The sequence below is a fragment of the Salvelinus alpinus genome, chromosome 32 (assembly GCF_045679555.1).
Source record: "Salvelinus alpinus chromosome 32, SLU_Salpinus.1, whole genome shotgun sequence".
NCBI classification, from domain to species: domain Eukaryota; kingdom Metazoa; phylum Chordata; class Actinopteri; order Salmoniformes; family Salmonidae; genus Salvelinus; species Salvelinus alpinus.
The window spans coordinates 12,901,810-12,972,021 of record NC_092117.1 but is presented as its reverse complement, the minus strand read 5'-3'; the positions used below and the strand labels follow the sequence as shown (position 1 = coordinate 12,972,021).

At 42.6% G+C, this 70,212-nt stretch overlaps 1 protein-coding gene across 1 annotated transcript; it reads left to right on the top strand.

Annotated features, from left to right (window-relative positions):
- Positions 1-31,701: 31,701 nt before the first annotated feature.
- LOC139562542 (transcription factor LBX1-like) lies at positions 31,702-34,277 on the top strand. The gene is made up of 2 exons (XM_071380307.1): positions 31,702-32,423; positions 33,153-34,277. The coding sequence occupies exons 1-2, from the start codon at positions 32,108-32,110 to the stop codon at positions 33,635-33,637; spliced, it is 801 nt and encodes a 266-aa protein (XP_071236408.1). The 5' UTR covers positions 31,702-32,107; the 3' UTR covers positions 33,638-34,277.
- Positions 34,278-70,212: the final 35,935 nt, after the last annotated feature.

Here is a 70,212-nt window from a genome sequence, read left to right as displayed (position 1 = left end):
TGTCTCTGTATAGACCAGAGGCAGTCTCTTATCAACTAGAGGTCTACTGTGTGTCTCTGTATAGACTGGAGGCAGTCTCTTATCAACTAGAGGTCTACTGTATGTCTCTGTATAGACTAGAGGCAGTCTCTTATCAACTAGAGGTCTACTGTATGTCTCTGTATAGACTAGAGGCAGTCTCTTATCAACTAGAGGTCTACTGTATGTCTCTGTATAGACTAGAGGCAGTCTCTTATCAACTAGAGGTCTACTGTATGTCTCTGTATAGACTAGAGGCAGTCTCTTATCAACTAGAGGTCTACTGTATGTCTCTGTATAGACTAGAGGCAGTCTCTTATCAACTAGAGGTAGTCTGTATGTCTCTGTATAGACTGGAGGCAGTCTCTTATCAACTAGAGGTAGTCTGTATGTCTCTGTATAAACTGGAGGCAGTCTCTTATCAACTAGTCTACTGTATGTCTCTGTATAGACTAGAGGCAGTCTCTTATCAACTAGAGGTCTACTGTATGTCTCTGTATAGACTAGAGGCAGTCTCTTATCAACTAGAGGTAGTCTGTATGTCTCTGTATAGACTGGAGGCAGTCTCTTATCAACTAGAGGTAGTCTGTATGTCTCTGTATAGACTAGAGGCAGTCTCTTATCAACTAGAGGTCTACTGTATGTCTCTGTATAGACTAGAGGCAGTCTCTTATCAACTAGAGGTAGTCTGTATGTCTCTGTATAGACTGGAGGCAGTCTCTTATCAACTAGAGGTAGTCTGTATGTCTCTGTATAAACTGGAGGCAGTCTCTTATCAACTAGTCTACTGTATGTCTCTGTATAGACTAGAGGCAGTCTCTTATCAACTAGAGGTCTACTGTATGTCTCTGTATAGACTAGAGGCAGTCTCTTATCAACTAGAGGTAGTCTGTATGTCTCTGTATAAACTGGAGGCAGTCTCTTATCAACTAGTCTACTGTATGTCTCTGTATAGACTAGAGGAAGTCTCTTATCAACTAGAGGTAGTCTGTATGTCTCTGTATAGACTAGAGGCAGTCTCTTATCAACTAGAGGTCATCTGTATGTCTCTGTATAGACTAGAGGCAGTCTCTTATCAACTAGAAGTAGTCTGTATGTCTCTGTATAAACTGGAGGCAGTCTCTTATCAACTAGTCTACTGTATGTCTCTGTATAGACTAGAGGCATTCTCTTATCAACTAGAGGTCTACTGTATGTCTCTGTATAGACTAGAGGCAGTCTCTTATCAACTAGAGGTGGTCTGTATGTCTCTGTATAGACTAGAGGCAGTCTCTTATCAACTAGAGGTAGTCTGTATGTCTCTGTATAGACTGGAGGCATTCCCTTATCAACTAGAGGTCATCTGTATGTCTCTGTATAGACTAGAGGCAGTCTCTTATCAACTAGAGGTCTACTGTATGTCTCTGTATAGACTGGAGGCAGTCTCTTATCAACTAGAGGTCTACTGTATGTCTCTGTATAGACTAGAGGCAGTCTCTTATCAACTAGAGGTCTACTGTATGTCTCTGTATAGACTAGAGGCAGTCTATAAGTGTATATCAGTCACCCCAGAGATCACCACTTATGAGAGGAAGTGCTGAATGTGTAGGGCGGGCCATGTCACCAATGACTAATCAGGAGAAATTGACCACCTGCCGGAATTTGCTGAATATAATGCCAATATACTGTGTGGTTAGAGGGATCTGGACTGCATGAGGGGTAAAAGTGGGAACAATGCAACATGTTCTGCGAGAAAACAGCTAAAACTTACTCAGTGCCGTAAAACCTGCTAAAGTAGAGGCTACATGCAAGTGATCAATGAATCAAGGTATTCTATGCATTTTCATTGACGACAGTATTTTGACTGAGCTCCGTACGGCTTAACATGCATGTAAACAGAGTGAAGGCAAGAGATCATCTAATGAGATCAGATGCGGCTTGTCCAAAACATAGCAGAAGGCCATTTATCACTATATTCATCAAGCACTGTGTGTGGATGGGTTCATTACCATCAAATTAGTCCTAGAAATCATGGCGGAGCCCTGAAATGATGTGGAAAGACAGCACTGATAAGATTAATGATAAATACATTAGCCAAGTGCTAGCATAGCTCTGGTGTGATTGATGATGCAGTCATTAGCAGTATGGTAGCATGTAGCACTGGTAAGATAAATGATAAAAACCTTAGCGTTGTGTTAGCCATGTGCTAGCTCTAACCACGTTTGATACCGACCACTCAGCCCACACCAGTATATAGTGGTACGGGTGCCACCTTAACAACTGGTGAAGAACAAACAGTTTGCCCGCAACCCTCTTGTAACAGTTCGCAAAAATAATTTGTAGCCTAGTCATTCTTAATGTCTGCTAGAAATTAGGTTGAAAACTGGACTATCCAGGTGGGGGAAAAAACAGGCAGGTTTAGCAGTGACAGTGGAGGGACAAACATTAGAAGCTCAGTCAATATGGACTGAGTCTCACTGCTGAGACTGGCTGTCACAGTCGACAAGGTTTAGCATGGCAGCTAATTTCTGTCGTGGGGGGAAAGAGAATGAAACTGTAACAAAGAGTAGTCTGAAGACCTGCCTCAGGCCCTGTGCATCTGCCATGGAGATGGATACAGGGGGAAGAGGGGAAACAGGAGAGGAAGGGAGGGAGGGAGGATGTAGAGAGGGAGAGGACGAGGAAAAGATAGGGAAGGGGCATTACGATTTGTACATGTAGTATATAAAGGGGGAATTGTTGAAGTGTAGAACCATAGAGTTTTGCACCAGAAATGAAAAATGTATCAAATATAAATAAATAAAATGTTGGTAACGTTCAGTTTGAGTTTGACTTAGACTCTGGTATATAGACTCACTTCGCTGTGTTCCTCTATAATGCCGTGAGCGCATGTCAGGGTCAACTGCTCCACTGCCATTCTATATCAGTTATTATGAGTCTTCAAGTTTAACTATTAATATACTGTAGGTTAACCTTTTGTGTGTTTCCTGTTTGTGTTAGTGTTCAGTAGTGGATGTCCTAGGTGGTAAAATTTGGTGTGGCGGTAAATAGTTTGTGTGGTAATTATCTGGAGGTTAGAGTGAATACACAGAGCCAGCAGGAGGTAGATAGCCTCTCTGGCTCCCATCTCCCATCCAGTGCTACCATCCCTCACAACACAGACTGTGCTACTGCTAGCAGGCCAGTCACACACACTGTAGCAGGCACACTCACACAAGACATACACATAAGCGCATACATTACCCTGAGGCAGGACGCACGTTTTTTCTCACTATTTATGATACACATGGCATACACATCATTGAAGTTGGTCACACACACACACACACACAGGAATGTTGACATAGGCGCACACGCACAAACCAGGTTGCCAGACACACACCTCCAGTGCCTCCAATCTGAGCAAAGGGAGTGTCCATCTGAGAGAATGCCATCTGTGTAATGGTCAGGCATTCAGACAATATCTGGCCCATTGGCTTCTACGGTCAGATTCAATTTCAGCTGTGTGATTGCAGGCTGCTGTGCCATTAACAACCATTTCCCACTCACCGGTGGGGACTTTGGGGGTCCGGCTAAATTTGAAGGCCAATTGAGTTTTAATATGAATCACGCTGGGATGTTGAGGACACTTTCCTATGCTGGAAATTAACATCCGCCCAAGCACACCCCCACCTGCACACACACATTGTAAATGTCTACAGCCTGCACCACACACACACATGCACACAACCATCTACGCACACACACACACACACACACACACACACACACACACACACACACACACACACACACACACACACACACACACACACACACACACACACACACACACACACACACACACACACACACAGACACACACACACACACAGACACACACACACACACACTGTAGACATCCACAGCCTGCACCACACACAGCTGTGTTAACTGCCCAATGTCACTCAGTATACTGCCCCACCTAACACCTGAGTACTGTGCATAACACCTGAGTACTGTGCATAACACCTGAGTACTGTGCATAACACCTGAGCACTGTGCATAACACCTAAGTAATGTGCATAACACCTGAGTACTGTGCATAACACCTGAGTACTGTACATAACACCTAAGTACTGTGCATAACACCTGAGTACTGTGCATAACACGTGAGCATTGTGCATAACACCTGAGTACTGTGCATAACACCTGAGTACTGTGCATAACACCTGAGTACTGTGCATAACACCTGAGTACTGTGCATACTGCATAGCTCTAGCCCTGGGCTTTCTTTCTTTCTTTCTTTCCTTGTTTATTTCTTTCTCTTTTTCTCTTCTTCCAACCCAATTCTTCACACTCTACCTGTCCCTTCCATCCACCCTCCGCAACCCCCATCCATCCCTCTCTTTCTCTCTCACTCTCAATCTCTCTCTCTCTGTGGATTATGAGCCAGAGAGGGATTCCCATTATCCTAATGGGAGAGGCGATGGTGCCCTCCAGCCACGCTCCAATTGGCTCCAGAGCTGTACTTATACACAGAGTTCACTGTGAGTTCAGTGGAATGTGTGTGTGTGTGTGTGTGTGTGTGTGTGTGTGTGTGTGTGTGTGTGTGTGTGTGTGTGTGTGTGTGTGTGTGTGTGTGTGTGTGTGTGTGTGTGTGTGTGTGTGTGTGTGTGTGTGTGTGTGTGTGTGTGTGTGTGTGTGTGTGTGTGTGTGTGTGTGTTTGTCTGTGTTCACACATACACAAAGTGATGGGGGGAAGAGGAGACCAGTGAGAGATGGGTAAAGACAGGGAGAAAGAACAGGTTTGGAAGCATTAGGAGAGAGTGTTTTTTAATGGTAAGTGATCAGGATGCTAGGCAGATTAACATAGATTTTATGCCAGCTGGTTATGTTATTGCTGACTGATACAAAACTATGAGCAAAGTTAAGATACAGGCTACACCTGGAATTATAAAACAATGATTTAAGTTTGATCAACATAATCTACACATGTGTACAATACACACACACACACACACACACACACACACACACACACACACACACACACACACACACACACACACACACACACACACACACACACACACACACACACACACATACACACACACACACACACACACACACACACACACACACACAAACAAGTAATGTAGGGTTGCTGTCTGCTACTACAGTGTGTATGTTTAGACCTGACTCAGCAGTCTGGGGCACCTGCCCAGCCCCGTCTGTATCAGTCACACCAACGCTAATAGCAATCTGATGCTCCTCAGCATCTGTCGCTAACACTACGGCTACAGCTAAGTGTGAGAGCGAATTCAGAATCCTATTGGCTGAAGTGTTAACTTAGTGGCCCAAGCCATGGTTTGAGGCGAAGAACTAAGTTAAGTTTCTGGAGGGGGACCATAAAAAAAAAAAAACTCCCATCCGCCTTTGTCATAAATATGCTAAAGAGGGGAGATGAGGGACTAGGTAGGAGCTTTATGAACGTGGAGAGCCTGAGGAAGAAATTAAGTACAAGGCTGTTTGGCAAACTGTAGACGACTGCCATTTTATCACCACCACTGGCACAATCTCTCTGTGTGTGCTTCAGTTATGATGGTGTAAGTAGACATTAGGTGGCTTTATCCGTGTCTCCATTGCTATTTAAGTAACTATAAACAATGCACTGTACAGCATTGGTACATTCTAAATAGTGATAGTGTATCTTCTATTATATCCTCTCCATGTTGCAAATAAACTCAGCACAAAAAGAAACGTCCCTTTTTCAGGAACCTGTCTTTCAAAGATAATTCGAAAAAATCCAAATGACTTCACAGATCTTCATTGTAAAGGGTTTAAACACTGTTTCCCATGCTTGTTCAATGAACCAGAAACAATGAATGAACATGCACCTGTGGAACGGTCGTTAAGACACTAACAGCTTACAGGCGGTAGGCAATTAAGGTCACAGTTATGAAAACGTAGGACACTAAAGAGGCCTTTCTACTGACTCTGAAAAACACCAAAAGAAAGATGCCCATGTTCCCTGCTCATCTGCGTGAATGTGTCTTAGGCATGCTGCAAGGAGGCATGAGAACTGCAGATATGGCCAGGGCAATAAATTGCAATGTCCGTACTGTGAGACGCCTAAGACAGCGCGACAGGGAGACAGGACGTACAGCTGATCATCCTCGTAGTGGCAGACCACATGGTGCAACACCTGCACAGGATCGGTACATCCGAACATCACACCTGCAGGACAGGTACAGGATGGCAACAACAACTGCCTGAGTTACACCAGGAACCCACAATCCCTCCATCAGTGCTTAGACTGTCCGCAATAGGCTGAGAAAGGCTGGACTGAGGGCTTGTAGGCCTGTTGTAAGGCAGGTCCTCACCAGACATCACCGGCAACAACGTCGCCTATGGGCACAAACCCACCGTCGCTCTACCAGACAGAACTGGCAAAAAGTGCTCTTCACTGACAAGTTGTGCTTTTGTCTCACCAGGGGTGATGGTCTGATTTGCGTTTATCATCGAAGGAATGAGCGTTAGACTGAGGCCTGTACTCTGGAGCGGGATCAATTTGGAGGTGGAGGGTCCGTCATGGTCTGGGGCGGTGTGTCAACACATCATCGGACTGAGCTTGTTGTCATTGCAGGAAATCTCAACGCTGTGCGTTACAGGGAAGACATCCTCCTCCCTCATGTTGTACCCTTCCTGCAGGCTCATCCTGACATGACTCTCCAGCATGACAATGCCACCAGCCATACTGCTCGTTCTGTGCGTGATTTCCTGCTGAACAGGAATGTCAGTGTTCTGCCATGGCCAGCGATGTCTGGGAACTTGCAGGTGCTTTGGTGGAAGAGTGGGATAACATCTCACAGCAAGAACTGGCAAATCTGGTGCAGTCCATGAGGAGGAGATGAACTGCAGTACTTAATGCAGCTGGTGCACACACCAGATACTGACTGTTACTTTTGATTTTCATAGATTAGGGCCTAATGAATTTATTTCAATTGACTTATTTCCTTCCATGAACTGTAGCTCAGTAAAACGTTTGAAATTGTTGCATGTTGTGTATACATATATTAAGGAATGTATTTAAAATGTTGATATACAGTGCCTTCGGAGAGTATTCAGACCCTTTCACTTTTCCCACATTTTGTTAGGTTACAGCCTTGTTCTAAAATGGATGAAATAGTTTTTCCCCTCATCAGTCTACACACAATATCACATAATGACAAAGCAAAAACAGGTTTTTAGAAATGTTTGCTAATTTATAAAAATAAAAAAAATCAGAAATATCACATTTACATAAAAATTCAGACCCTTTACTCAGTGCTTTGTTGAAGCACCTTTGGCAGCGATTACAGCCTCGAGTCTTCTTGGGTATGACGCTACAAGCTTGGCACACCTGTATTTGGGGAATTTCTCCCATTCTTCTCTGCATATCCTCTCAAGCTCTGTTAGGTTAGATGGGGAACATTGCTGCACAGCTATTTTCAGGTCGCTCCAGAGATGTTCAATTGGATTCAAGTCCGGGCTCTGGCTAGGCCACTCAAAGACATTCAGAGACTTGTTTTCCGAAGCCACTCCTGCGTTGTCTTGGCTGTGTGCTTAGGTTTTCATCAAGGATCGCTCTGTACTTTGCTCCATTCATCTTTGCCTTGATCCTGACTAGTCTCCCAGTCCCTGCCGCTGAAAAACATCCCCCACAGCATGATGCTGCCACCACCATGCTTCACCGTAGGAATGGTGCCAGGTTTCCTCCAGACGTGACACTTGGCATTCAGGCCAAAGAGTTCAATATTGGTTTCATCCGACCAGAGAATCTTGGTTCTCATGGTCTGAGAGTCTTTAGTTGCCTTTTGGCAAACTCCAAGCGGGCTTTCATGTGCTTTTTACTGAGGAGTGGCTTCCGTCTGGCCACTCTACCATAAAGTCCTGATTGGTGGAGTGCTGCAGAGATGGTTGTCCTTCTGGAAGGTTCTCCCATCTCCACAGAGCAACTCTAGAGCTCTGTCAGAGTGACCATCGGGTTCTTGGTCACCTTCCTGACCAAGGCCCTTCTCCTCCGATTGCTCCGTTTGGCCGGGCGGCCAGCTCTAGGAAGTGTCTTGGTGGTTCCAAACTTATTCCCTTTAAGAACGATGAAGGCCACTATGTTCAATAAAGTTGTAGATAGAAACATCTCAAGAAAGCTCAATGGAAACAGAATGCACCTGTGCTCAAAAGGGTCTGAATATTATGTAAATAAGCTATTTCAGTTTTTTATTTGTAATACATTTTTAAAAATGTCTAAAAACCTGTTTTCACTTTGTCATTATGGGTTATTGTGTGTAGATTGCTATGGGAAAAAAATATTTAATATATTTTAGAATAAGGCTGTAATTTAACAACATTTTCGAAGGCACTGTAAATGTATGTAAAATGTATATCATAAACATTAAATAATATATTTTAGAATATATTTTCACATGTATTTATCAATATCTTTGGTAAATATATTTTTTTATGTATTTGGAAATGTTATTTAAAATAAATTCCAACACACGTAAATTCCAACATACAGCAAATATAAAAATATGGACAAATCATATTATAGCAAAATGATGACTGTCTTAACTAAACTTGTAGCCTAATGGTTAAGCGCGTTGGGCCAGTAACCGAAAGGTCGCTGGTTTGCATCCCTGAGCTGACTAGCTCAAGGCTGACTCTGTGCCCTTGAGCAAGGCACTTAACCCTAGTTGCTCCTGTAAATTGTTCTGGATAATGCCATCTGCTAAATTACATAAATGAAAACCTTAGTATCACTTGCACTTGTGTTAATCTCATTAACACTGCAGAACTAGCAGTGTACAAGCTTAAATACACTTTAATCACAGAAATGAACTGGCATGACAATCCATCTCATGGGAGGCCAAAAAGCCACGCCCCCAACAAGCCACGTATCCAAGTCTTCTAATATGTTCCCGCCGCTACAATATATTTTGTCAAAATGCATTTTTATTGTACTTGATACATACCAAAAGCCTACCAAAAGCACTAACATGCATTTAAATGCATTTAAATTACTACAAAAATGACTACAAACATGATACATGTAGTGACTATGTCTTTCATGTGCATATGACAAATAAACAAACAAGAGCATTGCAATCAATGTCCAATGCACAGAACTTAACGTGTACTGGGTCATTCCATGAAATTAGTGTCTTTTGCGTCCCTTTGATATGTTAAGTAGAAATGATGCACCAAGCCTATTATATGAAATGAAGTGCCCTTTAATGTAGACCACATGGAGAACTCAATAAATCAGAATTTCAATATGAATAAAGACTTGCTAAAATGAAAAAATGCAGCATTTCGACATTTCCCTTTGTGCATCCTATGTGACTTTTAGGAGGATTTTAATCCACTAACCCTTCAAAATGCTCAAAGTTTTCAGCATCAATGTAAAGCCCTAGTTATTTAATTGCGTTGACAAAGTTGGGATAGGATGGTATTCTTCCTGTGGTCTTTTTTCCATTTTGGAATTAATTAGGTACACTGTTGCTCGAAATGATTAACACAGCCATTCATAAAGGTTAATTTGTAAGAATACAGCACTAATATTTCACTTTTATTTAAAAAATGGTATGGATAGCACTCAGTATTCTCACTGTCACCCCCTATCTTTGAAAAACACAGATATGAAACTATTTTCCAAAATGTTGGCGCCCTGTCTCAAGATCAAAGTGGGTTTGTTAAAAAACTTTTATGCTCGCATAACCTCCTGTTTGATCAATATACTAATTTCTCTGTATATATTTGTTAATTTTGTTTTTCTTTTGAGTGGCAGCCCACTGGTACATGATATATAAACTGAAAATATGAATTGAAATTGATTTTGTACCTGTAAATTCCTCAAACAAAAAAATCCTAAAAATAAATGAAATAAGAATAAAAACAGCCCAACGTTTTTTCATTATTTAATTGAGCTGATTTATTTATTTTTGACTTCTTGAGATGGGATAACTCGTTTTTCATGAAGTTGAGTATGTGCTCTTTTTTTTTTACTCACCATCTCAATTTCAATTATATACAGTTAAAGTCGGAGGTTTACGTACACTTAGGTTGGAGTCATTAAAACTAGTTTTTCAACCACACACAAATTTCTTGTTAACAAACTATAGTTTTGGCAAGTCGGTTAGGACATCTACTTTGTGCATGACACAAGTACTTTTTCCAACAATTATTTACAGACAGATTATTTCACTTATAATTCACTGTATCACAATTCCAGTGGGTCAGAAGTTTACATACACTAAGTTGACTGTGCCTTTAAACAGCTTGGAAAATTCCAGAAACTGATGTCATGGCTTTAGAAGCTTCTGATAGGCTAATTTACATAATCTTAGTCAATTGGAGGTGTAGCTGTGGATGTATTTCAAGGCCTGCCTTCAAACTCAGTGCCTCTTTGCTTGACATCACGGGAAAATCAAAAGAAATCAGCCAAGACCTCCGAGAAAATGTGTAGACCTCCACAAGTCTGGTTCATCATTGGGAGCAATTTCCAAACGCCTTAAGGTACCACGTTCATTACAAACAATAGTATGCAAGTATAAACACCATGGGACCCACCAGCCATGTCTCCTAGAGATGAACGTACTTTGGTGCAAAAAGTGCAAATCAATCCCAGAACAACAGCAAAGGACCTTGTGAAGATCCTGGAGGAAACAGGTACAAAAATATATATATCCACAGTAAAATGAGTCCTATATCGACATAACCTGAAAGGCCGCTCAGCAAGGAAGAAGCCACTACTCCAAAACCGCCATAAAAAAGCCAGACTATGGTTTGGGGACAAAGGTCGTACTTTTTGTAGAAATGTCCTCTGGTCTGATGAAACAAAAAAAGAACTATTTGGTCATAATGACCATCGTTATGTTTGGAGGAAAAAGGGGAACGCTTGCAAGCCGAAGAACACCATCCCAACCGTGAAGCACGGGGGTGTCAGCATCATGTTGTGGGGGTGCTTTGCTGCAGGAGGGACTGGTGCACTTCACAAAATAGATGGCATCATGAGGCAGGAAAATTATGTGGATATATTGAAGCAACATCTCAAGACATCAAGCATACTTCCAAAGTTGTGGCAAAATGGATAAGGACAACAAAGTCAAGGTATTGGAGTGGCCATCACAAAGCCCTGACCTCAATCCTATAGAAGGTTTTAGGCAGAACTGAGTAAGCGTGTGCGAGCAAAGAGGCCTACAGACCTGATTCAGTTACACCAGATCTGTCAGGAGGAATGGGCCAAAATTCATCCAGCTTATTGTGGGAAGCTTGTGGAAGGCTACCCGACACGTTTGACCCAAGTTAAACAATTTAAAGGCAATGGTACCAAATACTAATTGAGTGCATGTAAACTTCTGACTCACTGGGAATAATTCTCTCTACTATTATTCTGACATTTCACATTCTTAAAATAAAGTGGTGATCCTAACTGACCTAAGACAGAGGATTTTTACTAGGATTAAATGTCAGGAATTGTGAAAAACTGAGTTTAAATCTATTTGGCTAAGGTGTATGTAAACTTCCGACTTCAACTGTATATCACTGCCAAAGTTTTGGCATGGTGGACCCCAAAAAAAATCTTCATTGATTAATACGTAAAGAGTCATTTAAGAAGCCGAATTAGGAACCACTTTGGCCACCCTGTAGACTTGATATAATAGCTGGGAATTTGTGGAGAATTGTCGGGCATTACATGTATTAGCCAAAATAGGGTCAAATGTATTTTCATATGGTCAAATGTATAGGGTTACATGCATAGGGTCAAATGTATTTTCTTTTTCGTATGGGTTGCATGTGCTCCATGTGTTGCCTTGTAAATGTTTCCTCACATTCCGCGGCAGTGTTCGGAAGTTAGCGCTCTGATGTGCGTTCCGATGGCATCGTTACCATCGGAATCTCCACGGAAAGACCTCCCTCCATCAAATAGGGCAACATCGTAAACTGGAGTGACAGGAGTTCTGGGGAGAAAAATGTGTGTACGTGAGTGAGTCCTACTGGCTTAGGCCTACTCTCTTTCTCTCCCTCTGTGTCTGGTAGAGGTGATATTGTGGACTTACCTGACTATTTAGGTGACAATTGTTGATCATTTAGTCTAAATTTGTTAAATTACTCTAACGAGGCAAACAAACCTACTGTCAGCCACACTAGGTGGCAACTGCATTTCTACAGGATGAAGGTGATGAAATGACTTGATGGATATTCAGCCTTACAGGACAGAAACACTGACTCTTCTCTCTTTTCTTTTTTTGGGGCTTTCTCAGATCAGAAGTTGACCTTGCATGTGATGAAAATACCCAGTTTTCCACCCTCCTCATTCCCAGTTTGAACACCAAACAAAATGCAGGGATCGACGCCCAAATCCTACACCTGTTCCCAGGACACAAGCGGGATAAACTCTCCCGCCTTCGTGAGCGGTGGGTCATGAGGGCACGGATCCTCATGACTATTGTAACGTGACAGTATCAGCATTGGGGGCTGAAAGGGTTAACACTGAGGTATGCGATCATGTTAGAGTTCAAATGTCAAGGCAAAAAACACGTTTTCCAATGAAACAACAAGCAAGCATCTCAAGGTCTCCATGGTAAAATAGACTCTTGCGTCCCAACCACAGAAATATCTACTGTAATATCTATTTTGTGTAAAAATTAGATACATTCAGATGACCATAAAGGGAAATACAAATGGCATTAGGGGTTTTGAGCATAACGTAAGCTACTGCTATACACACACAACACATACACTAGTTTGGGCCTGTGAACCATGTCTGTGAAGTTTGTAGGAGGAACTCAAGCACAGAAGGGTCAGTCTTACTTCTCATTAGCCTGGAAGGTGATCAGCAGAAGTATGACGACCTAGCAAAAGAGGATGACCCCACTCTATGTTACTTCACTAATGCTATGTAGTTAAATGGTCATTACAATGACATGTTTAGTGCAACTACCGTGCAGGTACATCTGTCATACCCGTTTGTACCTTGCAAATTTAGGAGAGGCACAATCTAAACACATTTTGAGTAAAGAAATATAATTAAAAGGCTCAATCCACACACACACTGATCTTGTTGAGGATTAGTGTTGAGGGTCAGGGGTTAATAGGGGTATATTTCCTCTGAACACAGAGAGCAGAGTCCTGCTCAGCCCAGACTCAGTGGTCGTATCTGTTACCGTGGTGAAGTCTAGACGGCTTGGCTTGCCTTTCTCCCTTTGTACATCTGTGTGTTTGATCTGTTGTGGGCCTTAACCACATTCAGTGTGTGTGTGTGTGTGTGTGTGTGTGTGTGTGTGTGTGTGTGTGTGTGTGTGTGTGTGTGTGTGTGTGTGTGTGTGTGTGTGTGTGTGTGTGTGTGTGTGTGTGTGTGTGTGTGTGTGTGTGTGTGTGTGTGTGTGTGTGTGTGTGTGTGTGTGTGTTTCAGAAGCTGATGAAACATGGGAAAACCCAGAGCATCCCTGAAGGTCAGAGACAACATGAAGACATATAGATACAGAAGCCTTATATTTCTACCCAAATTGCCTGCAGATATTGTGCCAACAATGGCTTAGCACCACAGAAATGCCTCCCAAAAGAACATTAAATACACACAAAGTTTGTGTTTTGTACCCATCTTTAAAGTGCAAAGTAGAAGGAAAGGTGGTTTTCTCATTTTTATTCACAAGCTCTCTGGAAAGACAAGGTTATTGGGACCTTGAAAGAAAGAACAAGTGAGTGATCCATTTCAATTCTCAAGCTGATGAAACACTACTGTAGGAGGAATAGTGGGGCCGTAGGAGGGAGAAAAGATGTATCGGACAGAAAATGTGAGACAAATGGAAAACTAAAACTGCAGGAATATATAGCGCGCGTGCGTGTGTGTGTGTGTGTGTGTGCGCACGCGCACGCACGTATGGCCTTGCGTGTGTGCAGACTTGACGGAAAATGATCATTAGCAGTGATGAATGTGATTCAGAATCCGGCTCGTCTTTTATTGATTGGGAGGTCAATGATACATTACCCAAGTCTTCTAAACCCCTGAAACGTTTTAAAACCATCAACTACACGTTTAGAAACAGTTTGTGGGAAAACACTGACCTCTGTATTCTTCCTCACTATTCAGGGTAGACAAATGCACTGCAACACTCTTCCTACAAGATTTGCAGATTTTTCAGAGGTATAGGCCTATGTATATTGTAAGTATTGATACATAAAGTATTTCCAAATAAGACTGAGTCATTGGTGTTTATGTGTGTGTGCGCTTCCGTGTATGTTTCTGTGTGGGTGCAGACAGGCTGTGGCTTACTATAGTGTGGCTGTGTGCAAGGTATATGTGTAAGTGTGTGTGTGTGTAAGTGTGTTTGTGTCTGACAGAATGACGTCCAGCTTTAATGCATAGTGTCAGTTGTCCTCTGGTGGACATTATTTAGATAAACAGAGTCATTACAGAGTGTGTTATCTGAGAGACGAGAGGAGCGTGAGAGACCACAGCACAGCCGTCGCGCCTGTTACGGCCCTATGGCAGCGCACTGCACGGTCACGCCTCTTAGAGGTGTGGTGTGTGTCAGCAGTGCTGATTAAGTTACAGTAGAGTGGGTGAAGGTTAAAGTTCAGACCTAGAGCTGATTCTTTGTGACCTGTTCTCCATCCTGTGCGGTGTGTGTGTTGTGTGTGTGTCTCTGTTTGTGTCTGTCTGTCTGTCTGTCTGTCTGTCTGTCTGTCTGTCTGTCTGTCTGTCTGTCTGTCTGTCTGTCTGTCTGTCTGTCTGTCTGTCTGTCTGTCTGTCTGTCTGTCTGTCTGTCTGTCTGTCTGTCTGTCTGTCTGTCTGTCTGTCTGTCTGTCTGTCTGTCTGTGTCTGTGTGAGTGTGTGTGCCTTTGTCTCTCTCTCTGAAATGTAATTGTGTTTTTCAAGGTGCTCTGCAACCTACTTCCTGCAGAGCATATATAGATCTTAAAACCAGTAAGCACTGGTAGAAACAGCCCATACAAACAGGATGGAAGGCCTCCCATAGCCATCGGTCAGACTACTAGCACTCACTGTTGCTGTGAAATACAGAGCAGGCCTACTGTATTAAATAATAGGCTCCAGTTCTACTTAAAACCCACATTTCGTCATCAGTTATTTTCTTACATTTGGACTGGGAGAGAGGAGAAAGCGGGGGAGAGCGATTGAGAGACAGAGAACCGAGAAAGACATATTTGTTGGCCTTTGTGAAAGTGAAGGTAGTTACAGTATTTGCCCATAGTCCATGGGAGAGCTTTCATGGTTGTGTGGCATGTTTGATTCCCATTGCATCATGAAATACAGGTCAGACCCCATGCAGAGGACGGCCTTTTGGGGATTTTCCATGCTCTGCTATGGAACACGACTTCAAGCCCCACACCGCGGTTTCCCCTCACCCCTCACTAGACTAGGCTATGGAGCAGACACCAGAGACAGTGTCACATATTAGTCTAAAATGATGCTGATTTGTTTACAGCCAAGGAGGGCCTAGTTTACTACTTGGCCTTAATAAGTTGCCCTCTTTGATGCCTCTCCTTTATTGTACTTAGACTCCACACTGTGCGTCCAAAAGTGTGTTGGAGCAGATTCAGCTTACTGGTGCTATGCACATTTGAGAGCCTTTGAGTTGTAGCTTGTGGCTGGTGTGCGGTGTTGGTTTTATGTGCAGTTTATGTGTGGATAGGGTATGCCAGACTCTAGAGCTCAGACTAAATGAACCTACCTCAGTGTGAACCTGTGAGCTGAGAGCAGCACAAAATCTGCTCACCTCACCAGCTTTCCCATGTCCCGCTGCTCTCCTCAGCCAGGGGTGGGATGGGCTGTGGGCCAATGGGGGGTGGGGGTACTCCCTCATCTCGCTCTGTTTTAGGAAGCCATAACCCAGAGAGTCATTGAGTAGTCATAAAAACAGAATTAGAACTGTGGTCCTATGGGATGGGTGAGGTTCTCTCACTTTGGGTTTCTCTGTGTAAGAGACTAGTGTGGCTAGGGCTTTAACTGTCTATCTGTCTGTCTGTCTGTCTATCTGTATGTATGTCTGTCTGTGCATGTGTCGGTGTGTCTGACAGAGGCTGAGCTTAGAGAGACTGCTTATCCCTGTCTGTCTGGGTGATGGACCCTTTCTGTATGCCTGCGTGGTGTGTGTGTGTGGGTGTGTCTTTGTGAGCACGCTGTGTGTATGTTTTCAGCCCGTCCTCCTATAGCTCATCCCACCAGCCTCCTCTGGTGTGTTTGCGCCTGAGTGTGTGTCACTGCAGGGGGAGAATGATGTACTGGCTAAATGAGCTGCTTTATCAGTGGGACGGCTGCCGTCTGTCTGGCTTATGTCATCAATATCCTCTTATATAAATGTCAGCTGTGCCATTTTACTCAGAGATGTTTCCAACACTGCTGATTACATTAGCTCAGAATGTAGGGAAGCTACTCCTTCGCTCTCCCACTCCCCATCCCTCACTCTCTATCTCCCTCCTCCCTGACCCCAATCCCTTATATGCTCTCTGTCCCCCAGACCCTCTCACACTTTCTCTATATCATTCTCTCCCCCTTTCTCTCTCTCTCTCTCTTTCCCCCTCACTCTCTCTCGCTCCCCAGTATGTGTGTCAATAGCCTGCCTCCATGAAACAAGTCAATTTTCTGCTGGCTTGGCAGGCGAATAAATCTCTGAACAATCTGAGCACCGTAGATATTTATTGTGTGTGCGTGTGTGCATTTGTGTGTGTGTGTGTGTTATCTAGGGTGAGATTTGTGTCCTTGCCTCAATAGGGGTTTCTTGTCCAGGCTCAGTGAGTAGAGAGAGAGGGTGTGTGTGTGTGTGCTTGTGTGCGTTTGCGCGTGTGTGTGTAGCAGGGAGACTTATGGCCAGATGGATGCTGCTGTAAAGCTCAAGGCCTTTCTGCTTCCTGGGGAGGGGATATTGTGTTGGCCAAGTGATTCATTACCAGGAGTTCAAGTGTGGAGGAGCATGGGTGGGAGTCAGGCTGATTTAAAGAGAAATGTCAGCAGCAAAAGGACACTTAACACCTCACACACACTAAACCACACACACCACAGTTCCGTGTGTTTGAAACATACCGTATTCAGGAATACATTTGAGATTTCAATCACTTTTTCTGTACCATATAGTAAATTCAGTGCCTTTTTTTAGAAGAAACAAAACCATCCAAATCACTATGCCCATTGATTTTCAATTCACTAATTCAAGACTGAACTCTATTGTGATGCAGTGATTTTATGCAGACACCACTCTACCTTAGCCTCGTGAGCCAGCCTGATTTTGGCTTACATGAATGGTTCGCTACCAAAGCGCAGCGTTAAACAGTCTAGTAATTATGAGGCTAACTTTTCCTATGGGATGTTTGGTTCAACCTATCACTGAGCAGGGGTTGAACCCTTATTTTTTTATTTCCGTTCCAGCGTTCCGACCAGCATAATAAAGTTCTGAACCGGTTCGAACCGAAAGAAAGTAACAGTTCATATCGTTTCTTTTCATTCATTTTTTACCCGTGAAATCAACATAGATTTTTAACTTTAGCTCATTCATTTACTCCACCAATTATCAAGGATAGAGACGCTTGCTACAGAATGGGTAAGCTAGTTGTTTACATGTTTGATTGGTCATATAAGTGCAGACGGGAGATGCGACTAACATGTCCCATGTGGGTAGAGAGTGAGAAAGAGGGGTGGACATGTAGGGGCGTGGCTTAAAGCACTAAACATCATGACATGATGTGAATTGAAAAGGGTTTAGGCCATTTTTTTATTGAACCAGGCAAGTCAGTTAAGAACAAATTCTTATTTACAATGACGGCCTAGTAAAATTGGGTTAACTGCCTTCAGGTTCAGAACGACAGATTTTTACCTTGTCAGCTTGGAGATTTGATCTCGCAACCTTTCATTTACTAGCTCAATGCTCTAACCACTAGGCTACCTGCCTATTACTAGCATCAGAACATTACTGAATTACAGAATTATATACAATAATTTTTTTGACAAAAAAATTACATTATTAACCGGTTCTCAAGATTTGAAAATAACGGTTCTGTTTCGGGAACACTACAGATCACTTTCGATCCGGGTTCTGTCTATTAACCGGGTTCTGTCTATTAACCGGGTTCTGTCTATTAACCGGGTTCTGTCTATTAACCGGGTTCTGTCTATTAACCGGGTTCTGTCTATTAACCGGGTTCTGTCTATTAACCGGGTTCTGTCTATTAACCGGCTCCAGTAGCAAGAGATTCAGCACTGTGGTGGTAGCTCATAATAGTTCTTCTGAACTGTGCTGCTTGTATACTGTGTTGTCTGAAAGTGATGTGTTAGGTAGGTAGTCTTAGGTAGGTAGTCTTAGGTATGTGTATGCGTCTGTGCATGCGGGTGTACTTATATGCATGTGTGTCTCAGCAACGAACAACCGCTTCATCTTTAGTAGGCCATTGGAATGATTACAGTGACATTGAGCGGTGACCTTTATCGTCTAATCAGACTCTGCTAGAAGGTTACGACCCACCATGCCTCTTTTAGCCCCAGGTTTTCTTTTATTTCCCATTGATCTGAGGAGAGGAGTCCAACACTGGATCAATGGGAGAGAGATGTGACATTTAAACCCTGGGTGATACACTACGCTCGGGCTGGAGAGTGAAAGACTGTCCCATTAAGATGAAAAAAAAATGTATTATACACTCTTAGAAAAAAAGGTACTATTTAGAACCTAAATGGGTTCTTTGGCTGTCCCCATAGGAGAACCATTTTTGGTTCCAGGAATAACCATTTTGGTTCCAGGTAGAACACTATTGGATTCCATGTAGAAACCTTTCCACAGAAGGTTCAACATGATTCCCAAATGGGCTCTACCTGGAACCAAAAAGGGTTCTACCTGGAACCAAAAAAGGGTTCTGCTTTGGGAACAGCCAAAGAACCTTTTTGGACCCCTTTATTCTAGGAGTGTAGTTTCACTGTTGCAGTGAACATTTGAAGTCAGAGTTCTGTAGCATCTTCATATGTGGATTGGGCTAAATCCTTTGTAATGTAAATGTGATTTAAAGTTCTGTTAGTGTGAAATATCCATACTGTAAAAACAACATTTCTGCTGAAATACTATCCTCGTCAAATAGCTAAGGTTAAATAGATACAATTAATAAAGAGGATATGCCACGTTCCAATTGGTGCAATTTTGTATTCATGAGCATCTCCCTTAATGAAGTTGTCAGTGTGATAGACATGTGGGGTCACATTATCCCCGCCCAGCCCTCACCCCACACATTCACACTCATTCAGCCAGAAATAACCTAGTAGCATAGACCTAATGCAAGATAACACACTCTACAATATGGCTAATTTAATTTTAGGTAGTGTGGGAGACAGCTACACCACATACCCCTCTCTGAGGGGTACAGTGTAAAGCACAGGAGGTTGGATGCACCTTAATTGGGGAGAACGGGCTCGTGGTAACGGCTGGAGCGCAGTGGAATGGTATCAAATGCATCAAGCGCATTGGTTCCCATGTGTTTGATGCCATTCCATTAACTCCGTTCCAGCCATTATTACGATCCGTCCTCCCCTCAGCAGCCTCCACTGGTGTAAAGACAACGGCTCTCCCTACTCCCACACCACATGTTCCTGCAAGAATTACCCTAATTACCACAATACCAGTAGACAGAATTTTTGCTCTGTTAGCCAAATTGAAAATTAAAGGCTTTTAAAACATGTTTTACAAAAGCCACACATTTGTCAATCATTGCAATAAGTGTGCAACACCCTATGTGCAATATGGTTTAGATGAAAAGCTCCTGTATAGTTTAAATTGCTTTCCTTATTTAGTTTGTCTATATAATATGGTATTTACAGTATGCTAATAGCTGCATGCATACATTAAGCAGGAATGTGGCTTTGGCCACACCATATCCAAGGTAAGTGTAAACAGAAAAGTTACAAATCTGGTGTTGAAGAGAAATAGAGCTCACTAGACCTATTTTTTAACGTAAATCCACCCTGAGCGCTACCCCATCTCCAAAACAAGCTAAGGTTGGTTGACTGTTGGTGCATATGGATCCCAGATGCTGTTGTCACACACACATACACACACAGCAAAATAGGCATGTTGTCGATATGCTGAAAAGATTTGCCTTTTAACCATCACCCATCATGTCTGTCTCTTCCACTGGGCTGGAGTGATAGAACGAGGTAATCAGTGCCTTATCGGCTGAGGTTCCTGTCAGACAGCAGTGATCGTTTGAATCTGTCTGGATTAAAGAGGTATTTTTTGGTCTGTATGCTGCTAAACACCTTCCCTTAAATTAAGCATTGATTTTCTTTTACGGATCCTTTCATTGATAAATGGCACATTGCAAAAGTGCTCCAGCATTAATAAAAAATTGTATTACTGAACAACCACCATTTGGAAAAAAATTTCTCAGACATAATTTTTTCAACTTTATTTTAATGTTTTTTAACGTCTTTGCCTAAGAGCGGTAGTTAACTATGCAGCCTTGGAGTTGACAACAATGAAGTTAGTTTAAATAAAATAATTCCCTCACAGGTGTCCTCTGAATTAACCTCCCACAATGGAGGTGGTGAGAAGAGAGGAGTGGAGAAGAGAAGGGATGAACGGAATATAAGAGGTAAGTAGATATGTGAAAGATGGAGAAGAGAAGGACATGAAGAGAGGAGAGGTGGGAAATAAGTAAGGAGAGGAAAGAAGAGGAGAGGAGAAAAGAGGGTCTGCGGTATCCTCAAGGTTAGAGAGGCGGGCCCATAACCAGAGGGTTGCCAGTTCGAATCCCCGAGCTGACTAGGGGGAAACGTGCAGGGAGGGAGCTGGCTTCAATATCCTATTTGTTTATCCCTAATTGCTCCAGGGATACTGCTCTGCAGCAGCCTGTTTGTGTGTGTTGTGTATCACGTTGGGTACAGTGACAGCATCAAATCAAGAATGTCTGTGTAAATGGACCAATAAAGCAAACGACTATATTTTGTACTGTATATCTTGCAAGCGGTACCAGTATAGCAGTTGTCATTACTTTTCAGTAAAGTGGTTTAAATGAACATCTGAATGACGGAAACATCTGCTGTGTGTGTCACACCAGTGAACCACACACCTTCCCCCTCTCTCTTATTCACACTCTTTCTTTTAATCTCCCTCTTTCTCCTTCTCTCTCTCTCTCTCGTCTGACATCTTACAGTCTCTCTCTCTCATTTCTTTGTCTTTCCACAGATGTTCTCAATTTATTCACTCTCTCTGTTTCTCTTTCTCTCTTTGCACACTGATGGTCTTACTCCCACCCCGCTCTCGCTCTCTCTCTATCTCGTCATTGTCTCTCCCTCCATTGCCCCTCCATCTCCTCTTTCTAATTGAAACCTGGCATCACATATCTGAACACCAGTTGTTGCCAAGAGTCAGTAACAGCATTACTTTGCTGTGGCCTCAGACTTGAATCAACTGACTCACACCGCGCTGCAACCAAACCTAGACATTTATTTCATTATCATTAACCCTTTGTGGTATCACCCACAGTAAGTCAGACACTGAGCCGAACAGCTGGGGACGAGGAAGGGGAAATGACTGAGTATATCACATTAGTGACATCACTCACTATTAATGAATACATCACAGTGTTGTCATCATTCATCTGTAATGAATATATCACATTAGTCACAGCTTCCACATTGTGGTGGAAGGGGCTTTCTGGGGCATGGACTGTAGTATGGCTTTATATTCCTCATAGGCTGTTATTGGTTAGAGAGATGATGACTGGAGAAGATGACTGGAGAAGATCTGAGTGTGTTTTCAGTGTGAACTCTACTCTAGACTATGCCGCCCCATTGCCAAACCACTCTCCTTCAGCTCATACCTGAGTATGACAGAACGGCTTACAGAGATCATACACACACATACAGTGGGGAGAACAAGTATTTGATACACTGCCGATTTTGCAGGTTTTCCTACTTACAAAGCATGTAGAGGTCTGTAATTTTTATCATAGGTACACTTCAACTGTGAGAGACGGAATTTAAAACAAAAATCCAGAAAATCACATTGTATGATTTTTAAGTAATTAATTAGCATTTTATTGCATGACATAAGTATTTGATCACCTACCAACCAGTAAGAATTCCGGCTCTCACAGACCTGTTAGTTTTTCTTTAAGAAGCCCTCCTGTTCTCCACTCATTACCTGTATTAACTGCACCTGTTTGAACTCGTTACCTGTATAAAATACACCTGTCCACCCACTCAATCAAACAGACTCCAACCTCTCCACAATGGCCAAGACCAGAGAGCTGTGTAAGGACATCAGGGATAAAATTGTAGACCTGCACAAGGCTGGGATGGGCTACAGGACAATAGGTAAGCAGCTTGGTGAGAAGGCAACAACTGTTGGCGCAATTATTAGAAAATGGAAGAAGTTCAAGATGACGGTCAATCACCCTCGGTCTGGGGCTCCATGCAAGATCTCACCTCGTGGGGCATCAATGATCATGAGGAAGGTGAGGGATCAGCCCAGAACTACACTGCAGGACCTGGTTAATGACCTGAAGAGAGCTGGGACCACAGTCTCAAAGAAAACCATTAGTAACACACTACGCCGTCATGGATTAAAATCCTGCAGCGCACGCAAGGTCCCCCTGCTCAAGCCAGCGCATGTCCAGGCCCGTCTGAAGTTTGCCAATGACCATCTGGATGATCCAGAGGAGGAATTGGAGAAGGTCATGTGGTCTGATGAGACAAAAATAGAGCTTTTTGGTCTAAACTCCACTCGCCGTGTTTGGAGGAAGAAGAAGGATTAGTACAACCCCAAGAACACCATCCTAACCGTGAAGCTTGGAGGTGGAAACATCATTCTTTGGGGATGCTTTTCTGCAAAGGGGACAGGATGACTGCACCGTATTGAGGGGAGGATGGATGGGGCCATGCATCGCGAGATCTTGGCCAACAACCTCCTTCCCTCAGTAAGAGCATTGAAGATAGGTCGTGGCTGGGTCTTCCAGCATGACAACGACCCGAAACACACAGCCAGGGCAACTAAGGAGTGGCTCCGTAAGAAGCATCTCAAGGTCCTGGAGTGGCCTAGCCAGTCTCCAGACCTGAACCCAATAGAAAATCTTTGGAGGGAGCTGAAAGTCCGTATTGCCCAGCGACAGCCCCGAAACCTGAAGGATCTGGAGAAGGTCTGTATGGAGGAGTGGGCCAAAATCCCTGCTGCAGTGTGTGCAAACCTGGTCAAGAACTACAGGAAACGTATGATCTCTGTAATTGCAAACAAAGGTTTCTGTACCAAATATTAAGTTCTGCTTTTCTGATGTATCAAATACTTATGTCATGCAATAAAATGCGAATTAATTACTTAAAAATCATACAACGTGATTTTCTGGATTTTTGTTTTAAATTCCGTCTCTCACAGTTGAAGTGTACCTATGATAGAAATTACAGACCTCTACATGCTTTGTAAGTAGGAAAACCTGCAAAATCGGCAGTGTATCAAATACTTGTTCTCCCCACTGTATATATAAACACACACACACACACCTTGACTTCTGCCATCCATCATAAGAAACCCTCTACCGTTGTGCTCCTCAAGGTGCACCTGTCCTGCTTTCAGCTTTTAGCCACTCACAGGTGAAAACATCTATCAGGGCTCTTATCTCTCCATCCCTCTTTCTCTGTCTTTCTCTTTCTCTCGCTCTGTCTCTTTATCTGTATATGTGTCTCTCTCTTTCTTTCTTTCTTTCTTTCTTTCTCACTCACTCTCCCTCTCTCTATTTCACAGCGCTGTGCTCCTAACTGCTGCCTCCGGTGATGGAAGAAACCGTGTGCTTAGTAACATGTCTGTCAGAGTCAGGAGGTAGTCTCTTTCACCAGCTGTGTGTCCATAAGTCTGGCACGGCTGGCTCAGGGTCTGAGAGAGATATGGGCTTGCTAGCTGAGGCTCTGTAAATCCATAACACAGGATGAGAAATAGAAATGTTTGAATGAATAAATGCAGGAATGAATGAATGAATGAATGAATGAAGGGATGAATGAATGAATGAATGAATGAATGAATGAATGAAGGGATGAACGAAGGGATGAATGAATGAATGAATGAAGGGATGAATGAATGAATGAATGAATGAATGAATGAATGAATGAATGAATGAATGGATGAATGGATGGATGAAGGGATGAAGGGATGAATGGATGGATGATGTTCTCAACTGGAGCTATATGACTTACTGGATGGGGAAAAATGGAAGGTTATACCATGTACTCTTCGTATTATAGAGTTAGATGATGTGAGTGATAGCGTCCTCATCATTAGCCAGCATATCTTGCATCTGTTATGCTGTCTTCGTCTGCTCTTGGGGACCCATCAGCTTTATGATGACACGCATCTGTATGTGGGACTAGCCGATAGCCGCATCAAGAGGCCAGTCAACATAGGCATTTAGCACCGGGCATCTGTCTAACAGGCCGTATGTGTGTGTGCCCACGGCAGTGTGTAATATAAGTGCCACAGTCCCATGAATGGGCATATGAATGGCAGATAGGCCAGGCCTCTATAATCACATTCGACATGTCTGCCCTTGAGAGCCACTGTTCGTCTGGCAGCAACCCTATAACCCCTAGCCTATACCCGTTTGTTTTTTGTAACCAGATTAGTACAATGATAGCTCCACCTCACCTTCTATTGCTGTTAGGGGAGGCCTGTGCTATTTTTCCTAAACCTATGAGGTTCCTTCAGATCTGCAAATAGAAGGAGTAGGGGATAAGGCTATAGGTTTTTGAATAGGCTTTATACACTGTTGAATATTGACATACTGACTGCTGTGTAGTCTAGCTATAGCCCAAACCCCAGAAATGTCATTAAGCATAATGCTTAGAAGTTTGGAAATCAATGTGTTATTCATAATATCTATTAATGTTTAGTATTTAAGGTCACACTTCCCCCAAAACGGATGCAAATGGAATACAATTTGATCATTCAATGCAGCTTTAATATTTCAGCTATTTTTGCTGGCTTACTTTCCACACACAATGAAAACATCCCATTGGGCATAGATGTCAAGTCAACTTCTATTCCACGTTGGTTCAACGTAATTCCATTGAAAGTACGTGGAAACAATGTTGATTCAACCAGTGTGGGTCCAGTGGGATAGCCTAGATATGTCAGGCTGTAAACACAGGTAAAATATAGGCTAATCATTTCATAGGAACAACGAATATTTTCATAATAGTCGATAATGTATTTATTTAATTTGATTATTCTAGCCTCCAGCCTATGTTTGGCCCATGTATAGATCCCTGAATTCACTTCTCTCATGACTTTTAGAAATAGGCCAACAAAAGTTCAAAGGCCTGAGTAGATATTTCTTCTGATGACGAAATCAAGACCTACGTGAAAATATGAGTGTTTCTCAATTTCTTAGAGGGTATCAAATGCATCCACACGGATGTGGGTGCAATGATGGAGTATGGAAAGGTCAAGCGAGCAGGCGAGGGGGGAACCCTGAAAAGATCCAACAATGCCCGTGTAATCAAATCTCACGCGCGAGGAAGCCGTGAGTAAATTACAAAATAAAACTGTCACCAAATAAAGTGACTTGTGTAACAAAGTCATTATTCTGAACTACTCATTGTTACACTTTGATTGCAGACATCCTAAACCTTGTCAATCAATCTTGACCATGATGGCGTTATCTACATGTTAAATCATTTTCAGGAAAACATGTGATACATGCTACAGCAGTATTGTCACGTGCAGAAGAAATATGTGATGGACAGAAATCTGTGAGAGAAAGCGATCAGCCTCTGAAATGTCACTCGCTTGGGTCCAGTAAATTGCCCGAGGGCGTCAAGGATTGGACATGAAACAACTGACTGTTGGAGGCTGAAAATATATAATCTGTTCTCATCATATTGTTGGATATCTCCACAAATGACTCACACAGTGTGCTTCATCGCACGAATTATAGCCTAATTTCACTGCTTGTTTTTATCACGCATGGGATAATTTATTAATAGACTACTGTCTTGGCTGTGGCGTTTAATCACCTTAAAAAACAAGTCCCGCTGCGTTAATTGTGATAGGTGGAGGTGCATGACGTATAGTTACAGTAGAGACATATTTATTAATCCATCCATGGAAGGCGGAGTGTACTATTGGAACGCAACCTATGCGTCACTGCATGAGCGTTCAACGCCAGCTACCACATAGGCCCTGCGCTTAACGTGTACGCTATAATTTTCTTTCCAAATATGATTTGTACACTAATAGGATTTTTTATGAATAAAAAAAAAAATGTAGTTGCAATGTTAATCACGATTTATTAGCTAGATTGATTGTTTTAATGCCGCGTTATGTTCTGCTGCATTATTAGCAAGGCTATTTCAGAATTGACAAATAGGAAAAATTATATAATAATTATAGCAAATTGTCTATATTATTATTATTATTATTAGTGGTATTATTATGGTTGTTATTATTATTGCTATTATTATTAATAATATAATTATTAGTAGGAGGCCTAGTAGTAAGCCTAGTAGTTGTATTTACATATGGACCTATAGCCTATAATAACAGGCTAGGCCTTTTCCAAAAGCATCTTAATGCTAAGTTCATCATTAAAACCTTCGTAGGAGCATCGTTAAATCTCCGAGCTGTTTCCCAAAACCATTCTTATTAACGTTGCACTTGAAAACACTCGTAATCTAACGCCTGCCTCAGACCGCTCGCAGAACAGCTAAATGCGTCGTTAGATAATTTTTTTGCCCTACCGTGTCACTTTATACACAGAAGATCTCCGATAAACATAGAACTACATGGTTTCTCTGTGATCGCCGATAACTTCAGAACAAATTTGACTACAAAAACAAAGTTGCCAATTTCTTTGAAATTGATAGAAACAAGCGACCTATACAAATGCTTCAAATGAAAACCGTGATAACTGCATTAAAATATTAACAGTATTGAAATAGGGTACATTTAATGTTCAATCGATTGAGTTCTATTTTGCTACTTGTAAGCTACTGTCTGTTATTTGTCTCAATATAATTCATGATGTGTAGCCTAACATGTGCGCAATGATGTGCCAAATCAATGATTTAATGCATTTTTATTGGGTAAGCATTAGAATAAGCAGCCTCAATATTTGCAGCAGTAGGTGGTATATCTCTCCAGGAACCGATCTTTCGTCAGCATTGTGAAGTAATTATAATGTTTGGGGGAAATATTTTAATGGAGAAAGCTGATCTGAGAGCAGCGCTCCCTTTCTTTTGATCATATGATGCACTCCCCTTTCAAAAAAGTGGTGACCCTTGTGACCTACATTTTTATCGCCCTATTACTCAACTTTCTTGCCTAGCTAAAATATTAGAATCCTTGACAATATCTTATCTAAGATCTTTCTTATCTATGAAACGTATTCTAAATGTACTTCAGTCGGGTTTTAGACCAGGTCATAGCACTATCTCTGCCGCATCCTTAGTTATAAATGAAGTGGTTAACTGTATGGATTAAAGGCAACATTGTGCTGCCCTTTTCATTGATCTGTGAAAGGCTTTTGATACTGTTGATCACTCACTGCTATTTCAGAGGCTTTCCTCTATTGGCCTAGACCAGGCTGCATGTAACTGGTTTAAAAATGACTTGACAGATAGAACTTAATGTGTATTTACTGATGGTGTTTAATAAGGTTTTCTGGACATAATGAAAGGTGCCCCACAAGGATTAATTTTGGGTCCTATACTTTTTACTGTTTACATTAACAATATTGACTTGTTAAAAATTGTAACCTGCACTTATATGCCGATGATACTGTTGTGTATGGTATTGCAGACTATTGTTGACCAGGCTCTATCTGAACTACAGTCTGCCTTCATTGCATTACAGAAAAACTTTATTGACCTGAAATTAGTGTTGAATGCAGGTAAAACTAAGTATATTTTGTTCTCTAGAGTGCATACAAAGAACTCTGATGATTTAAACATACAGTGCCTTCAGAAAGTATTCACACCCCTTGACTTTTTCCATATTTTGTTGTGTTACAAAGTGGGATTGAAATGGATTTCATTGTATGTTTTTGTAAACGATCTACACAAAATGCACTTGAATGTAAAAGTGGAAGAAACATTTGTAACACATAAAATAAAATAAAAAATCACTAATATATCTTGATTAGATAAGTATTCAACGCCCTGAGTCAATACAGAATCACTGTTGGCAGCGATTACAGCTGTGAGTCTTTCTGGGTAATTCTCCTAGAGCTTCGCACACCTGTATTGTACAATATTTGCTCATTATTCTTTTGAAAATTATTTAATTAAGCTCTGTCTAGTCGGTTGTTGATCATTTTCAAGTCTTGCCATAGATTTTCAAGTCGATTTAAGTCAAAGCTGTAACTAGGACACTCAGGAGCATTCAATATCGTATTGATAAGCCACCCCAGTGTATATTTGGCCATGTGTTTTAGGTTATGGTCTTGCTGAAAGGATAGGTTTGTGTCCCAGTGTCTGTTGGAAAGCAGACTGAACCAGGTTTTCTTCTAGGACAGGAGTATTCAACTCTTACCCTACCATTTTCGGAGACTGCTGGTTTTCTGTTTGACCTGATAAATAATTGCACCCACCTGGTGTCATAAACAACTCCCTAGTCCTTGCCAATGACAAGCATACTCATAACATGATTTAGCCACCACCATACTTGAAAATATGAAAATAAGAGTGGTACTCAGTGATGTGTTGTGTTGGATTTGCCCCCAAAAATACTTTGTATTCAGGACATAAAGTTAATTTATTTTCCAAATGTATTGCAGTTTACTTTAGTGCCTTATTGCAAACAGCATGCATTTTTTAGTAATATTTTTATTCTATTCCTTCTTTTCATTCTGTCAATTAGGTTAGTGTTGTGGAGTAACTATGATGTTGTTAATCCATCCTCAGTTTTCTCCTATCACAGCCATTATACTCTGTAGCTGATTTAAAGTCACCATTGGCCTCATGGTGAAATCCCTGAGTGGTTTCCTTCCTCTCCAGCAACTGAGTTAGGAAGGACTCCGGACGCCTGTATCTTTGTAGTGACTGGGTCTATTGATACACCAGCCAAAGTTTGTTTAATTAATAACTGCACCATGATCAAAGGAATATTCAATGTCTGCTTTATTTTTACCCATCTACCGATAGGTGCCCTTCTTTGCGAGGAATTGTAAAACCTCCCTGGTCTTTGTGGTTGAATCTGTGTTTGAAATTCACTGCTCGACTGAGCGACCTTACAGATAATTGTATGGGTGGGGTACAGAGATAAGGTAGTCATTCAAAAATCATGTTAAACACTGTTATTGCACACAGAGTGAGTCCATGCAACGCATTCTGTGACTTTACATTAAGGGGTATTTTTATTGTGTGTAGGTCAGTGACAACAAATCTCAATTTGAACCATTTTAAATTCAGGCTGTAACACAACAAAATTTGGAAAAAGTAAATAGTTGTGAATACCTTCTGAAGGCCATGTATGTACTTTGATCGTGTCTCTGCTTAAATCTGTATTTTAAAAGCATAATGATTAGTTGTTTAAGAATTAAGAAACTGAGAATAACAATGGGCTTATTCTATAGAAATATGTCCTGCCTCTCACTAAATAGTAGAAAGCAGATTATTCAGTCGATGTTCCTATCGGTCCTAGACTGTGGCGACATCATCTATATGAACGCAGCTGACACTTCATTAAAGACGTTAGATGGTGTTTATCAGAGCGCACTGCAAGGGACAGTTTTAATACTCATCACTGCATTCTCTACCAGAACTTTTTTTGTCCCTCTTTGATGTCACATAGGTTGATACATTGTTATGTTTTCATGTATTAAAGCTCTTTGACAAAAACTCCCACTGTACCAACCATTACTAAACTTTAGACTTACCACACCAGGTCTCAGGGATGGCTAACTTTGGAAATTAGTTAGGTAAATCAGCTTTTAGTTTTCTTGCACTTTATTTGTGGAACAATCTTCTAAATATTCCTAAATTGGACGTTTGATGCCTCGAAGGGCAATTCAGAAGGCTGATTGAGGTTCTTCTTACTGATAAATGTGTTCCTTTTTTATGACCTTGTTTTTCTTTCTGTTAGCATTTAGCATTTATATTTTGATGTGAGTATTTTCTGTAATTTCTGTAATTCAGGGCTCATCTGTAAAATACACCGTGGTCTCAGTATGACTCCCTGACAAAATAAAGGTTAAATAAAATAAAAGCGAATGTTTGGGGAAAACTCTTGAAAGGTTAGCTCATAAATAACGTTGCACCTGGTATGATCATCATAATGCTTAAGTTACATCACAACTGTGAATCGAGGCCCTGGTCTAGATGCCTGTATCACAGCAGGATACTATTCACAACTTGCTGGAATACGTTATAGATAAGCTTGAATACAGCTGGGCTTCATTGATCTGGCTTAAAACATGTAGCCAACATAAAAGTGTTTAGTAGAGATATAGCCTAGCCATACAATTATTTCAATGAGCCTACATCAACATATGATATAGGCCTACACACACAAAAAAAGAGGGTTCCTCAAGGGTTCTTTGGGAAGGATGATGGTTCTATGTGGAACCATACTGACCCAAAGAACCCTTTGAGCCCTTCGATGGTTCTTTGTAGTTCAAACAAGGGTTCTGTTGTGTTATGCTATTACATGTTATATATAACTATTGCTAGTGACGTGTCTTGTGAAAGACTTACGTATGGCCTTGTATCAATTGAGATCGGTTGACTAAGTCAGTAGTTCTCAATTCTCTCCCCAGGGACCCTGATTCAACTTAATAAACACAATAATAAAAACCTATGGAATTTTAACAAAATAATATGTATATTAAACCCTGTATGGTTCTACAAAGAACCTTTGAGATTGAGAAAGGACATTTTTAGGGTTCTTTATAGAGACTTCAAAGAAAGGTTCCATATAACACCAAAAAGGGATCCGCTATGGTTACAAGCCAAATAATCCTTACTTAGCACTACCATGTATTTGTTTTTAGTGTGTAGCAGCCCATAGTCTAAATGTGAAATCATGCTGGATGGTTAAACTGACACTTCATTTCTAAACAGTAGGCCTACTGCAAATATACCTCTGCGATAGATCAATATTTGTACACCATATTTGTACACCATTGCAGCAAGGCAGTGAGGAGGTGAAATATCTCCCATTGCGCATGGAGGATGGCTCTTTGTGCGTAAGTTATAGTGCAGAGGATTTGGCAAGGCTAAAGGGGGTGATGTTGTCTCTCTGCCCGGAAGTCTTATTAACCTGATATACTGCCTGCCTTCACAACAGCACACCGTTATAAAACATAGGGCATATCTACACTAGACTAACTTTTACGCACAGGCATAGCCAGTGCACGTGTCACCTTCCTATATCGAAAATTATGCTACAAGTAAAAACGTTTAAAAAATAATGTATATATATATATATAAGATACATTAGCCTATTGTAACTGTAAGCAAATTATCCTGCATTTTAGAAAAGGTAATTCGATCTGAACATTGTTCAACATATTTTGTTCATGCGTAGGCTACATTACGTGGTAACCAAATAGGCTATTCTACAGAAAAGGATAACATGTAATTCGATGAAGTGCTGATTAGTCGAAAGTGTGACAGCATTAAGTAATCCAATTCGACTCCTCCCCCGGCCATGCCCTCTAATTACCGCTGCTTCGCTCATGCTAAATCCTACACTGGACCGCATCATAGTCAAGGAGTGACAAAGAGAGAGAAAGTGGGGGGAGAAAGAGTGAGGGAGAGAGAGAGAGTTTGCATGTGTGTCAGTGTCCATAATTGATTACCTTCCAATCTACAATAACTTGTTAGTGGTGGTCAATTGCGGCTGCTTTTTGGGAATCACTGTCCACGGGATGGTTTCATGTTGTGGCTCGTGCGTCACCCCGTAACAGTAGACAGGAGAAGTGGGACTTTAACTGGACTCAAAGTCTCCCTACCCTGCGGCAAAGCGACCAACATGCGGTTGCAGAAGCACCTGTGATCGGATTTCCATTCTCCACATTTCCCACAACTTTTCATTTAGGCATACTTATTTGAAGTATAACCAGAGCATAAACAAATCTCCGAAGTGTCACCTGATAAACTACTATGACCTCCAAAGATCCCATGGTTATGGAGGACCGAAGACGCAATGCGCTGGACCAGCTTCCGCCGCCGGCCAACTCCAACAAGCCCCTGACGCCATTCAGTATAGAGGACATCCTGAACAAGCCCTCGGTAAAGAGAAGTTATTCCAGCTGCGGGACCGCGCACCTGCTCTCCTCCAGCGAGAAGCTGTCCTCTTCAGGGCATAGCCTGTCCAGCCGGGCCCTTTTCACCCAAACCTCCCCGCTCTGCGCTCTGGAGGAGCTCGCCAGTAAAACCTTCAAAGGGCTCGAAGTCAGTGTTCTTCAAGCGGCGGAAGGTAAGTCTGGACAGTCAGATCTTTGTTTGGCCGATTTAGTTATTATGTGCAGACTGTGTAGCCTAGTGTAATTCAGCTAAAAATTCAACTAACGAAAAATATATGAATGTCAGGTGTGTGTGTGTGTGTGTGTGTGTGTGTGTGTGTGTGTGTGTGTGTGTGTGCCTGCAGTGGGTCTGGTCACACACATATATGTCTTTCAGCATTTGAGTATTGAATAAAAGCACGGTGAAAAGCATGCTTTTAAAAGCATGTTTTTGCACAATGAGCCTGCCAAAGAGCTTAAAACTGAGAGGGAACTTAGAAAAATATATATCCTGGATTTCTGCAAAATATGTGTATCGAATTGGTTATTCTTATGTGAACAAAATAGATTAAATGTGACTAGTTCCACCATGAAAAAACGAATAATTAGCCTAAGCGTAAACATGGAGCAAAATAATACTCCACATAATAACGCAAACTAATTTAATATTTCGTTTAAGATTATTATTTTTATTAGGTCTATTGTATCACATGATTATTATCGTCTGTTATTACGATACGTTTAGAGTATTGACAGTATTGGTGTTGTTGTTGGTGGTGGTGGTTTTAGAGGAGAAATACATGCATAGTTCTCTTATTATTTTAGCAGTTATTTCTCTAAGGTTTCTTGGAGCGACATTATGCCTGGTGATTCACCAAATGCCTATAGGATAACATCCCTATCCTCTATATATCCTCTCACAGGCCGAGACGGCACGACACTATTCGGTTCGCGGAATAACCCCAAAAAGCGCCGGAAGTCTCGTACGGCCTTCACCAACCACCAGATCTACGAGTTGGAAAAGCGCTTCCTTTACCAGAAGTACCTGAGTCCAGCTGACCGCGACCAGATAGCACAGCAGCTCGGCCTCACCAACGCGCAGGTCATCACCTGGTTCCAAAACCGGCGCGCCAAGCTCAAACGCGACCTGGAGGAGATGAAGGCGGACGTGGAGTCGGCCAAAGCCGTGGGAACCGTGTCGTTTGAGAAGATGGCCAAACTAGCCGAACTGGAGAAATGCGCAGCTAACGGGGCGCTGGGCCCTAACAGATCTGAGTCACCCTCGCTATCGAACCATGAGCGCAACACCTCGAACAAGCTCTTATTGTCCTCCCCTTCGTCGCCATATACAGACCATACTAGCAGCAAGGGCTGCTCCGAGGATGAGGAGATTGACGTGGATGACTGAGGATTTTACCATTGTATCTCCCTCTTACCACGACTAAAGTGCCATTTATGCACCACATCATGAGGCTTTTATGAAGAACACTTAGCATCGCATGGACTGTGTCTTATATGCAACAACAGATGCAGACAGTTATTGTATTCATCCATTCATTTAACCAACGTGGAATAGTTTAAAGAAAAGCAATATGTAATTTATCCACAAATGATCTGCCCACACACACACACACACACACACACACACACACACACAATCTTCCCGGTATGAGCTAATGCCACTAGCTAATAACTCAACCTATGAATCATTTCAATGCATGTTTTATTTTTGTTTAACTTAATTGTAATTTAAACGACTGTTGGTTTGAATATTACGCATTCAGATTGAAAAACACACATCATATGCTAGGTGTTATAACTATATCGTAAGCCTACATATTTAAACAGTTTGATAACGATGGGAAGACATTTTCTAAGATAATAATCAAAGATAAATAATATTCCATCTGGTTGCTTGTAATATCAGTCACATTTTAATATATTTATAATGGTTTGCATACCTGTAAGTGCCTTTCAATGCCAGCACACCATTTTAAACATAATGTATAAAGTGTAATGTATTTCAAAATAAAACATTTCGTTTCTCACTATTCCTCATAGACCACTTATTTTAGTAGCATTTATGGAAACATAGCTAGACATTAAATTATTTTGGGACCTTAATTCCATATTTTTTTGCAATCAGCATTCTACAGGCCTATTATAATTATATATTTTATATTTTATTTGTGTTTTTACATAATATCAAATGGCTGCGCCTCAAGCCAAAGTATCGTTTCTCTTTCACATTGAAAGCATATTGAACACATTGAAAACCTGCCTTCCGACCCGGCGACGTGTGTTTTCATTTCCTCAATAGAATTTGTGAGAAACGTCAATCTGGAGCACAGAGCGAGGACATAAAAGAGGCACAAAAACGTCGAGTTCTGGGCCAGCTTCTCCATGCTGTTCGTGCGTTTATCGCTCACTCTCGGCATAGAAGCGTGAAACCGGCGAACAAATGAGCACTGCTCCCCTGTGTGACAGCCACAATGGAGCATGGGCGGACTCCAGCCGCGCGCAATATGGAGACAAGCGTGACCCAACACACAGAAAAAGACACAAACGTTTGGAGGCCATATGGTTTCTAAATTTTCCTCACAATTTCCAGTCAATTTGATGGATTGATTTAACCCTCCGTTAGCTTAATTTTTGTTACAAAGGCAGTAATGCATACATAGCCCCTCTGCAACTGAGGGCATCTGTGCTCATTGCTGTCACTGTCGATGCTTTTTTGACTCGCGCGTTTTAAACAAGTCTATGCATCACAATTGAAGTATCTTATTCTGGAGAGGGGCTGGTCTGTGCTTTGTGTTTGTGTGTGGGGCTAGAAATAATATGTTTGGCTTTTTGGACGATAGATCTGTCAGCATTTTATCTTGTGGCCTGGGTGTTTTTCATGCTAAGTATAGCGGAGTCTCATAATGTTTAAACGGTGACATTTGTGCGATTGGTGGAGTGCTTTGATTTATCGTTTTGTGTTCTTCTGTTAGCTACCTCCTTTTTTTCTTTGTCTATGGCACTTTTAATGAAGCTGAGAGCGCAATAATATGACCCCAAGATGTTAATAATTTATTATGGAGTTCGATGCTTTTTACAAAAGCACTAGTGTAAAACTCGACTTGGAGGATTGAGCATTGAAGATAATTCTTCAACAGATTTTACTCTAAAATACTATCTAGGCTACTATAGTATATTACTATAAATGTCTTGTTTTCAATTAGGCCTAGTTTAATTGAAATATATTGTAATTCAAGCCACATTCACATTACCATATTATATTATAGGCATACTAATAATAACCTATAATAATAACAACAGTAAGAATAACAACAATAGTGTTATTATTATTATTATTATAATTATTATTAACATACAATTCATTTATTCTTATCATCATTAGTTTATTATTAGTTTATTGCTACGGTTTATATTGTTTTTAGTATTTACATTTTTTTAATTGAACCTTTATTTAACTAGGCAAACCAGTTAAGAACAAATTCTTATTTACACTGACGGCCTACCAAAAGGCAAAAGGCCTCCTGCGGGGACGGGGGCTGGGATTAAAAATAAAAATATAGGACAAAACACACATCATGACAAGAGAGACACTACATAAACACACTACTACATAAAGAGAGACAACAACGTAGCACGACAGTAACACATGACCACATAACCACACTTTTTGATAATATTATAATAATTATAGTATAATTGTTTCTATTATTAAATGACGATTGTTGACATTAATTGGGCTGTGTTAATAAGCTCCCTCATTTGTACCATTTGCAATAAGTATTGGTTGTAAAGTATGGAAATGAAAGCAGGCCGCCTTCCCTGCAAAAATGTTCTCTGCTCAAGATGATATCCCTCGGCAGAACAGGCTCGAGACTGCAAGCCTATGACTCGCGCACATGGTACTTTAGCCCAACAAGGAGGCTGATTTATACTGCTAAAGCCCTGCGTTTGTTAATGTAAATGTCAGATTATTTTATTAATACCAAGTTATGCAAAAACTATTTACTATCAATACATTTGTCAAAAAAATGTATTGGTGAATATGCTATTTTTGTGAATGAACCATTGCAGGCATACATTGCTGTGTGGACAAAGTTCCTTTCTTTACGTTATTAATATTGTATGCAGCTCTATTCATTTAACAGAGCAACATTTCAATTTTGATTGGCAGAGGTAGGTAAGAGGTCGAGGATTTGTTTTTGGGACTTATTTTTCTGCATTTTTAGGTACCATGCATATCCTAGAACAGTGAAGCGTCACCCCTTTTTGTAGAGAAGCCTACACTCTTAGAAAAAAAGGGTCTGGATAGAACCAAAAAGGGTTCTATTGCTTGCTTCATATATGGCACCCCTTTTGTAGGGTTCTTTGATCAGAACCCCATGGGTTCTACTTCACTGAACCAAAATTGGTTTCCTTATAGAACCCTTGGGCTCCATATTTCTATATAGAACCAATTTCGATTCTATATAGAACCTTAAGTGGTGCCATATATGAAGCAAGCACAGAACCCTTTTTGGTTCTATCCCGAACCTTTTTTTCTGAGTGTAGGCCCACTTTAGATATCTTGCTTCCACGTGGTTTCTTATGTGGATGTCTTTAACGCAGGGCCAAATAGTGACCAGTACAAAGTGTGCTATTCCAGTGCTGGTCTCAGTTCCTTATTGTATGAGGTGTTGTGGCGACGTGGCGAAGATAAGCACAATCCCCAATACTTCAATATGGTAATTAATCCACACATTGTAAATGTATTTCAGCTCAGGAGAGAGAAGAAAATCACTAGTTCAATCGGCCGGAAAATTGAAGTTTGATGCACGAGTCTCTGCTGAAACAATAGGGTCTGCGCCCCTCTCCTCCCCTCCACTACATCACCTCCTCACCTTACACCCCCCCCCTCTCTCTCTCTCTCTCTCTCTCTCCCTCTCGATAATTTGTAATTTGATTTGAAATAATCTTTGAAATGTATCCACAGTTATGTAGGGCTAAACAAAGCCCATTTTCTTTTTTCCTTTAGCTTTTTTGCGTGTCTCCTTTTTTAATTCACGTAGCCTATCATGCGGGCAGATGTCACTTTCGCTGATAGCAATGGTCTTTTTATTGTATTTTTCCTTTTTTATTGCGGTACGTAATTGTGAACATATTTCGTTTACATTAAAATCATAGTTTGGATAATTGTAGGCCTAGTGGATAATGGAAATAATCTAAATTCTTGCTTTTCAATAAATTCTGGACAAAAGTCCTTTCAGTGGTTGAAATAGCTTTTCATCAGTGTAGGATCAAGTGGATAACATTATAAAGAAAGGAAGAAGAAAAACATCATCGATTCTTGGCTCAATGGCATGTCACCCTATTATGATTTGATGTGAGAAATTAGCTAGATTAACCCGGGGGGAAGCTTGATTGATCACTAAAGAGGGTACATTTGAAAGTTTTTGTTATAACGTTCCTATAGAGCCCCTTAACACTTCAAACTTCAATTTTACGGGCTATTGAACTAAGCATGTCGCTGACAAAACTGAATATATGTATTAAATTACTTTAACCGGAGATTAATTACTATCCACTGAGAGAGTTATACGAGCCTTTTCGCCATGAATTTGCATATTAATCAAATTCTAGTTGATATTTCAAACGGAGAAATGGATTTAGGGGCATTGGGGCATATATCACAAAAATCGCTCCCTCGGATCTCTCTCTTTCTCTCCCTCCGGCTCGGCTCACTCTCCCTTAGCGCTGCTAAGCCGCTTGTCGAGTGTATTAAAATCAGAGATGCAGAACGAGCTCGCGTGGCTATTTGGTGAAAACAGAAATTGCCTGTCCACTTTTATGATGTGTTCATGCTGAGAAGGCAGATCTTAATGTGTGCTGTCAGAGTGCCCAGGATTTAAGAGGGGAAAGAGACTTTGTGTGTGTGTGTGTGTGTGTGTGTGTGTGTGTGTGTGTGTGTGTGTGTGTGTGTGTGTGTGTGTGTGTGTGTGTGTGTGTGTGTGTGTGTGTGTGTGTGTGTGTGTGTGTGTGTGTGTGTGTGTGTGTGTGTGTGTTACCACTAACGTAAGTAGCCTCTATAGCTTGAAATAACTAGCTATAGGCCAAACTTCTGTTTTCAACTTTGGAATGGAATGAAAGAAATGTCTACATTTAAGATCTCTACTGTATTTAGTGTGCGCGTTAGGGAAATACAATTGAAATGAAAGATTACAAAGAAAACAAAAAAATGTTAGAAATATAGGCTCCAGGAAAATTGGTAAAATAGCCTCCAGTGCAGCAAACTGGGTTGAAAATGGGAACAAAAAGGACCACATAGAGCTACATCACTTATCAAAGAGCCTCAACTACAGGCAAATCAACAGTATACCTACTCCCCAGCTTGCTTGCATTGTCCACATGGAACATAATCGAAAGAAAGCACTCTTATCTTATGGACAAAACCTAGCATGTCATGAATAATATGAACAATATTCATTAAACCTATTCAGATCCATCTATTATTTTTAGTAGACGCTTATAAACAAAACTCAGCTCACCGGCAAATGTCTCTACCCCACATGCATTGGAATGGCTCCTACAGCACAGCTGCTGTCGGCAGTTTACTCTAGGATTTTGGATTCAGAAGACATGAGGCAAATCTGTCTAAATCAATTTAGCATTGTCAGACAGTTCACATGCAGACATGCGATCCAAAAGCTGGCTTTAGATCACGTCTCCTCGTGTGCAGACTACAGATCAACCAAACTCCTTACTGTAAGGAGATGGGTTATTAGAGTCAGAACAGCATTGGTTTGTTATTGACTTCAGTTCCACAGAAACAGCAGAGATGTGGGAAAAGCTCTGTTCATCAAGACACAAAGTCATTAGCTATGTTAGGAGGCCAAATTGCAGCTATATCACTGCATTAATTATAGAACCAACGGTGATGTCGATTTAATACACTCCCCTGCTCATCTTCACAAACAAGAGTATAAGTTATTGAATCAGGATAGATCATTATGTATGAACGCACATTACATTATATTTCCAATATTGAGTTCTTTGTTTTGACTCAGACATATAAGAGCTGTGGCCTGCTTGGTAACCCAATGTGCACCAAATTTGTGCTGGTAAGTGTATCTGGGTAGCGTGTATGTGTAATAATACTTTGGTGGGTGCTATATTTGTCCTATTTCACATATGTACACTTGTGTATTAAAGGGGCAATATGCAGAAATCGCTCTCCCATTTCCTGGTTGTCCAAATTCAAATTGCTCGCCTAAAGCTGGTGTGCAAAACCGAAAGTAAACGATGCAAAAATGACACTTAAGAACGGGAAGCATAGAAATAGTGTACATAGAACAGATCCATGGCGGACCAAACCTGCCGAAATTAGAATTAAATGAATAAATGCACACATAAATAGATAAATACATAAATGGATGAATGAATGCACACATAGATAGGTAAATAATTATTTATTTCATTCATTTATATTATTTCTTCATTTATTTATTTATGTATTTCTTCCTCCAATTTGATAATGAGGGGGTGTCAAGCAAATGTCTGTGGGTAGTATCTAACAGACCATTGGTTGATCAATGCCTCGACGCGTTTCTCGATTGCATTTGCCTGGGCTGCGTTCAGTATAACAGAAAGGTGTTCAAAGTTTAAAGGCCGTATTTCACATTAGCACCCCCCAAATAATAATGTGTAGCGCATATAGCTATGTTTCAATTTGAGATGTCACATTGTTTTGGAAATAGGAGATCAAATCTATTATATGCTGCTGTGCCACACGCACACCATAAAAACACACAAAAACAACAAATGGAACATTGTTCTTGCTTGATGTAGAAATAGGTGAACAGTTTTGGAACACTGAGCCATTGACTGCCTAACTGCACCAGGTGGCTGTGTTGAGAGTGGGTTGCTTTTGACAATAAGGCACCGGACTACAGCCATATAGTTTTGAACCTAGAAGAAGACCAAGAGTAGGCAAAAAGATTGACCGTGATGGGCAAGGGGAATGTCCAGTTGGCTAGAAAAACATAGTAAGCTAATGTTACTGAGTATCAAGCTAGCTAGCTGATCTACAACTGCTAAAATTGATGTGGCTAGCTGTGTTTTAATAGGCAGACTCTCAGTTTTACACTTAGCTAGCTAGCTAGATAATGAACAAAACGGCAGTTATCATAAACCATTATTATCTAGCTAGCTATGGTAACTAAATATCTGTCAGATGTAAAGCAAGCAGGTTCCTGGCAGGTGTCAGAAATGCATGTTGTCTAGCACACGCTAGCTTGATCATTTATTAAGCAATCGAGTGGATACCTAATTAATAGGGTTGTCATTTAGTTAGGTACCTTGGCTAATTCTTGACATCATCCATCTTTGAAGCAGATTGGCTGCAAAATTAGGTCTCAACAATCACAGGCATCTAAGCTAGCAGCTAGCTAACTACCGTAAAATAAGGAGGCGCATGTTGTCATGATGGAATAAGTCACCTATGTGAAGCTAGCCACAATAATGATTAGCCAATAGTGGAATTCGCTGTTCACCTTAGCAATTGTTTGTGAGATGAGACGTGGTGCCATAATATAAATAGTATCTTAGCTAGCTATAAATGTACATGTTTTAATTATTTATTATTTTTAATTTAACTAGTCAAGTCAGTTAAGAACAATTTCTTATTTACAATTCCATGGCCCGGCCAAACCCCAACCCGGACGACGCTGAGCCAATTGTGCACCGCCCTATGGGACTCCCAATCACGGCCGGTTGTGATACATAGCTGTTATCACAAAATGGCATGTATACTTTCAGATCTATTGTTGCCATTTAAAGACATGAATGTAAAGTAGGCAAACTGATACATGAATCCTACAGTAAATACAGGTACCATTTTCTTTTGTTAATCTCTGAAGGTTTGTCATTTGGTTTCTTGGAGCCTGGGGGAGATACCATACTACAAGGCAGGATATTTCTCTGCTTCCAGGTTGAAACTTGCTACCAGCAAGAACATGGAGCACTCTGTGTCGGTAAGTCATATTATTATTTTCCTTTACATTGCATGATACTAGGGAGGAGGCCCTGGGCCAGTAGGAGGTCAAGGGTGAGGGCTCTCTCTCTTTCTAGCACTCACTAATGCTATCTGTCTCTCTCCAGGTGCTAGAGACAGAATGGTCCTGGGACCTCCAGAGCCTTCTGACCAACTACATGCGATCTCTCCAGAGCACAGACAAGTAAGCTATAATCATAATAGTATACTTGATTCACAATGTAAACCTGCTTCACTATGGCAGTCTGCCTGTGTGACAACATATTGTAGCATATTATCCAGGGCCACTAGCTGGATTGGATTTACTGTACTCATGCTCTCTCCTCCCTGTAAAAGTCTTCCAGACATTTATCAAAGCTAACATGTGTCCATCCCCAGGTGAGTCTGCTGGGCCATGGAACACATAAAACACCTGCCACCCTGTTGTCAGCTACTGTATATGCTGACTGTTCCCTGAGGAAGGAGACAACTATCAAGGCTTTCAAAGACCACATATTTTGGGGATGACTAAATGCAATAACGTTTTTTATAAACTCATTTAAATTGTATTGTTCGATTACAAAACAATAACTTTCATAGAATGTTTGTCATGTAGGTCTTCACACTAACTTTGACTAACTTCTGTGGTAACTTAAACACAAAGACAACACTTGGAGCATGTGTTTCAAAAGGTCTAAATTAAATGCATGTCCAGGGTGAATTAATGTTTATTAATGTATATCAGATACATCACACAGGTGTGTCAACTAAAATATATATATCCCAGACACGATTGAAGAATTGGACAAGTAGAAAAAGTGAAAATAAGTCAATGATTCTGTCCAGACCAGTTTGTATGAATTTGAGTGGTTATATACAGTGCCAGTCAAAAGTTTGGCCACACCTACTCATTCAAGAGTTTTTCTTTATTTTTACTATTTAGAATAATAGTGAAGACATCAAAACTATGAAATAACACATATGGAATCATGTAGTAACCAAAAAAGTATTAAGGGAAAGGGAAAGGGGGATACCTAGTCAGTTGTACAACTGAATACCTTCATCTGAAATAACTCTTCCACATTTAAATTTAACAAATCAAAATCTATTTTATATTTGAGATTCTTCAAAGTAGCCACCCTTTGCCTTGATGAAAGCTTTGCACACTCTTGGCATTCTCTCAACCATCTTCAACTGGAATGCTTTTCCAACGGTCTCAAAGGAGTTCCCACATATGCTGAGCACTTGTTGGCTGCTTATCCTGCGGTCCAACTCATCCCAAACCATCTCTATTGGGTTGAGGTCAGTTGATTGTGGAGGCTAGGTCATCTGATGCAGCACTCCATCACTCTCCTTCTTGGTCAAATAGCCCTTACACAGCCTGAAGGTGTGTTGGGTCATTGTTCTGTTGAAAAACAAATGATAGTCCCACTAAGCGCAAACCAGATGGGATGGCGTGTTGCTGCAGAATGCTGTGGTAGTCATGCTGGTTAAGTGTGCCTTGAATTCTAAATAAATCACCAACAGTGTCACCAGCAAAGCACCCCCACACGATTACACCTCCTCCTCCATGCTTCACGGTGGGAACCACACATGCGGAAATCATCCATTCACCTACTCTGTGTCTCAAAAAGACACAGCAGTTGGAACCAAATATCTCAAATTTCAGACCAAAGGACAGATAACCACCTGTCTAATGTCCATTGCTTGTGTTTCTTGGCCCAAGCAAGTCTCTTCGTATTATTGGTTTCCTTTAGTAGTGGTTTCTTTGCAGCAATTTGACCATGAAGGCCTGATTCACGCAGTCTCCTCTGAACAGTTGAGATGGAGATGTGACTGTTACTTGAACTCTGTGAAGCATTTATTTGGGCTGCAATTTCTGAGGCTGGTAACTCTAATTAACTTATCCTCTGCAGCAGAGGTACCTCTGGGTCTTCCTTTCCTGTGGCAGTCCTCATGAGAGCCAGTTTCATCGTAGCGCTTGATGGTTTTTGCGACTGCACTTGAAGAAACTTTAAAAGTTCTTGAATTTTTCTGAATTGACTGACCTTCATGTCTTAAAGTCATGATGGACTGTCATTTCTTTTTGCTTATTTGAGGTGTTCTTGTCATAATATGGACTTGGTCTACCTTGCCACAACACAACTGATTGGCTCAAACGCATTAAATGTCACGATTGTCAAAGGGAGAGAGAGAGGACCAAGGCGCAGCGTGTAAAAAATACATCTTCTCTTTATTTAGGAGATGAACGAACGAAGCAAAACAACAAATAGACGACCGTGAAGCTATAACCGAACAAAATGCAAACATGCAACCTAGACACAAACACAGACCTAGACAATGACCCAACAAAACATGATGCCTATGGCTGCCTAAAATATGGCTCCCAATCAGAGACAAATGAAAGACATCTTTCTCTGATTGAGAACCACTCAGGCAACCATAGACATACCTAGAAACATTCACTCAACCATAGACATACCTAGAAACATTCACTCAACACAAACCCATACACTAACCCCAACACCCCCTTTTCCATAAAACCACCCGAAACGAGACAAAACACAAACATTCCCCATGTCACACCCTGACCTAACTAAAATAATAAAGAAAACAAAGATAACTAAGGCCAGGGTGTGACATAACCCCCCCCTTAAGGTGCGAACTCCGGGCGCACCAGCATAAAGTCTAGGGGAGGTCTGGGTGGTCGTCTGTCCACGGTGGCGGCTCTGGCACAGGTCGTGGTCCCCACCCCACCATAGTCACTACCCGCTTACGTAGCCTCCTCCAAATTACCACCCTCCAACTTAACCCCACAGGATTAAGGGGCAGCACCGGACTAAAGGGCAGCACCGGACTAAGGGGCAGCACCGGACTAAGGGGCAGCACCGGACTAAGGGGCAGCACCGGACTAAGGGGCAGCCCCGGGACAAGGTAGCTCAGGACAGAGAGATAGCTCAGGACAGAGGGATAGCTCAGGATAGAGAGGTAGCTCAGGATAGAGAGGTAGCTCAGGATAGAGGGGCAACTCCGGACTGAAGGGCAGCTCCGGACAGAGAGACAGCTCTGGACTGAGGGGCAGTTCTGGATAAATGGCAGCTCTAAGCTAAGGGACAGCTCCGGGACAAGGTAGCTCAGGACAGAGAGGTAGCTCAGGACAGAGGGATAGCTCAGAATAGAGAGGTAGCTCAGGATAGAGAGGTAGCTCAGGATAGAGGGGCAACTCCGGACTGAAAGGCAGCTCCGGACAGAGAGACAGCTCTGGACTGAGGGGCAGTTCTGGATGGCGAACGGCTCTGGACGCTCATGGCTGGCTGACGGCTCTGGACGCTCATGGCTGGCTGACGGCTCTGGACGCTCATGGCTGGCTGACGGCTCTGGACGCTCATGGCTGGCTGACGGCTCTGGACGCTTATGGCTGGCTGACGGCTCTGGACGCTCATGGCTGGCTGACGGCTCTGGACGCTCATGGCTGGCTGACGGCTCTGGACGCTGATGGCTCACTGGCGGTTCTGGACGCTCATGGCTCACTGGCGGTTCTGGCAGATCCTGTCTGGTTGGCGGCTCTGGCAAATCCGGTCTGGCGGAAGGCTCTGGCAGATCCGGTCTGGCGGAAGGCTCTGGCTGATCCGGTCTGGCGGAAGGCTCTAGCGGCTCCTGTTTGGCGGAAGGCTCTAGCGGCTCCTGTTTGGCGGACGACTCTGTAGGCTCCTGGCAGACGGGCGGGTTTGCAGGCTCATGGCAGACGGACAGTTCAGACGGCGTAGGGCAGACGGGCAGTTCAGGCGCCGTTGGGCAGACGGGCAGTTCAGGCGGCACTGGGCAGACGGGCAGTTCAGGCGGCACTGGGCAGACGGATGACTCAGACGGCACTGGGCAGACGGATGACTCAGACGGCACTGGGCAGACGGATGACTCAGACGGCACTGGGCAGACGGATGGCTCAGACGGCACTGGGCAGACGGATGGCTCAGACGGCAATGGGCAGACGGATGGCTCAGACGGCACTGGGCAGACGGATGACTCAAACGGCACTGGGCAGACGGATGACTCAAACGGCACTGGGCAGACGGATGACTCAGACGGCACTGGGCAGACGGATGACTCAGACGGCACTGGGCAGACGGATGACTCAGACGGCACTGGGCAGACGGATGACTCAGACGGCACTGGGCAGACGGATGACTCAGATGGCACTGGGTAGACGGATGGCTCAGACGGCACTGGGCAGACGGATGACTCAGACGGCACTGGGCAGACGGATGACTCAAACGGCACTGGGTAGACGGATAACTCAGATGGCACTGGGTAGACGGGCAGCTCTGGCCGGCTGAGGCGCACTATAGGCCTGGTGCGTGGTGCCGGAACTGGTGGTACCGGGCTGGGGACACGCACCTGAAGGCTAGTGCGGGGAGAAGGAACAGGGCATACTGGACCCTGGATACGCACATCAGGCCTAGTGCGTGGTGCCGGAACTGGTGGTACCGGGCTGGGGACACGCATCTCAGGGCTAGTGCGGAGAGCAGCAACAGGACACACTGGACCCTGGATACGCACATTAGGCCTAGTGCGTGGTACCGGCACAGGTGGTACCGGGCTGAGGGCACGCACCTCAGGGCGAGTGCGGGGAGAAGCAACAGTGCGTACAGGGCTCTGGAGACGCACATTAGGCCTAGTGCGTGGTGCCGGCACTGGTGGTACCGGGCTGGAGACACGCACCATAGGGCGAGTGCGTGGAGGAAGAACAGGGCTCTGGAGACACACTGGAAGCCTGGTGTGTGGTGCCGGAATTGGTGGTACCGGGCTGGAGCGGGAAGGTGCTACAGGAGGAGCAGGACTAGGGAGGCACACAGGAGACCTAGTTCGTGGAACTGTCATTCCCAGACGTTTAGCACGCAACTCAGGACGAGCATGGAGAACTGACTCAGGTAACATCACATCACGCACACACTCTGTCGGGTGGATGTCGTGCCTCACGCACCAACACAGCAGCTCCCTCATTTCACTCTCCTCCAAACTCCTCAATAAATCCTTAACAGTCTCTGTATCATTCCCGTTGCTCACATCCAATATCCGCACAACTGGCTCTGGTTCCCTATTTTCACGCTGCTTGGTCCTGAATGGTTGGGTCATTATGTCACACCCTGGCCTTAGTTATCTTTGTTTTCTTTATTATTTTAGTTAGGTCAGGGTGTGACATGGGGAATGTTTGTGTTTTGTCTCGTTTCGGGTGGTTTTATGGAAAAGGGGGTGTTGGGGTTAGTGTATGGGTTTGTGTTGAGTGAATGTTTCTAGGTATGTCTATGGTTGAGTGAATGTTTCTAGGTATGTCTATGGTTGCCTGAGTGGTTCTCAATCAGAGACAGATGTCTTTCATTTGTCTCTGATTGGGAGCCATATTTTAGGCAGCCATAGGCATCATGTTTTTGTTGGGTCATTGTCTAGGTCTGTGTCTGTGTCTAGGTTGCATGTTTGCATTTTGTTCGGTTATAGCTTCACGGTCGTCTATTTGTTGTTTTGCTTCGTTCGTTCATCTCCTAAATAAAGAGAAGATGTATTTTTTACACGCTGCGCCTTGGTCCTCTCTCTCTCCCTTTGACAATCGTGACAGATATGTCACACCCTGGCCTTAGTTATCTTTGTTTTCTTTATTATTTTAGTTAGGTCAGGGTGTGACATGGGGAATGTTTGTGTTTTGTCTCGTTTCGGGTGGTTTTATGGAAAAGGGGGTGTTGGGGTTAGTGTATGGGTTTGTGTTGAGTGAATGTTTCTAGGTATGTCTATGGTTGAGTGAATGTTTCTAGGTATGTCTATGGTTGCCTGAGTGGTTCTCAATCAGAGACAGATGTCTTTCATTTGTCTCTGATTGGGAGCCATATTTTAGGCAGCCATAGGCATCATGTTTTGGTTGGGTCATTCTGTCACGATTGTCAAAGGGAGAGAGAGAGGACCAAGGCGCAGCGTGTAAAAAATACATCATAGACATACCTAGAAACATTCACTCAACACAAACCCATACACTAACCCCAACACCCCCTTTTCCATAAAACCACCCGAAACGAGACAAAACACAAACATTCCCCATGTCACACCCTGACCTAACTAAAATAATAAAGAAAACAAAGATAACTAAGGCCAGGGTGTGACATTAAAAAGAAAATAAATTCCAAAAAGTTACTTTTAATAAGGCACCGCTTAATTGAAATGCATTCCAGGTGACTACATCATGAAGCTGATTGAGAGAATGCCAAGAGTGTGCAAAGCTGTCATCAAGGCAAAGGGTGGGTAATTTGAAGAATCTCAAACATAAAATATATTTTGATTTGTTTAACACTTTTTTGGTTACTACATGATTCTATATGTGTTATTTCATAGTTTTGATGTCTTCACTATTATTCTACAATGTAAAAATAAAGAAAAACTCTGCAATGAGTAGGTGTGTCCAAACTTTTGACTGGTACTGTACATGTCGACAGAATGGCTGTGAGACAGAGACTGTTGCTGTACTCCCAGGTTAGGCCCTTGCTTCCGGTACCACTGAAGAACACAGTCTTCAGTCAGGCAGCTTGAAGATGTGTCACTATTTAGGCCCATGTCATAGCATGCAGTGGCCTGATGGGGAGATGGCAATAAATGCATTATGTACCTTTCACCACCAAAGTCATGTTAGCATTTACTGCACATGTTGCTGAACAATTCAACCCTTTTGTTAGTGTCATTGATATATGGAAGTTCACATTCAATATTCAGTTCATAAGCATTGACTAATACCTCTAGGGCAGGGGTAGGCGACCCTGGTCTTTGTGTGCAGCAGGCACTTCATGTTTTTGATTTAATCAACCTGGAAGACCATGTGTGTTGAATTTAGCCAATCACTGAACTGATCAATTAGCTCAGTTGGTCACGGCTGCGTTCAGCACATAAAAACAATAGAACGTTCAATTGAACGGAAACAGTGCTTTACTGAACAACCAGTTGAAAAACATGGATGGGTTGGGTTGTGGGTTGAAAATGCAACTCTGCCCTTTAAATACGTCACTCATTGCTTCAAGCCACATTCCGGCACACCCTCCGAACGGAGCAAACATATCTCAAAGCCTGTTGAACATTTTGGGAAAACGTGGCGTTCAGTACAAACTGCTCCGTAACGTAGCAAACGTTCAAGCGAACTGAACACACCCCTAGTGTGGTGCCTGGTTGGAACAAAATCCTGCAGTACCTGCGACACTCCAGGAACAGGGTTGCCTACCCCTGCTCTAGGGTCCTGTGGTGAAGAGACTACTGTGCAAGGTATTGGGCAACAGCTTTCTTCCAGGGCCATATTCACAAAGCGTCTCAGAGTAGTCATTTTGATCTAGGGTAACCTCCACCTTGTCAATGTAATTGTACTCAGTGTGAAGTCAAAATTGATCCTAAAATCAATACTTCAAATCTGAGATTCTTTGTGAATATGGGCCCTGGCCCGTCAGCATGCTGGCCTGTTAGCAATGCCACTCCACCTGAAATGCAACAAAAGCATGAATAATAATTTGCTTCGTCAGTCAGTAACTTAGCTAACTAGCTAATGAAACACTCATGTAAATGTGCACAAACACCCTACTTAGCCATATTATATGAAAACAACACAGCCTATTTGCAGTAAAATTTGGAGGGGCATTTTTCTTGCTAACTTTAGCTCACAAATGCATACATCAATAAACAGGCAGGGGAACAATGCAATTTGACAAAAATGTTTAAAATAGTCAGTAACTAGGTAGTGTTTCAAATACAGCTACCAATTACAGTGCATCGGGAAAGTATTCAGACCCCTTGACTTTTTCCTATTTTTTTAATGTTACAACCTTTTCTAAAATTGATTAAATAAATAAAAAATCTTATCAATCTACACACTATACCCCATAATGACAAAGTGAAACCAGGATTTTAGAATTTTTGCAAGTGTATTAAAAAGAATAATAAAAAAAAATACCTTATTTACATAAGTATTCAGACCCTTTGCTATGAGACTCAAAATTGAGCTTAGGTGCATCCTGTTTCCATTGATCATCCTTGAGATGTTTCTACAACTTGATTGGAGTCCACCTGTAGTAAACTCAATCGTTTAGACATGATTTGGAAAGGCACACAACTGTCTATATAATAAAAAAGTATTTAACCTTTATTTAACTAGGCAAGTCAGTTAAGAACAAATTCTTATTTGTTCTTAACCTAATAATCCCCAGTTTACAATTGGCTCATTCATCCCCCTCCTCTCCCCTGTAACTATTCCCCAGGTCGTTGCTGCAAATGAGAATGTGTTCTCAGTCAACTTACCTGGTAAAATAACAGATAAATAAAAAATAAAAAAAATTCACAGTGGTGTCAAAGTCCTGCAATATGGCTCATTTCACAGTGGTGTCAAAGTCCTGCAACATGGCTCATTTCACAGTGGTGTCAAAGTCCTGCAATAAGAGCTACTATGCTAATATTTGTGTATTTTCTTCCCAGTTATGTTCTGGGCTGATATCCTGACGCACAATAGGCTGAATAGTGATGTGATTTCCCACAGTAAAAGCCCTGCAATAAGAGCTACGACCCTATTATTTGTGTATACTCTTCAGTTGTGAACATTTCATGGACCCAAGATCCAATAGGCAACGCTGTACAGTGCATACAGTACAGTGGTGGTCTGTGCCGTTTACGATGAGGGAGGACGATTTTTTTCTTCTGAGTATGGCCTTATTTCTATTACAGCAGCACATTGGATGATTGTCATTCATATTCCATTCACCCAGCTCAATGTAACAGCGATAGGTTTAGGCTACTACATGATAATCAAACTTTTCCGATAACCATAGCTAGGTTGCTACAACCTAGCCTACAAATGAAAATTTGCAAGATACATGCACAGGTCAAGAGAAAAAATTTAGTAATCAAGGTGACAGACAAGTGATACATTCAACAACTGCCTTGCACACTCCTGCCTGCATCCAGCTGATCTAGGGTGTAATCATTAGTCCAACAGTTGCAAACAAGAGTTTCTATTTGACAAATTCAGGTATGTTCCGTTCCGTTGAGGTCCTGAGCGCTCTGGAGCAGGTTTTCATCAAGGATCTCTCTACATTGCTCTGTTCATCTTTGCCTCGATCCTGAATAGTCTCCTAGTCCCTACCACAGAAAAACATCCCCACAGCATGATGCTGCCACCACCATGTTTCACCATAGGGATGGTGCCAGGATTCCTCCAGACATGATGCTTAGCATTCAGGCCAAAGAGTTCAATCTTGGTTTCATCAGACCAGAGAATCTTCTTTCTCCTGGTCTGAGAATCTTTAGGTGCCTTTTGGCTAACTCCAAGCGGTCTGTCATGTGCCTTTTACTGAGGAGTGCCTTCCGACTGGTCACTCTTCCATAAAGGCCTGATCGGTGGAGTGCTGCAGAGATGGTTGTGCTTCTGGAAGCTTCTCCCATCTCCACAGAGGAACTCTAGAGCTCTGTCAGAGTGACCATTGGGTTCTTGGTCAGCTCTCTGACCAAGACCCTTCTCCCCCGATTTCTCAGTTTGGCCAGGCGGCCAGCTCTAGGAAGAGACTTGGTGGCTCCAAATTTCTTCCATTTAAGAATGATGGAGGCCACTGTATTCTTTGGGACCTTCAATGCTGCAGAAATGCTTTGGTACCCTTCCCCAGATCTGTGCCTCGACACAATCCTGTCTCGGAGCTCTACGGACAATTCCTTCAACCTCATGGCTTGGTTTTTGCTCTGATATGCACTGTCAACTGTGGGACCTTATATAGACAGGTGTGTGCCTTTCCAAATCATGTCCAATCGATTGCATTTACCACAGGTGGACTCCAATCAAGTTGTAGAAACATCTCAAGGATGATCAATGGAAACAGGATGCACCTGAGTTCAATTTCGAGTGTCACCGCAAAGGGTCTGAAAACTTATGTGTAGATTGCTGAGGATAGTTTTTTATTTAATCCATTTTAGGATAAGGCTGTAATGTAACAAATTGTGGTAAAAGTCAAGGGGTGTGAATACTTTCCGAAGGCACTGTACAAACAGCATGATCATTTCCTCGTTGTATAATTCCTTCTCGCATCTACACGCTCTCCTCTTCTCACCTTTTTCCTTCGCTTGTGGACTTCAGTGCACAATACAACAGCTATCTGTGACCAGGTGAAAAATCTTTCCAAGGGCCTCCCGAGTGGCGCAGTGGTCAAAGGCACTGCATCGCATTAATAACTGTGCCACTAGAGATCCTGGTTTGTCGCAGCCGGCTGCAACCTGGAGGCCCATGGGGCGGTACACAATTGGCTCAGCGTTAGGGGAGGGTTTGGCCGGCAGGGATGTTCTTGTCCTATCGCGCTCTAGCGACTCCTGTGGCAGGCCGGGCGCAATGCACACTGACACGTTCACCAGGTGTACGGTGTTTCCTCCGATACATTGGTGTGGCTGGCTTCCGGGTTAAGCGGGCATTGTGTCAAGAAGCAGTACGGCTTGGCTGTGTTGTGTTTCGGAGGACGCACGCCTCTCAACCTTCGCCTCTCCCGAGTCCGTACGGGAATTGCAGCGATGGGACAAGACTGTAACTACCACTTGGATACCACGAAAAAGGGGTACAAAAAAAAACATTACGCACAGCCTACATCATTGTCACCATATTAGGTAACACGTCATAGTCAACATAGCTAGCGACTAGAAGTAACTCATTAATAAACCCGCTATAATCATGCAGTGCAGCGTACAGCAAGCAGTTTAGCAGTTACACAGGTGGCAATAAATTCATAAAACGAAAAGCTTACCTTGACTTGGAAAAGTTCCAGTGTTGGATAGCCATAGCCAGCTAGCTGACATTGTGACAAACGTACATTTTAGAGACACACTTTCATACACCCATACACTCACACATGGAGCACAAAGAAGAATGAACATTGAGAGAGAATTGACATTAATGAAAGAAAAGAAGAAAAAGAAGAAGAAATGAATGGAATTTATTAAGATAATAATTGAAGGTTAAATCTGTTAAATGTTAAATGTTGAAAGAATGGGGCAACATACAGTGGGAGATATTGAAGGGTGATTAAACTAATGCAGTGAAAGCATTAAGAATGTTATAATGTTGGTTGCTTTAAATTACGATGCATGTAGACTATGTTTGTTTTATTTAAAGGACAGGGCTTTATGGCCTGTAGGAGGTTGATAATAACATGTTATAATGATGAAATGGTATAATGTTGAAGTGTTTAAAATGTTGGATGTTTAGGATGTAAGGGGAGTAATAAATTAGGTTAGAGTGGGATTATAATTGAGTGAAGTAGGGAATGTTAATGTTTAAAAATGAAAGTTTAAGCATTAATGGATTAAAAGTAAATGATAATGGAGTGTACTAAGGGTGCTAGCTTGCATTGTAAATCCTCTGATCAGAGCGGCCAGGAGGAGGCATACTGTCAAGGCGGACATCCCGTGAAAGCGAACATCTTGCCTAGGCGAGGAAAGGTGGGAGTTAAGGGGGCTGATAAAGCACCTTTTGAGTGATGTCCGAATTAGATGTTAACCACTGAATGCATCATGGGGGGTTAGCAGAAAGGAGGATGGAGGGTATAAAGGAGGCATGATTTTGGATAGTGTACTCTCTTTGAGCTTGCTAGAAGAACCTGTTGACTGCTGGAAGAATATTTTTGCTAAAATGCATTTAGATTTTTTCTATACTTTTTTTAATCCTAAAAGTGTTAAAGTAAAGTTCTAGGAGGAACCCTTAAGGTTACCACATTGATAGAATTGTGTTAAAGTAGTTGTTAGAGTTTTTAGACACCATCTGAGGGACTGATCATCCTAAAGGGAGAGCCAAAAAGCTGTTTCTAAAGTTGTAGAAGGTAAGAGCCTGTTTTTCTTGTTGTTAAATATTGTGCTTCTCATAAAACTGTAACAGACAAAAATATTTTACTGGCATACCCAATAAGGGTTTAGTTAAGGGCGATGAAGGGGTCTATCAATATAATGTACTGTCGATGTTGGCTTATCATTGACTGGTGACATTGATTTGTGATTGATTGGTTGATCTGTGATTTTTTTATGCCTGTTTCTGGAATTTTGAATAAACTTGCTTTATTGTTCTGAAACCCTGTGTCATCAAAGAGTCATACAACCGCATGTCGTTTTACTCTAGGATTCCAAAATAGACTTGATTAATTGAGGAGGAGGGCAACCTGCTCATAGTCTGCGGAAGCTATGGCCCAGACAAACCTGAGAAGGCGCCAGGTTTATAGGTTCAGGGTCGACTCCGGGGATAGCCTACTTTACTGTAAGGCCCTTGCTGTTGAGTTTGAGGAACAGTCCTTAGCTGTATACTAGCTCAGTGGTATGGCAGAGCGGCATCTATCAGATCTGTAAGGCTTTAATGAAGATTGAAACTGACCTGCCATTGGGTAAGCAGGGGCGAGTTGAATTATTCATTTTTAAAGAAATTAATTTGTTCAAAACTGCATTTTATTGATGGCAATTTAAACGCACAGAGATACGGTGACGAGATCCTGAGGCCCATTGTCGTGCCATTCATCCACCGGCCATCACCTTATGTTTCAGCATGATAATGCACGGCCCCATGCTGCAAGGATTTGTACACAATTTCTGGAAGCTGAAAATGTCCCAGTTCTTCCATGGCCTGCATACTTACCAGACATGTCACCCATTGAGCATGTTTGGGATGCTCTGGATCGACTTGTATGACAGCAGGTTCCAGTTCTTGCCAACATCCAGCAACTTCACACAGCCATTAAAGAGGAGTGGGACAACATTCCACAGGCCACAATCAACAGCCTGATCAACTCTATACGAAGGAGATGTATCGCGCTGCATGAGGCAAATGGTGGTCACCAGATACTGACTGGTTTTCTGATCCAAGCCCCTACCTTTTTTTTAAGATAACTGTGACCAACAGATGAATATCTGTATTATTATGAATATCTGTGTGTGTGTGAGAGAGTGAGGGTGCGAGTGTGTTTGTGCGTATGTCGAAGCCTCAGAGGTGTCATCAGTGTACTTTTTTAAAGCATCTAAATGACTGATTTGCCACCGCAGTTAACTGATGACATAGCTGTCATTCGGTGAGTGTTTATGGTTACTCAATTATTGTTCATTGGTCTTCAGTGACATCCCCTGTCTTCAGACTAAAATGTTTGACCCTGGTGTTTCACCTAAAGTTACTGGCGCCCCCATGTGACAAGAGATGGTAATGTTCACGTTATATGGGCTCTCAGATACTGCAATCAATTGATGGGTCTCTACTGCCACCTTGTTGTGAATTATGTTCATCACCATCCTTCATAAAGGAATGCTCAAGGGTTCTGCTTTCAGGGGAATGGGTTCTTTAAAGCCAATTTATGCTTGATCTGGAAATGTGGTCGGAGGCTCCTTATTGAGGGTGTGAAGCAATCGCGGAGCCTTTAGAGTCATGGAGAGGCCAAATTGAGCTTTGTACCACATTGCTGTTTGCCTCCCAAATGTTCTAACAATGCTGAGGGCTCAGTATAGCTCCACATTGACATGATTGGTTGACGGTAGGTGAGGGCGTGAGGTCCTGTATAAACACAAATTTACTTCCTTGACAACTTCCTTCACACCAGCTCTGTGCTGCTCCATAAACTCAACAAGTATGAATGCCCTGACTTCTTCTGAGGCCATATCATCGTCCGTGCTGCAAGGCCAATACAGATGCCAGATTGACCATGCAGCGCCTTTTACTCTCATACCAAATGCATAGAACTATATCTTGAAATAAACTAATTAAACATCATCTAAATTGATATGACCGCAGTTGGAAAATAAAATTTTAATGTAGATTTTCTAATTATAATTGTAAAAAATAAAAAAATAATCACAAAGACAACAACAGTACAGTGACAGCAAACATGATACCAACACATTATAGAGGAGGCGGGGTGTGGTCTGGGTCCTATCAGGACACACAGGGCACTCAGCGAGACCTGACAAAGCACACTGGCAGGGCGAAGCCCGTGGCCCAAAGGGATGTCCAAGGTCGGGGAGTACCGGGCCGCCGGGCGGCTAGGCGGGCTTGGAAATGGGTGCACAGACTGATTAGAAAATTTGCAAGATGCGGTTGTAATAACAGAGCGGTTTCTGTTTTCTTCGTACAAATTATGACCCCATCACTGAAAGACAAGACTCTCAGGAACACTTATTTGCATTCTGTTTCTCTCTACAATGCCTACAAGCCTCATTAGAACAGTGTGGACAAGACCAGTCACTAAATCAATGATTATGTTGTTTTCTACACAGAAGATAAAAATAATTATTCCCTGATGATCTTCTGAACTTGCCAATACCTTTCTGATGCATTTTAGTCACTTCAAACCATACTTAATTCAGCTTGAAATACTGTCAAAAGTACTAATCGGACTGATTTGTAATAGACTGTCATAGCCCCAATTAAAAAAGTTAACATTGACAGTTGATTACATCACTTTTTTACATGGCAGTATCGCAGCTTTTTTTAAATATAAAAATGGGGTCGCTGACCAAAAAAGTTTGGGAACCACTCATGTGCAGCATTATGATTCTGCGACTCTTTTTTATTTGTATTTTTTACATATAGTATGCTTTTTATCTTGAAAACCTTTCATCTTAACATAATCTTCCTATGTCATAAAAAAAAATGTCGTTAATAAATAATGAATTTGGTTCATGGAGCATTCACACGCAGCAAGATAGAAGAAAGATAAATAGGAAAAAATGCATTTCACCCTTCAGGACGTGTGTTTGTGTGTTGTATGCCCTAGGGGAGGGCTGTTGTGTGCCCTAGGGGAGGGCTGTGGTGTGCCCTAGGGGAGGGCTGTGGTGTGCCCTAGGGGAGGGCTGTGGTGTGCCCTAGGGGAGGGCTATTGTGTGCCCTAGGGGAGAGCTGTGGTGTGCTCTAGGGGAGGGCTGTTGTGTGCTCTAGGGGAGGGCTGTTGTGTGCCCTAGGGGAGGGCTGTTGTGTGCCCTAGGGGAGGGCTGTTGTGTGCCCTAGGGGAGGGCTGTTGTGTGCTCTAGGGGAGGGCTGTTGTGTGCTCTAGGGGAGGGCTGTTGTGTGCCCTAGGGGAGGGCTGTTGTGTGCCCTAGGGGAGGGCTGTTGTGTGCTCTAGGGGAGGGCTGTTGTGTGCTCTAGGGGAGGGCTGTTGTGTGCCCTAGGGGAGGGCTGTTGTGTGCTCTAGGGGAGGGCTGTTGTGTGCCCTAGGGGAGGGCTGTTGTGTGCTCTAGGGGAGGGATGGTGTGTGCTCTAGGGGAGGGCTGTTGTGTGCCTTAGGGGAGGGCTGTTGTGTGCTCTAGGGGAGGGCTGTTGTGTGCTCTAGGGGAGGGCTGTTGTGTGCTCTAGGGGAGGGCTGTTGTGTGCCCTAGGGGAGGGCTGTGGTATGTCCAGGCCTGCTGACTGTTGGAGTGTCTGGAGAACAGCTCAGAGATAACCACTGGACAGACGATGCTCTGGATAGAGTACACAAACACAGAGAGCATCTCAGAGAGATGCAGGCAAAGCTCAGATTCGCAGGTGAACGCAGATACATACGCTTTCTATACAGACGCATGATGACTGACATACAAAGACAGTCTCTCTTGGAAACATGGAGATACGTTTATCCACAAACACACTCAGACAAATAATCAGAGACATAGAGACTCACTTGGGACATACAGTGGCGGCAGGTAGCCTAGTGGTTAGAGCGTTGGACCAGTAACTGAAAGGTTTCTAGATCAAATCCCCGAGCTGACAAGGTAAAAAATCAGTCATTCTGCCCCTGAGCAAGTCAGTTAACCCACTGTTCCTAGGCTGTCATTGCAAATAAGAATTTGTTCTTAACTGACTTGCCTGGTTAAATAAATAAAATAGAGGTGATACCTGCTAAATGCCTGTCAGGCCCCTGCTTCACTGCCGGACAGTGACCTCACACACACACACAGTCAGTGGCAGCTGACACAAGCCATTTCAGCAGCAGCTCTTACTTATCTCACTGAGTTATGGACCTGTCTGCAGTAATGGCCTGTCAGACTCTCTCTTTCTCTCACACATGCCCGCACACACACACTCAGTAGTGCATGCTTGTCTGTGACACTGTGCGTATCTATTTTATATTACTCTTTATTTGACTTCATAGGTACCAGAAAGCACACACAAACTTTACTTTTCATGTAAATGACAGGTTTTCATAATACTTCATAAGGCTAAATAAAGACATGTGACCTACAGTATATCTCTGCATGTGTTTGGGTATCCTGCTCAAGATGCGCTCGTGTAAAACCCTGTCTGTTTGTTTTCAGCTCTTTTTCTCCACCAGAGGGAAGTAGAGGGCATATTTTCATCAGTTACAGATACAAATACATATTATTCATAACGTGATATAAAGATCCAACAAAACACATGCATTAGGAGCTCTATTATAACGTCTCATTTTTATTCACATGAATAAACGGAAATGTGATCGAGAGTAATATCTTCTCATAAGGCACGCATTAATCACATTTCCGTTCCATTTCCGTTTTGCTGCATATTTAATAATTGATATGGATATTTACAAGAAAAACAATACATATCTTTCATTATGTCAATATGACAAATAAAGATGACTTTTTTTACTGTAATGTTTTTATTTTGAGCAAGGAATCTCAAGCGAAATAGCAGAAAGCAACATAAAACAAAAATATTATCTACCTGAATTCAACGCAAAATAGTAGACAATAATGAATTGCTTTGTGGTATTGTTTATTGGGCTGGTGTGTGTAATTATTGTCTGGATGTGAGTGTGTAGGTTTGAATATATGATTATGTGGTTGTGGGTTAGGGGGTTTGGTTACAGTTGTGGGATTTAAAGCTGAGTTGGTGTGTATTTATGTGTACAGTATCAGTTCATGTAACTGTGTGAGGTTCTGTATTTGTTATGCTGTCCATTGATGCACCACTGTATACTACACTTCAAATGGACCTATGGTGAGATGTATGTTAGCCTCTTACAGGCCAAGTGCTGTTTACAATGAGCTCTTCTCCTGTGTGCACTTTCTTATCTAAACTTTACTCAACATTGACTTTGATTTATATCTCAGTCCTCAACATTCACTCTGTCTTGGAACAACACTCAGACTGTTTCCCCATGTAACAATGGAATCAGAGGAAGGGGGGGCAGGAAGTGTGTGTGTGTACGCATGTATATCTATGGGGTACCTGTGCTCTGTCTTCATCTGTCAAGGCCTCTGACACTGAGCTCTATCTTGCAGTGGGCAGGAGAGGGGGAGGAGGGGGACTGAAAGAGAGAAAGGGAGAAAGAGAGGAAGAGGAGACAGTAATTAAACCTCTTGGTGGACACTTTCACTCAAATGCTGCCAGCAGCGGGCAAATGGATGGAGATGGGAGGAAGGGATGGATGGAGGAGGGAGATGTAAGGAAGAGTGGGTGTGTGACACTTTTATTACCAGCAGAGCGATGCAATATCCTGTCTAAGGGGCTGGGCCACAGTAACAATGGTGTCCTAATTTACCGTGAGGAGAAGCCCAACCACAAACACAGTCACAAGCACAATCAGACAACACATCGGACAGACCCTGTCTCAGCATACATTATGTCCTCATCTTGATTTGGATCCGACGAAGGTTTCACAGTAGGCTCATGCATTATTGCATCCAGTCCATTTAATCTCATATGACTACAATTAAGTTGCACCTTTGATATATCAAAACAATTATACATGTTCATGTTCCCCCTCTTACACATGTAGTCAGTTAGTTTATCTTTTTTTGTATGAGAAGTACTGCTGAATCCCTGTTAAATCATCTATATACTGTAAGCCAGAAACTCTGCTTCTACAGTTTTGCACTGATTTTCTTCATCTAGGTTAAAAAATAAGCGCCCTCTGCATGCTGTGTGATTGGACAGCTCTTTCAGGTCCATGTTGCTTTAAGATTGGCTGGGCAGGGAGAGAGAGTGGTCGGGTATGCAGAGAGGAGAGGAGGGTGAGGAGTAGTGGTGGTGGAGGGGGGGGGGGGGGGGGGGGGGGGGGGAGTTTGTGGAGGAGGAAGGGGGATGGATGGTATTGGGTCCAGGGCCAGCTTTGAGAGGGTAATCCATCTCCATCACTTAAATGATTAGCCCCATTAATCTGCTGTAAACTAATAAAGTAAAAACCATACCCCCCCCCCCCCCCACACACTCCTGTAGCCTCTCTTCTCTCTGAGTACTGGACTGAGCTTCATTAAGTCTTTAGTACATTAATATGTCTTCATGTCCTCCTGCCGTTCCCATCACCTGGTGCTGTGCTCCCCTGGGACAATGGTGGGGATCTTTCCCATTCTCTGAGTGAGAGGACAAGAGGATGTTGTCTGCCTTGCTTGTGTGTGTGTGTGTGTGTGTGTGTGTGTGTGTGTGTGTGTGTGTGTGTGTGTGTGTGTGTGTGTGTGTGTGTGTGTGTGTATGTGTGTGTATGTGTGTGTATGTGTGTGTGTGTGTGTGTATGCATGTGATGTGATGAGCGTTGTGGATTTAATTTGTGGCGCAAGGCTCAGTGGCTCAGATGGCCCCCGCGGTCGCCACGGTAATTTGGCTGATCAGGTTAGAGAGCCGTTGCTGCGGCGCGGTGATCAATCATCCGGGTGTCACGGCGACAGAGGCCCGATAGACGTTGACTCCACCTGCCTGGCTTGAGCTCGCTGTAATTGGCTCTAAATTGATGCTGGGATGTTTTCCAGTGATGTCAAACTAAAAGTTTGGTCAATTAAAGGCAGTTACAATCGCATCCTCCAGGAGGCCCCTGGCGGCCCCCCCACTGGGGCTGTTTGAGGTGTTTACATTGTCTTGTTGTCACTGGGTGGCAGGATGACAACATCAAACACTTGGCTGGTGGCTCTTCCTGCCTGCACTTGGTGGGGAAAGAGAGGAGAGAGGATGAATTGGGGAGAGAGATAGGTGTGTGTAAAGATAAAGAAGAGGTGGTCTGAGCAACAGGGAGTGTGTGTGTGTGTGTGTGTGTGTGTGTGTGTGTGTGTGTGTGTGTGTGTGTGTGTGTGTGTGTGTGTGTGTGTGTGTGTGTGTGTGTGTGTGTGTGTGTGTGTGTGTGTGTGTGTGTGTGTGTGTGTGTGTGTGTGTGTGTGTGTGTGTGTGTGTGTGGACAGAGGGGTCTGGGCTGTTTAAACTCTGACACTGTTTATCTTGCTGAGTGATGCCGCGCTGCCTCTCCTCATTACTGACCCAAACAGATCGTAACTCTTTCACAACACACTCACACACACAGCCCTTCCGTTGTACAACAGACACACACACTCCAGGCTTCCGTTAGCTCATACAGACACACACTCGGACATATTAAGTGCCAAATCGTGTAAACAGAATGTGTATGAGAGAGATGGATGCACGTGCTTAACAGCTGGACAGACATTTACGGAGACCATTAGCTTTGGTTCTGTTGCTTGATATGAGTGATTACTTTCTAGAGTTCTTGAGAAACGTCCTGTGAGGACAGCAACGTTTGGATATCACTTACAATCACATACCATCAGATATTATATCAGACACAGTAGACATCATTGCAGGCCTTGGTAGGCTAGTCATAACTGTTGTTCTCAGGTTTAGGGTGTTAATGTAGGGTTAGGGTTCGGATCACGACTCTTCATGACTCCTTAGTAAGTGTGTTCCTCCTGCTTCCTGTTGCGGATCGGAAGCTGCTGTCTCCACGTCTGTCACCCCCCTCCATCAGTGATATTTATGGCCTCGCTAGCCCAGGGTTCACACAATTATCAGGGATATTTATTGGCCAAGTCATGGGCTTTGGTATTACAGGCTCAAGTTCACATTATGAGGAGTCTTTTACAGTAAGTTAGAGTTCACATGCAACACTAAGCCAATGGGATGGGAATCCCAGGATTGGGTTGACATTTCCGGAATCTTAGATGTTATGATGTGGTGTGAGTGATTGCCTAAGTGTAAAATGTGAAGGATTCATGCTCATTGTACTGCTGCAATGTAACTAGTCAGACTTTATGTTACCCTTGTAGTGTATTGTTTGAGAGGATTTGTATTTCTTGGTGTAAATAGCAATAACTAATTTTAGACTCATTATAATCTTGCCAGTGAGGAGTATAAATATTTTAGTGACCAAAGTAGTATCAAAGTAACTACATGACATTAGAGCAACTACATAGACTGCATTAAGTGTTGCCGTGTAACACTATCCTGTTGTTGTGTGCCGGTGTTGTGTCTAGGTGCTTCTGTTTGCTCGTTTGTTGCTCCTCTCTGATTCTGGGCGACGCTGCTTGGACTCTAATCTGGGCTGACCTGAGATCTGTTTGTTTTGGTTCTCCAGGTCCATTAACCCAATTAGAGCTGACCTCTGACCCCACAGAGAGAGCTGTCTGTCATGTCATCTCCAGCACAGCCAGAGGGACCGCAGCAAAGCACAGACCGGCTCTCTGTCTGCACGCACTTTCTATTGTCTCTTTCTCTTTGTCATTCTGCTCCTCTTTCACTCTCTCACTTACAAACACATGCATATCGACAGACAGACAGACAGACAGACAGACAGACAGACAGACAGACAGACAGACAGACAGACAGACAGACAGACAGACAGACAGACAGACAGACAGACAGACAGACAGACAGACAGACAGACAGACAGACAGACAGACAGACAGACAGGAATGCAGACAGCAGTGGTTTAATGAAGTGAGGGAGTGGATCTGAACTGGACTCAGACATGTCTGTTGTAGTGTTTAGGATAAGGGAGGCTGAGGGCTGAGGTATGGATCAATTGTTGCAGCTCCTCCTCCCACTAAGTGTGACTAGAGAGACACAACAGCCCTATCAGTGCAGATCATTACGCTAGCCATGGGCCCCTGGGGCAGCATAGGCACCAGGCAGTCTGTGTGTGTGTGTGTTGTGACTAGAGGCCTGTTTGTTTTGGGGTAAGTTGCTGCGTAACTAGGAGGGCCAGGCAACGACGACAAACCAGTGAACAGTTCGACATCCTACCTGTCCAAATCACTGTGATGACAGTTTTCGTGTGTGCCTCTGTTTATGTGTGTGATGGCTGGCTGAAAGCTCTGCAGTCTGATTGTTTGTGTGTTCTCTCAAAGCTTCTGCAGTAAAGATTCATGTACGCCACAAAACAATGTTTACAGTGAGAAACAAAAAGAAAACCTGAATCTGAATTGTTCTACAGTTTTGATTGAATAGTCCTAGGTTTCCATTAAAGGGTCTGTCTAGTTTGTTATATGTCCCTCTCTGCTCTCTGCTGCGCTAAAGACCAGGCCCACTAGTCAGGGCTTAATGAAGGGTTATTGCCTCCTCTTATAACACTAGGGGTCATAAATATACAGTATGTCTGAAATTCTGCTTAAACATCCTGCGCAGGGTTACAATGCAGCTTATTAACAAGAAGAATCAGGTCCTTTAACATGGTTTCATCCATGTTACGAAGGTGGATATTGATCGTGCACCCGGCGCTTACTCGAACCTGATCGAGCTGGGCTTTTAACTGCGTGTTCAAATTGCACATGGCTAGTTGAAATTCTAACTCTTTGCTGAGACAATACTGGGCTACTAACAGCGTACTACACAACATACACTTTGTATTCCTTTCTTAGCTACAGTATACATGTCTCCCTGGCATATTACATAATGCAGCAGCATACAAGACATTTTTAGACTCGCCTTGTTGTGCTGGGCTCACTTGGACAGGAAGGTGGCAAAGCTGTCCTTTATCATCAAGCTTGGTCATCAAAGTCTGGCATTCTCTGGATTTATGGTGCTTTCAAGGCAACTGGGAACTGAAAAAAACAACGTTGAATAATGATGACGTCAGTGATCTTCAGGTTGTAGCTCTAGAAAGAGGCCTGAGTTCCCGATTTACAATTCCGATTTGGATGACCTTTCAAAATGTATTTTCCCAGTCGGGAGCTTGTTTTTTCCCCGAGTTCCCAGTTGTCTTGAACACACTGAAGTCAGATGTCACAGTTCCGAGTTAACAGTTGTTTTGAGCGCGGCACAAATCATGCTTCATTGACAGAATGGCCAATGTTGAATGTTTATCATTTAAAGCTTGGAAAAGAGACCCTTAATCCCAGACTTGGGACCACACAGCCTCTCCACTGAATAGCAGGCTAGTGATTGCTTTGCAATACTTGCAGTTAGACACTGATTCCTTCCAAACCACTCATTGTTGAATTTGCGATTTCCAACTTGTTGTGTAATGTTTATGTCCAATGGCCGATGAGCACCGATACGTTTTATTTATAATTTCTCTTCATCATTTATCTTCATATGAAAAGGATTAAAAATTATTTGCCAGTAGATTGTCGATTTGATACACGATGATGACTGCTAGCTAAGATTTTGAACGTATGATGTTGACATGATCAGTCCAATCAAAGCTACTGTAGATATAACGTGATTTGACGTCATTTTATCTTTAGCCAATGAACTTGAGCCTTCTTGGATGAGCACTTCTAATGTAACTCTATGGCAGCTCCCAGTGGGCTTTATTTTTTTTGTTCTACCCTTAGACTTTGCGGTGATGTAGTGTCCCCATGAGTGACAGAACACTGAGCCAGTCATGGCGCAACTAGAGAACATTACCAACCCCTACGCTCCGTATTTTCCACTGGCAGCCCCACCACCACAGAAAGCACTGAGCTAGGCTGAAACACCTGCATTTTGGAGCTGGCTTACTCACGAAAGCAAAAAAAGAGACCATGTGGGTATGCGGCTTTATTAACTCAATTGTTTTTTTAACTTTGTTTGCAAACTGATATGTGACACGTATTATTGCCAAAATAACATTCAAAACAGGCAAGCCCCCAAAATAATCTGGTTAATTTTTTTGTTATTTTTATTTTATTGTTAAAAATGTGGGGCTCAAAACAGGTGGGACTCTGCCCCACCTGCCCTGAATGAGGGATTGTCACTGGTCCTGAGTTAACCTGCCCCAGAGCAGGTTAGTTGTGAAGGATTCTTTGCCAAATTTACCTGTCTAAAAGGTGAGCCACTTTTGTGTCACTGGTTATTCCGAGTTGAACTCAGTTGACCAAAGTTACCTCGCTCGTGTCACTGGTTATTCTGAGTTGAACTGAGTTGACCAAAGTTACCTCGCTAACCCCTCAAACCAGATTCATAGTATAGTGTCAGTAGCCAGTGAGACGATCCCATCTGTCTGTGAGGAGTCAACGTCTACCAGCTGGCCATGTGGGATGGGAAAGGGAAGCGGGAATGGCCCACTCGTCCCACTTCCCAATTCAAACACAGGCGACAGGAAGCTCACACTCAACCCACCGGGCAATGGGACGAGAGGAGAGGCACCCACGATGCAATGGGGCTGACAGGGGCTACCGTTTGGCCGGACGGAGACCACCTGCTGGCCTGGAACAGGACGTGTGTGCGTGTGTTCAGTGCATGAAGTGCATGCGGGATGGGGGAGGGGGGGCTATAAATCTACAGCCTAAACCCCTTGAGTGATCACAGCAGCTACTACAGGCATCCAGACACCTCCAAACTATCTCCAAGCCCCATGCGCCATTAACAAGCACAGAGGCTGTGTACGTCCTCAAACAGTATGCTCTGCCAAACCACACCTCAGCATTACACTTGGGCAGCTGATAGCATTCACACAGCCTACTAACAGGCTGTGCAGTACATTAACGATGATATCCGCACTGAGCTCAATGATTGCGCTTGGGGTTAAATGGTAGTATTCACACGGGGTGTAGTGACAGATTGTGTCCCAGGTTATATGATGTGGCTCTGCTGTTGTGTCTATCTCTGAATGCACTCATGGCACATGTTGCCCTCATTCGTTACCACTTAGAAAAGTGTGATATCATCAGTGCTATGTCTCATCGGTGCCACTGGTGTCTGAAATGCTCTCTGGAATGTCAGCAGAATGAAGAAATTATGACCATACATCATTTTGTTCAATTTGGACAGATCCTTCATAGGAGTTGAATCGAGCAATTAGCCAGGAAGACACAGCACCATGTAGCATGGTCCCATAGTTCCCTGCTCTCTAAGCCACTACCCACCGGTGAAGCCCACTATCACAGGGTGGCCTGTTTAGAACCATGGGTGCCTCAAGTAGCTCCTGCACAATGTTTTAGAAATCAAAGGCAGAGGTTATACAAAATGAAATAGGGTTCAACTGAGGCCCACAGCCTTTGTGTTGCCTGTACCATGTCTCAACAAACCGAGGCATTGGGGCAGCCATACACTTTCAACCAGGAGAATATGAATTCAAAACATGTATCGATAAAGTTCAGGTTTAATTTTTAAATGTTTGAATGACTCCTCTTGTCTGCAGATTATTTGACAGATGGGTCATGGGATTGATTGATGGATCCATGCCTTTGTCTTCCCCTCAGTATAAATTCACACGGTGCAGTGAATAGCTAACATCCGCCATACAACGTCAAGGTTCAGAATAAGCCCTTTTTCATATTTGATAGTGTCCCCATCAAATCGTGAAGTCCCTGCTTCCGTTCCAAGCATTCAGGCCAAACATTCCGTGTCCTTTTCCCCAATCTTTGCCTTCTATTCCTGAGTCACTGCTCTCACCCTGACCATCAATCCCCTTCGAGGGGTTAAACACACTGAACCTGAGTGACAGGAGGCCTTACATGGGAAAGGCAGGGGGTCAGTGGATCCAACCTTAAGTTAGCATGAATGGCTGTCATTAAAATAAGGTGCAACTAGATGAAGGCAACTCACTCCTGTGTCCATGGTTACTTTCCATCCGTCTGGCTGTTTTTCTTGCTCTCCCTCTTTATTTCTCTCTCTCTCTCTCTCTCTCTCTCTCTCTCTCTCTCTCTGTCTCTCTCTCTGACTGGGTCCCATCCATCAACTGAAATGGTCTTTTCTGGAAGTCGCTGATGTTCAGAGGATAAGCATGCTGATAGGGACCTCTCACTCACACAAGGCTGAGGAAACAGTCAACCTTGTGTCCTGCAAGACACGGAACACGTAACTCTGTTGTACAGCCCTGAAACTCTGGTCCGGAATCTGTTTGTTCCATCGCTATGAGATTATGATCTGTGTGTATGTGTGTGTGTGTGTGTGTGTGTGTGTGTGTGTGTGTGTGTGTGTGTGTGTGTGTGTGTGTGTGTGTGTGTGTGTGTGTGTGTGTGTGTGTGCGTGCGTGCGTGCGTGCGTGCGTGCGTGCGTGCGTGCGTGCGTGTGTGTGTTGACAGACTGTATGAGGTCATTGTGTCTGTCAACACTTTCATGTGGCTACACCTATGGCCTGGACTGTAGTAACTCTACATACATAACAACACATCTTGTAGCCACGGGCTATGTGCTCTTGGCTCGGGCGCTTTTCTCCTTGTGTTTATAAACTCAAAGTTCAGCTACATTTCATTATGTGCGCTATGAGAATGATTACACCCTGAAAGAGTTCCTTGTCAAATAGACCATTAGACAGTATTCAAGACAACATGTTCTGTGTTTACTGCCTCACATTACGAGATGTGTCACTAAAGTGTGTCAAACTCTGATGGATCAGTCTGCCCGCGGCGGAGTGAACTCAAACATGTTTTCCCTCACATTTTTCCTGTGTGTGAATCCCATCTGTTTGGTATGTTTTTTGTTCAGAGACTGTGTGTGTGTACTCGGTAGGAAGTTGAGGGGTTGTGGGGTTGTGGGGCTAGCGGTGTTTGTGCCGCGTTAGATCCCTGTGGTGGCAGCCATTTCCCTGTGTTACTAAACAAACAGGATGATCGCTCACGTCTCAGTGATAACTGTTATTTCAGACCTGAGATGGCTTCAGCTCCCTCATGGGTAGAGCAGAGTAGCCTACATCAGCCGAAGTCATTCACTGTATGAAATAGTGCACATTTGACCTGCTTCGATCACATGGACACTCAACTCATATCAGTTTACAAATGTAGACCTAGACCAAGGAATCTGTTAGGTCTAATTCACCCAAGTGAAGACGGTAAATCAATTATGAATCCCATTAGGCCTACACATAATTTTTTACTCCACAAACCAATTAAATGCAGTGAAAGTATGATAAATATGTATGGCATTTTCTGAGCTTGGTTACGTGATCTGTGTATAAAATAATTGTCATTCTGTTTGTAGTTCAATAGAGAAGTCCTATTTGGGCTCCAGTGGATATCCGGGTGCACGAGCACGTCGGCGCTGACATAAGTTTGGCTCCAGGAGTTGGTTGTATTTGACGGATGTGTTCTGTGTGTCAATACAACATGCCCAAAGTTTTATCTGGCTCCTTTGAGAATGGGGCTGCTGTGCTCTGTTATTCATATTGATACAATCAATGTACGTCCACATTTACTCCACAGCTGGCGGTGCTGGACAGAAGAGATTGGGGAGAGAGTGATGGTTTAATTTTAATGGACGCAGGAAGAGAGGACCTATCCAAACTGTCATCGTTCATGGCCACGCGCGCTTGGCTCGGGCGGTCCTTCTTGTTAAGTGCGTGCGCGAGGAGACGAGATGATGGAATTGGCGCCAGATAGGTCGGGGTCAGGGGTCAAGGACTGAGCAGGTAGACCCAGAAAGATGATACACTCTGATACAACCACAGGGGAAAAGAAACACAACAAACGGATAGAGGACCACATACCACCATGAGACTGTCCTCACACAATAAAGCAGCACCATTTAGAACGACAAAATATAGAAAATAGGCCTCAATACCCCATATGGCCTAATTTATTACGATGGGCTAATGTAGCATACAACACAGGGATGAGCTATGCATATACATAGGTCTACAGGCAGACTTAAAGGGGTAACATACAACACAGGGATGAGCTATGCATATACATAGGTCTACAGGCAGACTTAAAGGGGTAACATACAACACAGGGATGAGCTATGCATATACATAGGTCTACAGGCAGACTTAAAGGGGTAAGAAATTAATAGGCTAAATGTCTCTGAAAATAACTTTTTCCAAACCACACCAAACCCCGAGCTGCTATTGGAGGGGGTGGCTCAATAATCGAGTTTGATAAGAAGCTGCTGACAGTTTTACTCCGTGTTACCACGGCGGGTTGGATTTGAGTATCTAGGACGGACACACACACACACAGGCACACACGACCCATGCCCCACACTGCATGAGAACAGCCAATCACTTACTCCACCATTTAGATGAATTGAAATAAGTCTAATCACAGGTACCTTTTCCAAAGAGAAACTTGCGTGCATGTAGACTATAGATAGGCTCGTGCTTCATCTCCGTTTCTCAGAAGAAGAAAAATAAAGGATTGCAGTCCTCCAAATGATATGCTGACAGCTGCAAACTAACCTCTATCCTCATCTCTTTAATGATATGGTTATATATAGCATATATATATATATATTCGTGTTCATTATTTACTATTTCTTTATTTTATATTTTCATTTTATGCACTTTGAGATTATTATTGTATAATGAAAAGCCCTTTACAAATGTAATACATTATTATTATCCCTTAAAGGCCCAGTGCAGTCAAAAAAATGATTTTAAAATGTTTTTTCTATATTTCCACACTATGAAGTTTATATAATACTGTGAAATTGTGAAGTGATGATAATACCATTTTGGTGTAAGAGCTGTTTGAAAAGACCACCAGAAATTTCAGCCTGTTGTGGTGGGATGGAGTTTTGGCCTGCCTGGTGACATCACCATGTGGTAAATTGATTAATAGACCAATAAGAAAGAGAGTTCCATACCTCTCTGCCAATAACAGCTAGTTTTCTCTTTCCCCTCCCCACTCAGACCACTCCCAGACAGTCCTAGCAAAATTCTTGCTCGAGAAATTGCTCTTTGTTAAGAAGCTACTTTAGTTTATTTTTGATCAATTTAATTGAAAACAATCTCAATCATCAAATGACCCATTTCAATTTCATATATCGGCTATACTCTAGACCCTCTCAAATATTTCAATTGAAAAGAATTCCCAGTCCAAATTGTTTGCTCTGCTTCCATGGTGCCCAAGTCCCTTTTTTGCATATGGTTTGGGAATGCCCAGAGGTCTCCTCATTCTGGAATCAGGATTCTATGTCTTTATCGACATAGAATCCTTTTGACCAACTACACTTCTCAATGACCTTACTGTTCGTGAAAAACATATATCGTGTGTGGGTGGAGGATGGGGATGGCTGGGGGTTTTATAGTGTGTATTTTGTCCATGTTCTCTCTTGTCTGTGTTACCGGAAATTAAATACATATATATATTTATAAATATAACAAAAAAAGCTTGCAGTCCTCCGTGACTGCATTAGTAGTCTGCAAAGGTCGTTATTAATCCAGATTTTAACGAGTTGGTTAGTAGCCTATACCACACAAGTGGGAGCACCGCGAGCTATTAAACTTTAATTTCGGTCAATTGGCCGGTGAGAATCTGGAAACCCATATCAAATATTAATACTTTAATGTACTCTGTTAAATAATCACATCCCTGAAGATTTCGAGAGGAGAGAAAAATCAATGACCCATATGGTTTCATTTTCATTTCATTGTTTTGAAGTTAGAATTTTTGTCTGTTGAAATTATGAAATGAATTGGGTATATAAATTAATAACGCATAAAAAAACGGGCTTTGATAATTTATTTAGCTTTTATTTAGATATGCTACAGGTAGCCAATATTCATTCATTTTAACTTGAATATTATAGTATAGCCTACATAATACCAAGCCATTGATCATTAATGACGTCCATTAGGCTGGACTGAATAAGACAATGGATAAACAGGTTGCATTAAAAATAACGAGTTTATAGTCCAATGGTTTATACTCTTTCGTTTAACTTAATTTCACGAAATATTTGATAGGCATATGCCTACATGCGAGGCGTGTGTCCATAGCATGAATATTTCTGAAAATAAAGTCTTGACACATGCACAGCCAGTCAATGGCTAATTTAAAAAAACGTTTTGTAGTGATGCCACTATACGAACATAGGCCTAAATAAATAATGTCGTGGGACATTAAATATCAAG

Coding starts and splice junctions, on each gene's coding strand:
- LOC139562542 (XM_071380307.1), top strand. CDS start 32,108: ATGACCTCCAAAGATCCCATGGTTATGGAGGACCGAAGACGCAATGCG. Junction 32,424..33,152: donor TGTTCTTCAAGCGGCGGAAG/GTAAGTCTGGAC, acceptor ATCCTCTCACAG/GCCGAGACGGCACGACACTA.